Source organism: Myotis nattereri (genome assembly GCF_964212035.1).
Source record: "Myotis nattereri genome assembly, chromosome: 2".
NCBI classification, from domain to species: domain Eukaryota; kingdom Metazoa; phylum Chordata; class Mammalia; order Chiroptera; family Vespertilionidae; genus Myotis; species Myotis nattereri.
In genome coordinates, this window is record NC_138076.1 from 131,101,383 (window position 1) to 131,173,471 (window position 72,089).

The following is a 72,089-nucleotide window of genomic DNA, read 5'->3' on the forward strand; positions in this document are numbered from 1 at the left end:
TGGAATTTAACAATCCTTGACCCCATCCCCAGAGATTCAGAAGACTATGGTAAGGTTCAAAAACGTATATATTAAACATCTGCCCCAGGTGGTTCTAATGACGTCCAAGTTTAGGGACACCCATCTGAGAACCACTAATCTAATACCAACAAGACAATTTAAACCCAAGGATCAATTACCTAATAAGTTAACAAGCAAGAAAGCCTTTGGATGCCTTGCTATGTGTGACCTAAATCAGGGGTGGAGAACCTTTTTTCTGCCAAGAGCCATTCGGATATTTATAACATCATTCGCCTAATATAATTCACTTATTATAAATTTATGTTGCTATGAATAAAGCTCCTAGATTTATTGAATTTCGAGTCCCGCTTGCAGTTGCCTTGGCAGGGCCAAATGATCTCTCTGGCCTTATACGGCCTGCCCGTGGGCCGGACGTTCCCCACCTCTGACCTTAATGATAACAGAAAGGAACAGTTGCTAAGAGTAATATTCTCTCTTAAACATGAACTGTAACTAGTTTGAGAGGACAAGGAGGAGCAAGGAAGTGGGAGGAGGAAAACTTTTGTTAGTATTGTGCCAAGTCTTTGATGTGGACAAGTATTTCTCTATATAAATCGGCCAGGAACTTGTGTGGCTCTTGCAAAAGTCCTGAATGTCAGAATGTTTCTTATGATAACTTAGATAATTCAGAACCCAGCTTGAAAACTAAATAGCCTCATATGGTGAGGCTTTTTACCAGTTCATATTTTTCCATTATCTTTTTTAAAGTCCATTTTCTATGTGATGTTACAGCTATTCAAATAAAACAAACATTAACTCTTTATCTAGCTCTTTTATCTTGAGATGGTTTCACTAGCTAAGGCTTCAAAATGGAAAGTTATTAAGAGAAGAAATTATATAGCAATGTCATATGAACTTTCACATCGCCAAGCAAAGGGATACTCCCTTTTTACTAGGCACCCACCAAGTGACAAGCACATTTAGTTAGTCGACACTAACTGACATCCCTCATTTTCCAGATCAATAAATAAAAAGAATGAAAATCAGATTAAATATTTTGTTCAAGGCCACAAAACCAGAAAGTGGCTAAATGGGAATTCAAATCTAGGACAAACTTGTAAGTTTGGGTTCTTTCTACTTCCCCATAGTGCCTCCTTCATAACTAAAAATGTCTTTGGCAAAAAAAGAATATTTGAATGAAAGGGCCAAAATATAGAAGTTACTCTATATGCTAAGTTTTTCTGTACCTTATCAACAACTATACTGTACTTGTTGATTCACTATGTTCTTGCCCCCGAGAAATAAAAAATATATTCTGCATCAGATCTTTAAAAGTCATTATTATATAATCTATGGGGAGATATTACAAATCTAAAATTACCTCCCTGGTATTTTACTCCTTGAGTGACAATCTAAATTGTGCACTTGTTCTTTTTAAATGGCCACTGATTACAGGACTGGAAAGGGTTTGTTATATCAGAGTTGTCTAATTTTTGAAATTTCCCCATGGGTCACTGTATTCTCGAATATGGTACAACCTTTCCCAGAGGACTGAGCTAAAATTACAATAGAAGCTACAACCGGAGTCTTATCATTTGCCAATAGAGCTACCTGGGAAATTTTCCTTTTGAAAATCAATCTGGTTTGGAAAAAGAAGAGAAAAAAACAGGTGAACAAGCAGGTTGTAACCAAGAAAGTATGAAATGAAGACAGTTAGAATGTGTGTTGTCCTATGTGTGGAGCCTATTGCCTCCATCCAATTTAAAGAAGCTGCCTGTTCTAATTAAAATGTAGAATTAGTATGAAAACAATGATATCATCAGGGAGACAAATTTCTAACACATAGAATTATTATTTACAATTATTAGCCCCATTATCATTATCACCATATTCATAAAATATCTAAGTTCTAGAGAGGCTTTCAAAAGCATATTCCTTTGAAACATCAAGAGTCACGCTGTATTAACACGGATTCCACAGGCTTTGAACTTTCCCCAGTAGGCTGTTTTCACTGGAACTAAAGACAATAGCTGCTGAGTACACTGTGAAATATCCATAGGCATGCATCCCCTGGGTCTTCCTGAGTTTTTCTCATTAGTCCTCACTAGGTCCCTGCGAAGCAGAAGCAGGGCTGCTCTCTTCAGTCATCAGATTAAAAAACCAAAAAGCAAAAAAGAAAAGATGGCGAGTCTGCCTGCTGAAGTGACATACTACCCCAACACAGCGGAACCTCAGGTCTTGACATATGAATACAATGAGAATTCATTCCAGATCCAATTGTGTAGAGAACAGAGTATGGGGATAAGGTAGGGGAGAAGGAGGAAGTGCAGATGGCCCTGCCCTTCTCCCCCCTGCCTTTAATATTTCCCAAAAGAGGAATGAAGGAAATCTCTAGAGCCGAAGCATCACAAGGAAACCATGGAGAAGAAGGTTATGTCTCCTGGCTCAGTGCAGTATTAAACTAACAAAACAGGCTATGTCTTGGTAAATGAGCCTACAACCTCCGATTAAGATTCAGATGAAATGAAATCACCAAGTGTAACTCAAGTGGGCTATTAATAGACTCAGTTTCTTTTCTTTTTTTTCAACATTTTACTTTTTTTATAATTCAATATTATTTTGGATTAGTTTCAGGTGTACAGCATGTTGTTAGATAATCTTATACTTTACAAAGCGTTCCCCCTGATATTTCCAGTACCCAACTGGCACCATACACAGTTATTAATTACTGACTATATTTCCTATGCTGTACTTTTTTCCCTTTTTTTCTACCCCAAAGAGCCAAACCTGTCCCAAAGGGCAGAGTCTAGTCCTAAGAGCTGTACCCAGTCCAGAAAGCCCAGCCTCACCTCAAAGAGCCAAACCTAGTCCCGAAAAGCCCAGCCCAGCCCAGTCCCAAAGGGCGGAGCCTAGCTCTGAAGATGGACCCTAACCTGGAAGAGCCTAGCCTAGTCCCAAAGAGCCAATTCTAGCCCTAAGAGTGGAGCCTACTCCAAACAGCGGAGCCTAGCCCTAGGAGCCAAGCCTAAACTCGAAGAGCATAACCTAGTCCGGAATATTATGCCAAGTGAAATAAGCCAGTCAGAGAAAGACAAGTACCATATGATCTCACTCATATGTGGAATTTAATGAACAAACTGAACTACCAACCAAAATAGAGACAAACTCATAGAGAGCAGGCAGGCAGTTTGGGGTGGTGAGGTGCTGGTGGTGGAGGGAGAGTACTCATGGACATGGACAAGAGGGTGGTGATTACGGGGATGGAGGAGGATGGGTGGAGGTGGGAGAGGGCATAAATGGTGATGGGGGGAAAATTAAATTAGAATAAATTTTTAAAAATAACAGAAGGGTAGATAGAAGGGCTGAAGGAGAGAGCATGGTCAAAGATGACTAAGAAAGATAGTGACTATTTTATCAAGATAATGTTGAATTTGTTAGAAAATAGTACTGAATTTTATATACAGGTGGATATAGACATAAGGATATTCAACAGGTAATGGAAATAGGTGTCTGGACCTTTTGAAAGGATAGAAAATATAAATCTGATCCACCACTGCTGTAGTGATAGTAGAAGATGAAGGACTAAAGAAGATGAGTAAAGGGGAACAAACTAGAAATAAATAACAGGGAATTGAACCATGGCTAATTACCATATTTGGAGAACAGCAGGATCCTGAAAGAGATGGGGAGGAAAGGGAGAGGGAGATTAAGAAAGTGAAGTATGACTAAAAGCAGGAAAGGAGGCCAATCCTGGAACATGTCAGGGGAGATGAAGTCAGAATATTTTTTTGATTTTCACTGTTAGGAAACTGAAAGTTATAAAACAATCTTATTTTCCATCAATTTTCACAGCTCAAGAATCGGAGTCCCAAGAGAAATCAAAAGTGTTTTTCATTCAATATAATTGAGAATTAAAATAACTCAGAAATATTGCATTTGATCTGGCTAAATTTCCCCCAGAGAATACAACTCTGTCCTTATTCTCTATTTATTCAAATTACCCTTTTATCCTCAAGGACAAAATTTTTAAAAATCTGCAATCTTTTGACCACCCAGGGAAGAAATTCGATCTGTCCCCTTGAGTCCCTAAAGATTTCAGGGGCTTTAAGTGTAAAATCCGATGTAAACCCACGCAATAAAGCAATCAATCAGAATCAGAATCTAGTTAGGGTAACCAAAGCTACAGTTGAAAACATAATTGGGGTGAGCAAATACAAGAAGGTAGGTGAGAACCTGGGAGGTGTGCACCAGCTAACAAGCCACAGTGAGGTAGCAGTGGGAACACAGCCTTGAGAAAGAAGGGAAGGTTTCACAGGTGGAAGCACAAATGCTGAGTCCAGCACCTGAATGACATTCAAGGCCTTGTGTTCATGGCAGCCTTGTACTCTCACTGGATCTACTCCTAGCCCAATGGTTTACTTACTTCCCTACAGAGTCTTGACCTGGGTTATTCTAAATCTTTATTTGCTATAAATTCCAGGAGCCTTTAAATTTCAGTGTTTAATTTATGAATCATTCGCAGGTTACTAATATTTGTTCCTGTTGCATGCTTTTTTGTAGCAGCTCATACCCGGATCCAAAATTATATATATATATATATAGATTGTGCTAGTACTATTTTCAGAAATCCAATTAAACCTTAGACCCTATATTTAAAGTTTAATTTTTTTACTGTCACCGTTAAACTGTTCCTTGGTATAAAAGCAACCCACATTTTCAACATTAAATATATCTGCTATCCTATTTGCAGTTTGGAAAACCATTTTCGCTGCTCAATGACTTGTATCATATAGGTGTCATTTGTATTATTGTAAGCATCTACACACAGTTCTGTTATGATTACAGTGATTAAAATAAATACATGTTCTAAAGGTTTGAAAAAACTTAATAGATTGTTCCAGAAACATCTTTCCAAGCCACTAGACTCTGGGTTTATGCCATATGGAGTGTGCTACACTATATTGAGAGCTGAATCATGCCGCCTGTTTGGCTGAGTTTTTGTACATATAGACTGGTGATTGCAGATACTCAGTCACTTCATTTTAGTCACTTCACTCTGGAATCACTGCATTCTCCTTGTCATTCAGCTGCAGAAGGGACTGTGTCATCACCCATGAATACATCCATTTGCCATACAATAAACTCTTTCTGGACCATGATTATGTACCTCCTAATTGCATCATCAGGTCCACATCAGTCTTGACCACTGCTTAGAAAAGTGGTCAAAAAGGGTTGATGCAACATTGCAAATTAAGTGTACATACTTATCACCATCTTCACCCAAACCCATTTGGGAGGACAGTAAGGATGTGTTTGTTTTTTGTAAGAAAAAAAAAAACATATGAAAACAAAGAGAAAGGAGTGTAGACCTTAATTAATAAGGCATGTCAGCAAAATTTTGGAAAATGAAGAGAGAATGGATAGGAGTTAGGTGAAATGCAGATCAAAGAAAACAAAAGAAGAAATGGAAGTGCTCGTGGAAGAGAACAGCAGTGAGTAGGCCAAACCCCAGAAAAATTCAGGACAGGAGGCACCAGTTATCACTTAGGAAACAGAAAGCTCAGAGTGAGGATGAGCCATCATACTGAGTACCCGGCAATCCTGGGGAACTCCACAGTAGGAATGATGGGATTCCCTAACGCCCTCACTTTGATCAGCTCTTAGTTTGCTGGCAGCCAGGATTACAACACCAGGATATCTCCTTTTATCTCTAGAACATAACGCATTTCCAGAATATAAGAGTGGAGTATTACTGTCTAGGGAAAAACCCAAGGGTACAGATACTGTACAGGTCTAATGACCCTGCAGGGAAGCTCCCAGTTCAGCAAACACAACTCCCTCTCAGAAATACAGTCATAGAGACTCAAATCGGCTTTTTATAGTGTCTCACTCTAAGGTAGAAATATATATTCAAGGAGCAACATATATTCTTGGAGAACCTCTGACATGGAACAGAGAAACCAAAACAGACAAACAGAACTAAAATTTTAAAAAGAGGATCTGAAGGAAACAGAGATAATGTAGGGAACATGCGGTAAAACTAAAATATACAGAATGAAATGGTCCTTAATATTCTCAGAGAGATATTCCATCCATAAATTAAAAACACATGGATTTTTTTTAAAAAATGAAGCATTAAGATAATTATAAACAGGTCTTAGAAATTAAATTTAGTTTTTAAAAAAATGTTTTAAAGTCAGTGGATGTTTATAAGGTACATTGAGGAAATCTAGAAAGTAAAATACCAAAGATCAGGGACATAGGTAAACAAGGACAAGATTAGTGTAGCAATCCATTGAGTCTGACATCTAAAGAGTAAAAGTTTAAGAAAGAATGAGTAGAGAAAATGGAGGGGATGAAATCATAAAAAAAATTCTGACATCTAAAGGAAATTAGTTTCTTGATTGAAATAGCCCACTGTATCTCCAGCAAAATGAATGCAAAAGGACCCACACCAGGGCATATTTCTTAAAAGATTCCAGAAAGAGATAAAAAAAATCAAAGCAGCCTATATCCAAGGAATCAGAAATCAAAATGGCAGACTTCTCAGCTGCAACTCTAAAAGGAGTAGGCTTTGGAGCAATACCTTCAAAGTTTTGAGAGGAAAGATGTCCAACCTGGAGTCCTATAGTCAGACAAACTATTAATCAAGTGTAAGGATTCAATAAAGACACATAAGAAAATGGGGACTTCATTCCAGGCAAAGAGAGGAGTGAAAGCAATACCCTGAAGCATGATATCCTCATGGTTTGTTACAGATTTAATACCTGGAGAGGGAAGGTGGAGTCATGTCAGGCGAGGTCTTAGCCATGCCAAAAAGTTGCCTATTTTCCTACCTAGCCCCGGGAAATAGCTGAGGACTTCAAGAAGGAAAGTTGCATAATTCTATTTTTATTTGGAAAGTCTAATTAGGCAACAGTGGGGAGAATGAGTAAGAGTTGAGAAGTGTTGGTGGCTGGAAAAAAGTATATATAACCAAGTGTTGGTGTGGACCTTGACCTTAGGTGATAGAAGTGAGGAAAGAGACAAAAGGACAGACTCCCAGGCATTTACAGTTACAGTCACTGTTCGGTGTCTGATTGAGTGTGGATGTTCAATGAAAGTGTCTGGGATGGTTCCCAGGTTTGCACCTTAGATGACTAGATGAATGATTGTCATTCCATAGCAAGAGGAAAGAATCTTTAAAAAAAAAAAAAAAAGAGTTCCACTTAGGCCATGCTGAGTTGGCATTACTCACATGCCACTTTCTCTTTTTTTTTTTTTTAATATATTTTATTGATTTTTTACAGAGAGGAAGGGAGAGAGATAGAGAGTTAGAAACATCGATCAGCTGCCTCCTGCACATCTCCTACTGGGGATGTGCCTGCAACCCAGGTACATGCCCTTGACCGGAATCGAACCCGGGACCTTTTGGTCCGCAGGCCGACGCTCTATCCACTGAGCCAAACCGGTTTCAGCGCCACTTTCTCCTTCACCCGTATGCTTCTATACTTCTTTATTCTATCCGGAATACTACCTAACCCCTCCCTGTATTATCCTAATAAAAGCTTAAATCAAAGTAGGAAGAAATTATTCAGTTGGGAGAGGAGGGTAAGACTATGAAATCTTTATTGACTAGGTGAGTTTACTTGGAAATGACTAAGATTGCATAAAAAATGGTTCAGCAGAAATGTAGTTTTAGGAAAATAAAGAAAAATGCTCTTATGCAAAATAAAAAAAGAAGAAGAAAGAAAGAAAAGAAGAGAAAGAAGTTATTTACAACCTCAACCAAATTCCTATTTTACATATTTGTATGTTCCCTTTCAATCCCTGTTTACCTACAGAATTTTATATAGTTATAGCCATAATAGAGATGCAATGTTATACCCTGCTTTGTTCACTTAAGATATTTTAAGCGTGCTTCTCTGCTATTCCATATTGTTATAATTACTACTACTATGCCTGCATAATATTAAATCGGGTAATACTTCCTTGTTTTATTTATCCTATCCACTCTTGTTGAACATTTAGGCAGTTTCCAATTCTTTCTCTATTTTGCTGAATAATACCACAATGAGAATTTTTGTGCACATATTTTTTTTCCGAATTTTATCCTTGTGGATATTAGGAAACAGTGATTTTTTCTTTAGCCCCAATGTAGAGCCATGACTCAAAAATATAAGAAATTTTAATGGCTGCTTTTTGTTTTGCACAGATGCGGGAACATTTTCTCATGCCAAATCTATGTCCCTTCTGGATTGCTCTCTGCTTACTGCCAGTGCAGCCACATCACAAATGATGGCACTGCCCAGGGCCTTTCTCCAGACTCCTCTGCCCATCTCTGCTACTATGCCCTGATGGAGACCTGAATCATCTCACCCTTTGGCACTTCAAATTGATGACACAGTTGAACTATCTGCCTGGCTTCAGTTCTGGTGTTTATGATTGGGGGTGGGAGGGTATGCACTGGTCTACATATTACCTGGACTCTCCGTGCATGCAGCTTGTCAGCAATGCTAACCTGTGTCCATGGCCAAGTACCCTACCCAGTTCCAGTCCAGCTATCTGGAACTCACTGTGTTCAAGAGGAGGAATTAGGCAAAATGAGAACAATGAGCCAGACCAGGTCAAAATGTAGTCCTTCTTATTTGAAACCGGCCTCCTTGCATTTCCCTCACTGCAGTGGTTAAGAGCATGGACTTCACAGTCAGGTTGGCTGCTGTGTTCCCTTGGGCAAGTTTGCTTAGCCTCTGCCTGCCTCCATTTTCTCAGTTCTAAAATGGGGTATGTAAACTCTTAGAACAGTGTCTGGCACTTGGGGAGTCTTCATAAGGATTTACTATTATTAATCCTGTCACAAGCCTGGGAAAATTAATATAATGCATCTACAAAGGCATAAAGTAGTGATAGCTAAACATGTAGTGCACTTGTGTGAGCAACATTATTCTGAGGACACTATGACACCATCTAGTGAAATTTCCCAATACCACCTGAGGCAGCTGCTGTGACCCCCATTTAAAGATGAGGTAAGTGAGAAACAAGAGTGTTACGCATCTGCCTGATATCTCACAGCGAGGTTGAAACACAGGGATTCAAACCAAAGAATGTGGTTCCAAGGACACAGCCCTAACCACTAGGCATACGACCTCTCTGAGTAAAGCAGTGGAAATGTACTGGTTCATGATGAAGGAGAAGGAGAGGGTGGTTAACAAATCACCTAATCTATAGTGATGTGATTCCTCTGTTGTTGCTTCCAGGGAAAAAGCTGAGTTCCAGGGCACTAAAAACTATTTACAGCCTTTACCTCCCACTTTCCTTGTACTTTGAACCTCTTCCAGATTGAATTCAACACTTTGGGTATTCAAATGGCATTGTGAATTAATGGTTCTTTTCATCTTCATCTTATCTCTCAGCTGTAGTCTTTGTGGCTGTTCCTAACTCTTAAAGTGTCAGATCAAGGGCTATGAGGCTTCAGTAAATCCTTCAGAGTTTAAGATTAATGAGAAGAAAAAAATATTCAATGTCAGATAAGTGATCATGTTCTGTAGTTCTGTTTTAAATTTCAGGATACAGAAATTTGTTTCTAAATAAAGAAAAAAAAGTACTTTGTCCTGTGCTCATTATGCAAATCAAAAACAGTACAGAAACATCTGTGTAGCTAGAAGATGAGTGGCCAGGGAGGACTTCTTTGAATAAAAGAATCACTAATATTCTCTCTGCCAGATCACCACTGGTAAGGGCGATGCTGTAAGAGTGGTTGATTTCTCATACTGATGATGTGAAAAAGCAGGAAATTCTACCATAGGTAGAGGACAAGGCAATCAAAGTAAGTTCCGGAGTCCATCTCAAAGGTTCAGGAATATACAGGGGTGGGCAAGAATAAACAAGAGTAAACTTTGTGGTTTGCATACTCACATCTGTAAATTTACTGTTGCCCATCCCTGTACTGTAAATGGGGAGGGAAAGAGGAAAGTAGATGAAGCTGGGAAGGTAAGGAGAGGACAAATCATAAAGGTTCATAAAGCAATCCAATGTGCTGTAGGATGTGAGTATTTTCCTGTAGAAAGAGGGAAACCACTAAATGATGTTATGCTGGAGTGACCAGTGTAAAAAAAAAATAGATTTCTGGTTTAAAATGATCTTTCTGGTTTTCCTGTGTAGAATGGAGTAGGAGGGAAGGTGAAGAGGGAGCCTGGATGCCAAGAGAGGAGCGGGGGCTGTCTGTCAACAGTACAGGTGACCAGGGAAATGACACTGCTGGCGACCGAGGACTCCAGCGGCAGCCAGGAAGGTGGGAGGATGAGAGAGAACTTGAAGAAGAGCTGGAAAGAAGAAATAAGGTTTAGTGGCAGGTCGCATATGCTCTTTAAGGAGGAGATCTGTATTCTAGGAGAGTGTTTCTCCATTTTAAAATCCATGATCCCTTTTCAACAAACAAAGACCTCACATGCTCCACCCAGCACACCCTGCCCCTGTTACCAGAAAAGGGACCTGGCTCCCAGGGCATCTGCCTCGGGCCGGCCTGTAGTGTGTGGTTCGTCACTTCATGCAGGAAATATTTCATGAGAGTCCAGGTGATTTTGAAGGTTTGTTCATTAAAACCAGAGACAGTGAAAAAGGAAGGACCTAGCATAGCAGAAGCAACAGGAGAGAGACTAGCTGGGGCCGCTTTGGCTCTCTAGAAACAGCATGGAAAAGAAGTGAGCCAAAGTGAGGCTGCTATCGGCTCACCGAAGAGTCAGAGAAAAGGGGGTTTGGGGGAGAGGTTCAGGGGATTCACCCAGGACGAGCTGCTGCTGCCCATTGCTCCCCTGGGTGTCAGTCTCATGGGGTCCCTTAGGGTTTAGGACAGTGATGGCGAACCTATGACACGCGTATCAGAGGTGACATACGAACTCATATTTTGGTTGATTTTTCTTTGTTAAATGGCATTTAAATATATAAAATAAATATCAAAAATATAAATCTTTGTTTTACTATGGTTGCAAAGATCAAAACATTTCTATATGTGACACAGCACCAGAGTTAAGTTAGGGTTTTTCAAAATGCTGACACGCTGAGCTCAAACGCTCGCCATCACTGGTTTAGGAGATGCATGGCTGTGGGGGAAGGAAAGGGGGAAGAGAAAGGCATTAATGTGCTCCCAGGAGGGAGAGCACACGCTGGGTCCTTCACCTTGAGGGCTTTAAAGGCTAGAAGTTTAGGGGAGGTCTTAGGGAAGGATAGCAATAGAATATTCATTAGCTTTTCCAGGTGTATTTTTCCTGGGTCATGATCTCCACTGATTGGTTGGCACCAGGGCAGGGGGTCATTAGCCATCAGAGCTGGTCCTGGTTTCTCCCACCTGGTTTTGCCGCTTTCCTGGGCCTGGAGCTGAATGAAATACAACTGAGGCCTAGATGTTATCTTTGGGGAGGAAAGGCCAGGGGATCTAAACCCCATGACCAGTGATATGAAAGGTTAGGGGGTCTAACCCAGATGACTAGTGATATGCCAGGGGAGGAAAGGCCACCCTGGGGCAAGTTTCGACACCAGTTTTGCTTGTTGCTAGGCACCAGGGGCTTTCTGACCCCGTAAGGTGCTATATCTGGCTGTAAATTACTCATCCAGTTTGTTCACCTGTTTCACTTTCCCCATTCCACTTGCCAAGGAATTTTCCTAGCTTCCTACTGAACTGCCTCACTCCCCGTTACAGTGGATGTGCTAGGATGGCTCCTGGGTTTCTAGCTTGGGCGGAAAGATCAATTTTGAATATAAGAAAAGAGGTCTAGGAAAGTAAACATTGAGTATAAAGGGGACCACTGGAGAACAAGAACCACTTTTTAGCACTGAATAAACTAAAACAGTGAGTGACTGACCCATACCTACAAAAGAAAATTTTTATTTTAAAAAAATTCATTTGTTGATCTGAACTAAAGTGGCTATTGGTAACCCAGAAGATAGTGAGTAGAAAAGGCAGAGTTACTAGTAGAGATGTGGAAAGAGGTCTGAAGGGAGATGGTACTTGGAGGTGATGATAATAATATAACTAAAACTGGCTTTTAAACATTTGCTTATGAAACATTTTGAAAAACTTGTGAAAGCTATCAATTTCCCCCTGTATCTCAATATGTACATATAATTTCTGGGAGGTTCCATTAACCCCCTGAAGTTTTACTTGGACCCTTTAAAAATTTGAACCCAGCTCAAAAATCTCTATACCAGTGATAGTTGAGTCTTATGTTAGGTTTACAGAGAGGATAGGAAGAGAAAAGGGCTAAGAACAGTGCCTTGGGGAATGCCAACATTTAAGAGGCAGGCAGAGGGAGATGGTCTCCCAAAAAAGAATGAGCATAACAGCCCAGCCAGCATGGCTCAGCAGTTGAGCATTGACCTATGAACCAGGAGGTCACGGTTCCATTCCTGGTCAGGGCACATGCCTTGGTTGTGGGCTTGACCCCCAGTGGGGGGTATGCAGGAGGCTGCCAATCAACGATTCTCTCTCATCACTGATGTTTCTATCTCTCTCTCCTTCTCCCTTCCTTTTTGAACTCAATAAAAATATATTAAAAAAAAAAAAAAAGGATGAGCTCAACAGTCACAGAGGTAGTGAGGAATGGGCCTGAGCAGTGTGATTAAATCGAGGAAGGACTTTCAAAGAAGAGAATTAGGCGGCCCACACTGCAGAGAGACAAAGTAAGATGATGATTAAATTATAACATTTAGATTTGGGCGTTTGTGCACACTTAGGGACCAGTATTTAGTCCTCTGCCTCCTGGAAAGAGAACTCCAATTTTTTTTCTGAGAAATCAATCCCCTGCCTCACCCATTCTCAGCCATGTGAATTCTGTGGGCTTGACCCCAGCCCCGGTTCCACAGGATGGCATTTTCTTGCCGTAGAGCGGGGCACATAAAGATGGTCCGGTTCTCAACCTGTGGGTTGCAAACAATGTAAATACATCCTGAAGATCAGATATTTACATGACGATTCATAACAGTAGCAAAATTACAGTTACAAAGTAGCAATGAAAATAATTTTATGGTTGGGGGTCACCACAACATGAGGAACTGTATTAAAGGGTCGCGGCATTAGGAAGGTTGAGAACCACTGGCTAAGTGAATATTAGGATTTTATTGGAAGTTCTGGGACATGGAGGCTCTAGAGGTGAATGAGAAAGCAAATGGCCTTGGGATGCTGGTGGCCATCTCAGGACAGAGGTAGGTCATTGGTCCCCTTGAGAGGCCACTGGGTCTCTCCTTTCCTAAAGTTAGTCAACCTCCGAACGTTTTGATTTCCTGAGCCCATTTAAATCAAATCTGCTGATACTTTCAACGGGAAGCATCCAAACTGGCACATATCTTTGCAGCAGCTGTCTCAGTAAAAGACAGGAATAAGACAGCAGCAAGCTAATGAATGAGTGGGAAAGGGAACGCTTCAGCGCCCCAGACCACATGCTTTATTTCTAGCAGATTTATTGTGGCCATTTAAAATCCAATATAAGTGTTTTTGTTTTGGTTTGGTTTTAAATTCTTTTCCTCATGGCCTTCAAGGAACATGAAAGAACACTGTATTCTCCTTTGACTCCTTTTCTAGAACATAGGTTAAAGCTCAAAATCTTAGAAGGAGATTCTTCCCCTAATTTACTTACTTATTTGTTTGTCTGTTTGTTTGTTTTTATTAATTTCAGAGAGGAAGGGAGAAGGCAAGAGATAGAAACATCAAAGATGAGAGAGAATCATTGATCGGCTGCCTTTTGCATGCCCCACACTGGGGATTGAGCCTGCAACCCTGGCATATGGCCTGATGGGGAATCGAACTTTGACCTCCTGGCTCCTACGTTGATGCTCAACCACTGAACCATGCCAGCCAGGCCTTCTCCTAATTTATTAATTTAGCGTGGTCAGCCAACATTGAATTTTGTCCACCAGTTTTTCTTCCTCCTTATATTAAGCTATGCAGTATAGCTCTGCCGAGTTCATATTTTCCTGCTCAAAAAAAGCAAATTTAGACATTCTTCTGGATCCTCCCTCTCCTCAGCTCCTCATCTTTCGACTAGACCACTGGAAGCGCACACCACCATGCTTCTTTGTTTTTGTTCTTGCCCACTTTCAGTCTATTCTCTGCATGGAACCAGTGGCCCTTATGACTGATTAAATTTAGTTTTAAATCCTAGCTTACAAATCATCTCTCTCTCTCTCTCTCTCTCTCTCTCTCTCTCTCTCTAACCCCCTAGAAACCTAGCTCTTCCCCAGCTAATCAGCAACTCCCAAGGCAGCAGAAGACAGTGGTCTGGACCTGACTAATGGTCACAGGTCTGGACCTCTGGCAGGCCAAAAATAACATCTTGACCTAAGTTATGCTTCAGTTAATTTAGTTTGGTCAGTCAACATTGAGCCCTAAGGTGGAACAACCCCCTGGCTACTTATCCCTGGGCCCGGAGAGAGGAACGCTGGAAAAGACCTCCAAGCTGTCCTGAAGACCTGAAGAAAAGACCCGTCATCTTTACCTCACCTCTGACGAATCAGCTCCCAGCATGACCCTGAATGCCTAACCCCCGGTGCCATGTGATTTTGCTATGTATAATCTGTAACCTACACGCCAAGGGGGAGGTTGGGTTTTGGGGCCTTAGCTTCCCATTCTATAGGTGGCTTCATTCATAATAAAATAGCTAATATTTCTCCACTGTGATTGTCGGTGTTTAGTGTTTGGCTCTGCTAGTGCTGGTGGACGAACTCTTTCTGTTCTGTAACATACACAGCAATCAGAGTGAGCTTTCTTTAAAATATAAAGAGATTATATTCAAAGTTGTCCAGTGCCTGCTACTGCTTTTAGAATTCAATGTTTAATAGGGTTGCTTAGAGGATAAAATTAGATTATATTTGTAAAGAGCTTAGAACAGTGCCTGGAACATGTTTGCCTCATTGTTACTTGCTGTTCTTTACCTTCTCCCACCTTGTCTGCTTAGTAAAATGTATCTTCTTTAAGATGCAATTCAAATGGAATACTACACTGCTATAAAAAGGAAAACTCTTACCATTTGCAACAACATGGATGAACGTGGAGAGCACTATGCTAAGTGAAACAGCCAGTCAGAGAAAGATAAGTATTATATGATCTCACTCATATGTGGAATATAATGAACAACATAAAATGATGATCAAAAATAGATCCAGAGACATAGAAGCATCGAGCAGACTGTCAAACCTCAGAGGGAAGGCAGAGGAGGGTGGGCGGGTGGGAAGAGATCAATCAATGAAATTGTATGCATATATGCATAACCTACGGACACAGACAATAGGGGGGGTGAAGATCTGGGGTAGGGGATACGGGCAGGCTGGGAGAAGTCAATGGGGGGAAAAGGGGACATATGTAATACTTTCAACAATAAAGATTAATATATATATATATATATATATATATATAGAGAGAGAGAGAGAGAGAGAGAGAGAGAGAGAGAGAGAGATCAATTTAAAAAAAGATGCAATTTAATATCTCCTCTCGTTTTCAAAGCAATGACAAGAATTTTCTCCTCTGTGCTCCCATAAAACCTAGTTCATATTTAATTTTGTGCATTCTCTTTGTCTATGGGCTTATATATGGCAAACATTAGCAAATTATTTCCTCCTCTTTCAAAACCCACATTTCACCTTTCCTAACTGGGACTGTTATAGTGAATTACCGACCATTATGCCTAGCCTTTGTTATGGTGTCTGACAACCGGCCTATGTAAATTGATCTTTACCCCTCAGTTAATACCTGTGCCACCTGTTCTCTAGATCCCCTATTGCACAAGGAGGTCCTGAGGTGATCTGGCACTTCTGTTGGACGAGGGTAACTGGAAGGCTGAATGACTGAAGGAAAATGTCTCCACCTGGATTTGGGTAATTCACTTATCATATCTAAACGTGGCTTCTTCACTTATAAAACCACTCTCACAGTTGCTGTGCAATTCAAGTGGAATAACAGAGGCAATAACTCTGTATAAATGTCAAAGGACTATATCCTTTACATTGGCCATATGATCCTTGACAATGTAGCTCTGCACTATGCAGTGATGGCAGCCACTCACCGCAGGTGCTATTGAGCACTTGACATGTGCCTGCTCCAAAGTGAGACATGCTGTATGTGTAAAATGCACAACAGACTTAAAGATTAACATGGAAAAAGAAATGCAAAACATCTCATTAATAATTTCTTTATTTTTGAGAATATGCTGAAGTATCATGGATTAAATAAAATACAGGTTTGGGCAAAAGTAGGTTTGCAGTTTTTCATATGGAAAGTAATACAATCTATAATAATAAAAGCATAATATACTAATTAGACCAGACGTCCTTTCGGATGAAGCTGGAGCTGCGAGGAAAGCCTGGGTCCTGGGTGCCTGCCAGCAGCCTAAGGAAAGCCCTGTTCCGGGTACCTGCTGGTGGTCAGAGGGAAGTCCGGGTCCGGGGTGCCAGAGGGAAGCTGGTGCTGGCAACCAGGGAAAGAAAGTCCTACTCTTGCACAAATTTTGTGCATCAGGCCTCTAAATATATATATATATATATATATATATATATATATATATATATATATATATTATGCTAATTGGACTGGACATCCTTCTGGACGACCTTCCAGACAAAGCCAGGACTGCGAGGGAAGCCGGGGTCCCAGGTGCCAGAGGGAAGCCAGTGCCGGCAGCCGGGGGAAGGAAGGCCTACTCTTGCACGAATTTCGAACCTCTAGTGTGTGTGTGTGTGTGTGTGTGTGTGTGTGTGTGTGTGTGTGAAAGCCTAAGCGACCGTTATGACCTAATGACCGGTCAACCAGTCACTATGACATGCACTGACCACCAGGGGGCAGATACTCAACGCAGGTGCTGCCCCCTAGTGGTCAGTGTGCTAGCACAGTGGGAGCACTGCTCATCGGACACTCACTCCCTCAGTAATCCTGCAGGTCCAGTCTCTGGAGAACAAGCTAGGCACTGACAGACTGGTACCACCAGCAAGATCCTGACAGCACCACCGGTCTCCTGGAAGTTGGCCTCGGGCACCACGGCTGCTTCCCCTCCCTAGACGCTATGCAAGGAAGAAAGGATATAAAAGCAGCCACAAGGTGGCTACCAACAACCAGCACGAACTTTGGCAGGATGGATCTGGATCCTGGCTGACAAGGGCGCCCCACCACCCGCCCAGAGGGCCGATTTCGTCCCGCCCCTCCCCCTCCTCTTGAGCCCACCTATGTACAAATTCATGCACCAAGCCTCTAGTAATTAATAAATAATACAAGAATAAACTGTGTTTCTCATGCTCACAACTATAAACCTACTTTTGCCACACCCTATATATTATTAAAATTAATTTTACCTATTTCTTTTTATTTTTCTAATGTGGCTATTAGAAAATTTTAAATCACATTTTTAGCTAATTATTTCTATTGATCTAGAAAAGAACTCCCATCTTCTCATGCATCTAAAAACATGTTGCCATGGGGCTTGTTGCCAAGAATTCCTTGCAAAGAGACACTTCAGATGACTTTCCACCCTTCTACAAACGGCGGGTGGAGAATCTGTGTTATTACACACTTGGGGTACCAATGTTAAATGTTCAAGAAGGCTGTTGAAAAATAGAGTCAAGAGGAGAACCAAGATGGCGGCATAGGTTAACGGCGGAGTTTGCTGCCTTGAACAACTACTTTAAAAGTGAACGGAACGGACATCACCCAGAACCACAGGAACGCTGGCTGAGTGGAAGTCCTACAACTAGGAGGAAAGAGAAACGCATACGGACACTCAGAGGAGGCGCAGTGCTAAAGTCAAATTCTGAGGTGCGGAGTGCGTGGAGTGGGCTGGCGGAGGAGGGCGCGGTTGGCGTTTTCAATCGGGAGGGAGTTGCAGACTCTGAGCTCCAGATACAGGCGAGTCTTTAGGGACCCAGACTCAAACGGGAGAAGCGGGACTGTCTGGCTTCGGTCAGAGCGAGTGCAGCTTTCTCTCCGAGCTTTGCAGCGGGTGCTGGGACTCAGAGAGGCAGAGCCCCTGGGGACAGGACTGAGAGCAGCCATAACTGCTCTCTCCGGCCCACTCTGTTGATCCTGTGTGACCCGCCCTGCCCAAGCCCTGCACAGAGGCATTTGCCAGATAGCCTCAGGCAAAGGCTAGATTAGCACCTCCCTAGAGGACAGAAGTTCTCTCACTGCTGACACAGCTGATTCTCATAACCACTTGGCCTGGAGGTCAAACCCTCCCTGGTATTAGCTACAACAATCAAGGTTTAACTATAAGACTGCGAACAAAGACCACTAGGGGGTGCACCAAGGAAGCATAACAAAATGCGGAGACAAAGAAACAGGACAAAATTGTCAATGGAAGATATAGAGTTCAGAACCACACTTTTAAGGTCTCTCAAGAACTGTTTAGAAGCCGCCGATAAATTTAATGGGATCTACAAGAAAACTAATGAGACCCTCGATGTTATATTGGGGAACCAACTAGAAATTAAGCATACACGGACTGAAATAACGAATATTATACAGACTCCCGACAGCAGACCAGAGGAGCGCAAGAATCAAGTCAATGATTTGAAATGCGAGGAAGCAAAAAACACCCAACTGGAAAAGCAAAATGAAAAAAGAATCCAAAAATGCGAGGATAGTGTAAGGTGCCTCTGGGATAGCTTCAAGCGTACCAACATCAGAATTATAGGGGTGCCAGAAGATGAGAGCGAGCAAGATATTGAAAACCTATTTGAAGAAATAATGACAGAAAACTTCCCCCACCTGGTGAAAGAAATGGACTGACAGGTCCAAGAAGCGCGGAGAACCCCAAACAAAAGGAATCCAAAGAGGACCACACCAAGACACATCATAATTAAAATGCCAAGAGCAAAAGATAAAGAGAGAATATTAAAAACAGCAAGAGAAAGAAGCTCAGTTACCTACAAGGGAATACCCATACGACTGTCAGCTGATTTCTCAACAGAAACTTTGCAGGCCAGAAGGGAGTGGCAAGAAATATTCAAAGTGATGAATACCAAGAACCTACAACCAAGATTACTTTATCCAGCAAAGCTATCATTCAGAATTGAAGGTCAGATAAAGTGCTTCACAGATAAGGAAAAGCTAAAGGAGTTCATCACCACCAAACCAGGATTATATGAAATGCTGAAAGGTATCCTTTAAGAAGAGGAAGAGGAAGAAAAAGGTAAAGATACAAATTATGAACAACAAATATGCATCTATCAACAAGTGAATCTAAGAATCAAGTGAATAAATAATCTGATGAACAGAATGAACTGGTGATTATAATAGAATCAGGGACACAGAAAGGGAATGGACTGACTATCCTTGGGGGGGAAAGGGGTGTGGGAGATGCGGGAAGAGACTGGACAAAAATCGTGCACCTATGGATGAGGACAGTGGGTGAGGAGTGAGGGCGGAGGGTGGGGCGGGAACTGGGAGGAGGGAAGTTATGGGGGGGAAAAAAGAGGAACAAATGTAATAATCTGAACAATAAAGATTTAATTTTAAAAAAAATTCAAAAAAAGAAAAATAGAGTCAAAAGTGGTACCATGAAAATCAACTGAGTTAGCCAGCTCACCCCAGGAGTACAGCTCGTCCTTCACCTCATTTGCTCACTAATCAATATCTTTACTCCCCTTCTTGGCTTCTGGCTATTCCTATAATGACTATGTCCTTGTGAGTTTAAAAGTATTTCTAATTCACAGTAGAAATTGTCTTTGTGTTGCTCTAAATATGCACAATTAATATCCCAAATGCTGATATAATAATAACAAAAGTAACCTTTCTTATTTTACTAGAACTTGTTTAAATGAGCTGAAGCAGTGGTGTTTTGTGGTGGCTACTATCAAAATTGCTCCATGAGCTCTCTGCCCTTCATATTCACAGCATAATTTCTCAAAGCATGAACCCCTTTCATATATATATTTATTGATTTTTTTACAGAGAGGAAGGGAGAAGGATAGAGAGTTAGAAACATTGATGAAAGAGAAACATCGATCAGCTGCCTCCTGCATACCCCCTACTGAGGATGTGCCTGTAACCAAGGTACATGCCCTTGACCAAAATCGAACCTGGGACCCTTCAGTCCACAGGCCAATGCTCTATCCACTGAGCCAAACCGGTTGGGGCATGAACTCCTTTCTTAACCAAACCTGAAATGGAACTCTACTCACCCCTCCATTCTTTTATTGGACATAGAAGAAATTAAAAGCTTCTTATCAAAGCAATGGAACAATGATCCAAAGGGAAGAAAGCCGGTGGTTTGAGCAGCAGAGGGTAAATGCAACAGCATTCCGATGAAAGGCAGGGCCTCATCAGCTGTCACTGCAATTCCACTGTAAAGAAATTATAATTTTTTAATTAAAATGTAAGTAGAGAAGCATGACAGAGGGACTGAAAGCATCTCGATGACCAAGGAATGCATGCTCTTAATCATCACTGTCATCTTGTCATATTATCACCTGAGTAACTGAGGGAAAGAGAAGAATAGATGCAGTGGGAGAGGAATGTATGTTCTGGGTGTGCTTTTGGTTTGCTTAGGTGTGTTATATGAATATCCTAAACCTGGGCTATTTCTCATTCATTTGCTCAACAGATATTTGTTAACATCCACTACATTCCAGGGCAGTGTTCTAAGCCCGGGGGATGCAGCAGTGAGGGAAGTCCCTGCATTCCAGTAGAAAAGTCCCTGGAGACAGCTACATATCCTATTGGTGTGATCTAGATTTCTCTTAATACCCTTGCTCCAGTAGCCTGTGTTTCCCACCTGTCTATCAGCTCCATGCCCACATCGGAGCCATATGAACTAGCATATCATACACAGAATCCATTTTTAGAATTTGGGGTAAAGGAATGAGGGAGACTCAATTCTGGACTCCCCTCCTAACTGGCAAAGTCTTCAGAGTTCCATAAATAACTCCTACTGAAAGAAATCTTTGTTCTTTCTTTAAGGCTGATAAGAAAAGAGAGTCCTTGCTACAGTTGGGTAAACAGCAATTGCCTTGTTCCTCATAACCCTCTCTCCTCTACCATGCCCTCTGCATGCTCTCTCTGGAGTCTGCTCCCTGGCAGGGGGGACAAGACGAGTGGACAGAGTGCTAGAAGATGCAGACTTGGACTTTGGTGCAGGCTCGGAGTGACGAGGGCTTTTATATGTGAGACAAAAGTTCATTTCAAGGAACCAAGTCCTGATCCTTCCACAAACTAACTGTGTGACATTGGGCAAGTCACTGAACCTCTCAGTGTTATGCCTTTAAATAATTGTGTAGCACAAGAGTAAAGGAAAACAGAGAAAATAGAAAGTAGAGTAAAAGGCCAAGAAGGAATTTGTGGGTCATATTTGATATTTATAGACAGCAATGGAAGATCAGTAACAGGAGAGAAAACCAGCGTGTTCTCTAAAATGTGACTTGAGTAAGGTCACCCAGTAAACAGAGGAACAGAGACATTTTCCTACTGTATCTTGTTGCCTAATTTTTCAACAAGGCTCAACCTATTACACTTGGCATTTTCTCAACTGGATTTGTCTGTCTATATAAATTAGTCTACAGCTGTAGCCAGCTGTTTTGTCAGAAGTAACAAAATCTCTAAGCATATTTCTTGTCAACCAACATAAAAGCTGAATCTAGTATTTTCTAAAAACAGCCTTCTGCTCTGAAACCACAGACCTAAGCTAACACGGCCTCCCTTAAAAATAAAATGCACAGACACTGAGAGCATCGCCCTGGAAATTTTTTTATGGGGGGTGGGTGGTGTTACTGCTACATGATCTGCATTATGATTAGTGACCCAAAGACTGGATAAAACTATGGTAGGATAATTTTTCTACAGTTTTCCTTTTCCTCCACCCTAAAACTGGAAAATATTCACATGGGGACTCCTTCGAGACCAAAAACCATTTTTTTTTAAAGCCTAATTTTCCAGTCCTTCACATTTCTAATAATGGTGGGCCTGGCAGGTTCCACTAATGTTTTCCAAACACTACACAGACCACATAACTGATATAAATAGAAGTAGGTCTAAATAACTTATGAAAATAGCACTCAGGGCCCCTGCAGAGGCCATCTGTGAGAGGATCCTTTCCTAATAAGCCTGTGACTTCAGGGAGTCACAGACTTACCCATTTTGATCCAAGCCCTTTTGGGGGGATTGGATAATGCTCTTTTTCTTGGGGCAGGGGAGTGACAGGAGTAGAAGCAAAGGAAGGGATGAGGACTAGAGAATGGCCAAAAGGGAGCCTCTGTCAAAGTTCTGAAGACTAAAGCACGGTCAGGAACAAGGACAGTTTTGTGGGTTGAGTCCCTCTGCCCTGAAAACATTCAATTCAGAGGTCCCTTCTCCCTGGATTCTCAGTAAATACTTGACATTAAACACATAGCATTTATTAAAACAGCCTATATTTGCTTAACCATCAGTTCTATTTATTAAGGCACATTCCTGGTGGAATTTGCATAGCAGTTTGCTTGCCACCACTGTTTATCATTTCTAGCCAGTAGCTGATCAGAGAATAAATTGAGGAGCCAAGGGAAGGTGAGGAAAAACAGGGCTGAGGGGGGGCGGGGGGGGGGGTTGGCAGCTTGTGGGTGAAAACAGGGGGAGGAGAAGCCAGGGAAGGGCTGCTTACATTGGAGGTGCTCTCTTACAGTAAATTGGCATGGCCAAATTAGCGGAATCATTCAAAGCTAAACAAAACAAAACACATTTTAAACATCTTCATAACTGAATTGCTAATTTAACCATTTCATACTTTGTTACCCATTGTGTTATGTTGCAAACTCAGAATTTATCATAAACAATTCCATATTAGATAAATGTAACTTTATTAATTCCTCTGAGAATTCTCAGCTCTTCACGTATGCTTAAATGTTTAGCATCAATCTTGTTCAATGGTTCTAAAAATTAGATATTTTACTCTGAATGTACCAAGGTGGAGAATGTCTATGGGCATTTCAATAAGGCTTTGGAACTACGCAGGGAGAGACCCGTGGCTCTCTAATTACTGGACCTAGTTTATAGTGACATAGATTAAACAGTACAAAAATGCCAAACTCATAGTAGGACTTGGCAAATGGATAAATAATTGAAGAGATGTGCACATACACACAAAGAAATTTTAATTTTCACTACCACGGAAGGTAGCAAAGAGAGCCAGAGAGTTCTACATTAAACCCACATCCTTAAATGTCAACCACTTAAAACCTGAGGGAAACTATGGGTTCTCAGAAAAAAATGGTTCTACAGACAATACTTCAATTTTTAAAAATGTTTTTATTTTAAAATTTTTCAAGATTTAAGCACCATATACTTAAAAAAAAATTGAGTATATCATAAATTATATATTATTCTAGCAGAACTCAAAACTCTTTCCATTGAGGCCCCAGGACTATGCCAAAATGTCAAAATGGAAAAATCTGAATAAGACTTTCTTTTAATTCCAATCTGGTCTTCTTTTTATGGTTCTTAATGCCCTCTAACCACTGAGACACTCTCCCATGCCCAAAGCTTGCAAGCTTGTCTTTCCTGCCAGTGCACTGGTCTTGCCTTCTTTCTCATCAAGTCTTCCTTAACCCAGGTCTCATCACCCCAGAGACTTCTGTTCCACTTTATGCTATGATAGTGAATCATGCGATAAACTTATTCATAATATTTAATCCCTTTTATTCCAAACTTACTAATGATGGGCATCAACTCACCCGCTATTAAAAACATGGATTCCTGCACCTCAACCTAGATCTTCTCAGTTAGACTCTCAGGAGCTTGGCCTACCAATCTGTAGTTCAATCAAGCGTGGCCATACAAACCTTATCACCTTGTGGGTTTGGGACCCCTGGGTCAGTCAATGGTTCTCAGCCCTGATGAGATAGCACATTTACCCGGTGATGCTCAGGCATTACACTGGGCCAATTACATCAGACTCTCTGTGGATCATGTGTGAGTATCAGTAGACTGTAAATGCTCCCTGAATGAATCTTCTGTGCAACCAGAGAGTAGAACTATTGACCCATGTTTCTCAGGATTTAGTCCACACACTATGCATCAAAATCACCTGGAGTGCTCTGTAAAAAATGCAAATTCCTGGACCATATCAGATCTACTTAGCATTTTTCTGGATAGAACATGGGCATCTGAGTATATAATAAGCTCCCCAGGTAATTCTTTCTTACACTAAGTGTTTAAAGCCCTCTGCTTTGAAGCAGGTATTCATAATTAAGACACATATCAAATGAAACAATGAGACTTGTCTGCCCTATGCTCTGCACTAGCCATTTTACCTTAGGAAGCGTGGAAAAGGTTCAGACAAGCCCTGCCATGCCCTTGCATTTTGGTATGTGCCTCAGTTGAACACAATTATATTAAATTTTAATAAATAAAAATGTTCCCAGGGCAAATAAATTCAAGAAATGCTCAATCTATGTTCTCCTTGATTTTCATAATATGCATTGCCAGCATGGGATACATTCTAGGGAATCCTGTTTCAGTAAAATCCTCTAACTTTGATGGTTTTGTACATTGCATTATAAAGTTAATATACATTTTCTCTGTGAACCCTCAAAGCACAGTGAAGAACATCGAGGTATTTAAAAAAAATGATAGCCTAAGATCTCCTGTGGGAAATGGCAGAGTGATCAGGAACATAATTCTCTTGACTCTCCTTTTTCAGAAGACCCTATTGGGCTCACTTCCCCATGGCTATGATTTAGATAGCACAAGAAGAACTGCATTAAAGTGCAACAATGAATTCCACTTTTCCTGGGTTTCTTTTGTAGTTGTTGTTTATTTTTTTCTTTTGAGATATTTTCTTTAAACCGATTTCTCTACTACTATGAAGAGGAGAGGGGAGGATGACACCCCAGAACAGGTGTTTGTAATAATGGCAGCCTCCTACCACCAGCTGACCCATATTATCTCCCATCTGTCACAAACCTAATTCATAGAGAACAAGAAGTAACATATTTTAGAAAAAAAATTACGTGTGACATTATGTTCTGCTGCATTTTTTCATTGATACTTTCGTCTGTATTTTTAATATATTCATAACCTAGGTAATCTCATATAGTGATATTAATTTCAGAACAGTTTGAATGGATACTAAATGGGCAAGTGCACAATTCTACAAGCAATTCTCCAACTAACTGATAAAGCCCAGTGAAATGGGCCCCATAATATACTTTACCTTACTAGCCACTTCTATGATAGTCATTCAGTCTTGGTAGAATTATTAAATCCATTTGAAGGTGATAGAAGGTAATTCAAATGATTACTTTTAAAGGAACCAGTTAGTAGCAGGGTCTGGTTGGCTATTGGAGTGATTTCAACCAATTGTTTTTAAAACATGTATAATAAGTATAATATTTTCCATTCAAGAAAAACCTTTCGCATGTATATTATTTCACAGCAACTCTGTGAGAATTAAGTGAGAGACTCAAATAAATTAAGTGTCTTTTAATAAGTAGCATACGATATTTAATCCAAGCCCACTAAATTTTTGTCCCTACGTTCTTTCATCCCTATAAAGAAAAAAGATATTTAATTATTTTAATGTGGATTATTTTAGCAATTTAATAGAGGAGAAAACATTTTTTATTTTGTCTCTCTTAACATTTTGTTTCCTGGTAAAAAAAAATTAATGTGTCTCAATATTAATGCACTTAAAAGACACTGCGACTACTTTGTTTTATCTGTGACTCGGGGTTTTAAATGACTTGGTGTCAAAGAAATAGCCTATGTTGTTACATTTTGTTTTCATCAGATGCAATAGTCTAAGTATGTTCATACAAAGGTGTGCTCCTGAAAGTTTCCAGAAATTTTTGGAAAATTGGATCATATTACAAAGTGCTCTGAAAAGGTTTGATATAAAAAAGAGATTGGAGATGGCCCATTTTATAAAGCAGCATGTTACTGTTAGGAGTTCTGCAAGACTGGCACAGAAAGACTGACAGTGGCGTGGGGATAACCATAGATGCTGTAAGAAACATGAAGTACAGGGCAGAGCATAAAGCCAGCAGGAAGAGAAAAGAAGTCAGATAAGCCAATGCTCATGCACTGGGACGTCCATAAGATGGAACTCACACAGGAGAAAAGATTAGGAAAAGAAAGAGTCCAAAATCAGTAGGATGAAAGATTTAGCCTCCTATTTATCACCAAATAGTTATTATTAGGAGCGTACTGTGTGCTGAGAAGTAAGCAGACTACTAGGTATGCTGATACATCTGTGAACAATAGAAACACAAATCTTGCCTTCATGGAAATTACTGTCTCCCCCGGTGTTTCTCATACTTGCATAGTGTTTACTTAAACTAATTGTATTGCAATGTTACATAAAAATATATAAACATAAGCTAGATATGAATATGTTACCCATATACCTCATGCAGTTATAAAAAGATATCAAAATATAAAGTAAATGCAGGCAGAACTGCAACACCAGTAAAATTCAGAGTAGCATCATCAAATGAGTATCCTGAAAGACATTTTGCTGAAACCAACAGTGACTCACACATGCTCCAGCTCCAGAATAAAGTGTGCTATATCATGTACGTGTTATTTATATGAGGCTTAGAAATCTTTGTTGATGTGGCACACTGTGACACTATTTGATCTTCACTTGGCACAAATACACAATTTACATGTTGGGTTCATTCTATTCTTCTGTCATTTACCCATGACAATTAAAGCACCAAATACTTGGTGTCAATATCATATATATACACACACACATATATATATATATATATTAGATTATAACCATAATAAAAATTTAACTAATCTTCATGATAACTATAAATGTCCAAATCCTACACAAAAGAATATCTCTGTTTGTGGCTTTTGAAAAGAGAGGTAGGATAGGAACTTGATTTGAAGAACATGGCTGTGGTGAGGATGAAAGTAAGCTATTAGCTATGATGAGCTTTAGGGACAGTGTTATGAGGGCATAGCAGAGGGAGAACTATCTAGACCCTTAGCGGACAGATACCTTTTGATGAAGTCATATTTAAGCTGAGATTTGTGGAGAGATTGATCTGAACCAGGAAAGGAATAGGGGGAAGACCTTGCCTCAGTCTTTGTAGACACCCACCTCTGGCCCACACGCACGGCAGCTCTCCCTCATTTTGGTTCATAAAGGATGGTTTGGAAGGAAAAAAAATAGAACTCTACATCCAGGTTCTTCCCCACCCTGGGTTCAGAGTGAGAACAAGGTTGCTGCCATATTTCTAATGTCTATAACCACAACGACCCCTTTTCTAATCATTTCTTATAGGCTGAAGGTTAACAGCCAACCCAACCATGAAAATAAACTCTGATTCATAAACTCAAGACATAAATAAAAGAAACATAGAGAGTCACAGCTAAATGGAATCTCAGGTATAGGAAAATTCCAGTCACAACAAAGATGGGACTCTTCAGAAGTTGAATACATGGTCTAGCCATCTCAGAGGCTCACAGTCGAGTAGCAAGTGGACCCTCAAAGTCAGTTGTTGGTACTAAACAACCTCTTGATTGTACCAATCCTATCGTTTTGCTATTTATTCCTTGGTATGAAATGGCTTACTAAAGGTCACTCGGTTAGCCTCTAAATTAGGTTTTTAATACAGGCCTCATAAACCTTACTCCGGTGATCTTTCTGTTGCTTATTCCCTCCTTTCCTACATGTTTGACTGAAGATAACACTTTTAAATCTCTCACCATTTGTACCAATTTGCATCCAGGAATCATTACAAACCCTGCTTCCCAAACCTGAACTCTCTCTGTTGACATCTCTTCATTATCAGTTGCATTCTTTCTCTCTGCCTACTTCTTGGACTTTACATTTAACAGCTCCCTGTATTACCTGTTCTTTATTCACCTAGTATTTTAGCACAAGTATTGGCTCAAAACCCTGAACCAAAAGCCAGCACCCTTCATTGAAACTGGTCTTTTACTTCTAAATGGGCACACACAAAAACCTCACCCACTTTCTAGCCAATTCCTTCTCTCAAAATTTATTTTGCCGTAGAATAAATGAGGACCCTAAAATTCTCAGTCTGCATGGTTCTGGTCAATTTCTTGGCCATGTACCTAATGCCTGCATCTCACAATGAATGCTGCTAATTTCCAGGAGTGTTGCTATTATATCTATTGTCTCCTGACCTTGACTCAAATCTGAATCTTGCTACTTCCTTGGCAACCAGTCCTCTCCAGAAGGGACATGGCAATCAAAGAAGCCCAAAGCAGCTGGCACCTGACCCAAGCTATTGGCAAATGCATTTTCTACTGGCCCATCAAACTGGTGAGCAACAAAATCATCTCAGGAAGAGAGTGAGGTGGCATTCACAAATGTGAAAGTGAGTAATATGAGCTTGTCAGGCCTTGAGCTTCTAAAAAATAGATTTTGTGACAGAATTAGATAAAGTTTTATTTCAAACTTGCACAACTCAGCATTATGCTATGCAAGTCTTCCTGCTTTTAATTTCATGCTAAATTTCATGGTCCAAAAAAATCAACAGATGCTGAAGAAACTATATTTATGTAAAAGACCTTTTAATTCAATACAAAAATAATAAAAGAATGAGGGTTCTCTTGTGCAACTCAAAAACTCTGAGCAGAATTTTGAAGTGTAAAAGCTTCTCCTAGGGCAGTGATGGCGAACCTATGACACGCGTGTCAGAGGTGACAAGCGAACTCATTTTTTTGGTTGATTTTTCTTTGTTAAATGGCATTTAAATATATAAGATAAATATCAAAAATATACATCTTGCCCTGACCAATTTGGCTTAGTGGATAGAGCGTCGGCCTGCAGACTGAAGGGTCCCAGGTTCGATTCCGGTCAAGAGCATGTACCTTGGTTGCGGGCACATCCCCAGTAGGGAGTGTGCAGGAGGCAGCTGAATTGATGTTTCTCATCAATGTTTCTAGCTCTCTATCCCTTTCCCTTTCTCTCTGTAAAAAATCAATAAAATATAGTTAAAAAATATATACATCTCTGTTTTACTATGGTTGCAAGTATCAAAAAATTTCTATATGTGACACGGCACCAGAGTTAAGTTAGGGTTTTTCAAAATGCTGACACGCCGAGCTCAAAAGGTTCGCCATCACTGCCCTAGGGGGTACTGCATGCTACAGTGGCCAGGTGACGCTGCGGCAGCCCTCCCCTGACACGGGCACCTCTTCCCTAACACCAATTATTGTCTTCACAACATCTGGCTTCACCCCCATTCCAGTGGTTTAATGGTTTGACCGCCATGCTCATGCCACCATGACCCCAACTTTGTTTTCATTTCTTTAAAATCATTCTTTATTGTTGAAAATATTACATATGTCCCCCTTTCCCCCCATTGGCCCCCTCCAGCCCGCCCCTCCCCCAGGCCTTCAGCACCCTAGTCTCTGTGTCATGGGCTATGCATATATGCATGCAAGGTCTTTGGTTGATTAACTCCCACCCACACACTCTCCCCCGCCTTCCCTCTAAGATTCCGAACTCTGTTACATGCTTTGAGTCTCTGGATCCACTCTGTTCATCAGTTTATTTTGTTACTTAGATTCTTTGATTCTTATCCACTCAAAACAATTACATTTAAGAAAACATATTTCAAAAATATAGGTATCCCCCATCTTTCAAATAGGTGTCATTGGATTCAAAGCAAACTTGGAGAGAGTATTAATGTCTGTATGAGTTTTGGCACATAACAAAAACCACTCCAGAACTTAGTGGTTTAGAAAAACCACAATCTTATTTTATCTCTAAAGATGCTAGAAGTTAACTGGGCTCAGCGAGGCAGTCGTGCTCCGTATGCTGTCAGCTGGGGCTGCACACCAGAGGCCAGACTGGACTAGAGCCCAAAGGGCTCACTCACATGTTGCTAGGAGCTCAGTCAGGGCTGTTGACTGGCGTACCTGGGTTCTCCACGGCCTCTCCATGTTGCTGGAGCTTCTCACGGACTCCAAGAAGTACCTTTACAGAACATCACTTCTACCACACTCTATTGCCAAACCATGTCAGGAACGACTCAGTTCAAGGGGAAGGAAGAAGACTCTTCCTCTTCATGAGCCATTACACTACCTGAATCCATCACATCTGTGGAGAAATAAATAAACCAAGGTTTTATTGTTGGCACATTAATCCCATTGTTGCTTATAAGGGAACTTCCCTTAGTAGACTCAATCCCAGCAATGTCCAGAGAAACTGATTCACTGCTTTTGGATCTTCTTCAAGGCAAGAACAGAGTGACAATTTCTCACTCAGACTGGATTCTGACTTTAAAGGGGCCTAGGGCCCCCTGGGGCTATTTAAAAGATCAAGAGTTATGTGGGCTTGAAAATTCCTGTGTTTTATAACCCTGTTGGGATTATCTTAAACTGTGTAAATGTAAAAATAACCCAAATAATTTTCCAACAGATTCTACCAAATGAAAGCATAATGGGCCACTTAGACATAATTGTTAGGAGGGAGAGGACTACAGTGATTTGTCTGTCAAAGTGTTCAATTTAAAGATGATTTCTGAAATCACCACTCATTTGTGTTGTTTGTTAGCTTTATTAGAATCTAAGACTAAAGAGGACAAGATTGTGGGCTCAGTTCCTCAGGAGAGAGGTCAACCTTTGCTTTCACTATACCTATAAGCCAAATTGTCCACATTGTAAGCCTGCACCTTGATTCACTTACCAATGGATCTGGCAGAAAGGGCACAGAATCAGTGTTACCTTGTCCTTGACACTGAAAACATCTCACTGAGGGCCTTCTCTTGAACAGCACATAACTTCTTCCTATTTCTCTTCATCCCATTAAAAGTCAAGAAAGTAGCCTGGCCAGTGTGACCCAATGGTTAAGCATCAACTTATGAACCAGGAGGTCATGGTTCGATTTCCAGTCAGGGCACATGTCCGGGTTGAGAGCTCGATCCCCAGTGTGGGGCAAGCAGGAGGCAGCCGATCAATGATTCTCTCTCATCATGTTTCTATCTCCCACTCTCCCTTCCTCTCTGAAATCAATAAAAAAGGAACTAATTGTTTTTGATCTTGCTACATGTCACCTACTGTACTAGAGTTTTTTCTTGATTTTTTTGTTAAATAAATATTGTACCATTTAATCATTACTGTAAAAGGTTGTATACACTTAAGGCATTTAGTAAATAGTTCTCATTTGATTTGCTGAGATATGTAATGAGGCTGGTGATCTACTGGCATTAGCAATATTTCACTGGATCAAAATCTCACATATTTTTAGGACACTCTCCCTTGGTTCTCAAGTATAGAGGCTAGATATTCTCTCCAGACACAGAAATATATTGTTATTTTTGGCTCAGATCAACTCAGTATATGATAAGCCCCAAAGAAATAAAACTCATTTTGATAATTATACTTTAATCTATGTAAGATATTTTGTCACCAGATATCTATACAGAATACCATTTGACCATGATTTGGAGATGCTGCTTATTGCGAGCATTTTACAAGCTGATTTTGGATGAATCTACTACTTTAGCAAATTTGCAGTTCTCAAAAATAGGAATTCCATCCAGAATAGAATGGCATTTTTTGCTCAGGGCATGAATGATCATTCTCATTTAGTTGAATTATTTCAATAGGCTGAATTTAATCAGAGTGGTTTTAATTACCCCTTCCTCTGACACCAATTTCCAGTTCTGCCTTCACCTCTAACTTCCAAATCATCTTTAACAGAAGTTTAATATCTATCCATTTTTCTTTTCTCAATTACTGTTAATTTAGTCTACCCTTGAGTAGTTAAGAAGTTTTTGGAAAAGATTTTGAAATTAGAATTATCATCTCTAAAATTCAAAAGGCATTTTAATGGCAGGGTAACTTACTTGTCCTTGGGAAAATGAGACTAATCTAAAGAAATCTATGAGTCAAGAAGACAGAATATAAAATGTTCAGAGGACATTTATTACCAATATCAGAATATAAGTCAAGATAACACTTGAAGAGAAAAAAGTAAAGAAGGAAGCATTTATCAAACTACAGGAAGACATGTTAGTGGTTACGTTGAAGATAAGAAATTTGATTCAAATCCTATCTATAAATATAAAAAGCCAGCAATTTGAATGCCGTAAGGACCAGAACGACTGGTTGCTATGATGCCCACTTCGGCCAGCGAACCGGCCCACTCAGAGGATGGGGCCGGGGCTGGCCAACCTTTCCCCATCTCCTCCCCCAAGCCAACCCTGCCCTTGATCAGCCTCTCCCACCCTGATGGAGGGCGGGGCGGCCGGCCAACCTCCTGCAGCCCCTCCCCCTAGCCAGCCCCATCCCCAATCAGCCCTCACCACCCTGATCGGCCCTCGGCCCCGCCCCCCAACCAGCTCTGCCCCTGATTGGCCCCCCACCCCAATTGGGAGCAGGGCCTGCTGGCCAATCGCCTGAGACTCCTCCCCACAGCCAGCCTGGCCCTGATCAGGCCCCAATCGGGGTGGACTGGCTGGCCACCTTCCCACCGTCTCCTCCTCCCAACAGGCCCAGCCCCGATCAGCCAATTGGGGCAGGACGGCTGGACCCCACCTGTGCACTAATTTCTGCACTGGGCTTCTAGTCTTGTATAAAACATCAACATCATTTGTTTATTTAAACCAATATTTTCTTTAAAAGGGGTCTTGTCCTCGCCAGTATGGCTTGGTAGGTTAGAGTGGCATCCCGTGCATGGAAGGGTTATGGGTTCAATTCCTAGTCAGGGCACATACCCAGAGGGCAAATTTAATCCCCAGTCAGACCCATATGGGAGGCAACTGATCGATGGTCCTCTCTCACATCAGTGTTTCTCTCTCTTCCTTTCCTTCCTCTCTCTCTAAAATCAATGAGAAAACATCCTTGGGTGGGGAAATAAATAAATAAATAAATAAATAAATAGTTCTATTATCTCATTTATTTTTATGTCTAACAGTATCCTGTCCTCCGAATTAAACCATACATAGATTCTAATTAATATAGATTCTAATTAATATAGATTCTAGTAAGTTGATTTACTAGGTACTATTCCTAGATGATTGTCATGCACATGGAGATATTTAATATATTTCAAGAATACAGATTTTTCTAAACAAAAATATTTTACAGTCTGTGTATATATAGACATATATACATGTATATATCTGTATGTATACACACACACAGACACACACACACACACACAGGCATACCTCAGAGAGGTTTGATTCCAGACCCATTGCAATAAAGTAAGTATTGCAGTAAAGTGAATTATAATAGTTTTGCTGGTGGAGAATCTTGCCTTCAGTTGGTAAAAAAAAAAAAAAAAAAAAGCAACATCTTTGAATTAAGCACAATAAAGTGATGTGCAATAAAATATATAAATAAAATAAATATATAACTCATACATATGTATATTTTCCTGTTAAAGCATTTGATTGAAGGTTCTGTATCCTTTAAGGGGGTGTCAGCTTTTAATTCAGGATTCTAACTATCCCAGAAAAAGTTATCCAGTTACCCACTATATCTATCCTATCTCTACACAAGGTACTGAGTGTCATGCCCTCTGACAAATGCAAGCCATCAAATAGCGTGAGTGAATTCCTGTTTCCAAGTTATCTTGCCTTCCAGAATTTGCCCTCTTCTATCACACGCTGACACGGACACATGCACAGCAGCCGCCTGACTGGGTGTTAGAGTCAGAAACTTTCCTAGTCTCTTTCCAGAGAGGTGCACTTTGAATGCAACCTGTACAAACCATCTGTGTAAGTACAGTGTATTTGCAACGGTGTGTCCTAATACATCTTAGAATGCTGAAACAAGATTCAGGGCAGTGCTTTCAGAATAAATGTTTTCAGTCCTTTAAGAGAATCTCGTTTCTGAGAGAACATGTTCATAATGAAAATCCATCCCCTAAGAATTACTAGGAGCCTCATAGATATCTCCAAAATGACTACAACTCACTCCTAGAGTTCTCCTAAAATAGGCAATCAGGTGCCAGGTGTTGCTCATGTAGGCATTTTGTGATGACTCTAACCACGCCAAGAATGCCTACACTTGTCCTAAATCTATTTTTAGAAATCAATTGTCAAAACAACCCACAATGTGTGGATCTGCTGTTGAACTCCCTAAACAGATGTCACTTTATTTTTCTATCTTGAAAAATACGTCGAGTTCCGTTTGCCAGCTGCCAGAGCAGACCATGTAGAAGTAATAAGTAATAGGTTAGTTCTCCCTTAGTTTTTGTGCTTAAAGTGAATCAGCTTTTCAGGGTGTCCCATTTATACTTTTCCTATCACAATGCCTATACTTCTTTGTGGCAAATTTCTTGTCAAGATTTCAAAGCAGCCCTTGAAAAGAGTAGTGAGCTTAGTGTCTGAATGTGAGCATATTATCAATTTCCCCCAATAGTTATCTCTGTAAGGGGAAGTGGAACCCTGCAGACAGATTCGTCTACCCCCTTGCCTTCTGCCTTTGTAGATTTGCCATGTAAGAACAATGTTTTCCTTGTATAACAGGCCGCTTGGAAAGTGCTGTGTGGTGTTAGGTATGGCTGACATGTTTCATCCCGTCAGAGTTCCATTCTACATTAAGCAGGTGAAGCAGTCCTCTTTTATGGATGGAGTCAGAATAGGCACATCATCAAAGAGTGAAGATGTCTGTGGTGCACGCTATTAGGATTAACATCATTTCCAGTCAGCTGCCATATTCCAAGGAGAGGATGGGCTCTGAAGCCAGCTCATGGCTTCAATAGGGTAGCCACATGCTCCATAAAAGGATCCCAGATAAAGATCTGAAGAGGCCTTATAAACAGATCCCCAGATCCCTAGGAAAACCACATGAGGTCATCTGTATAAGACACGGGGTTATGACAACAAAACAGAATATAATTCCAAAAAAAAGTATACTTCTCCCGGTTGTTTCTAGCATCTGCTTAGAAATTATAAATACAGGAAATATTTAAATTTTGACAATTAATAGACTTGGATTTTCATATCCTAGGAAAACAAATTTTTTGGTTTGCTTGTGCCCTGGAAGAGTTAATCCAAAGGACAATATTTTCATGAAATCATATATCATCAGTAGGGCTAAGATCAAATATCCTCTCATTCCTTCTCTTCAATTGTATTTAGGGTTGCAAAAAAAGTTTAAACTGCAGATGAAAGGAAATAGATAAGTATTTTTCAGCATAAAAATAAACTGCCTGTTAAGTATGATCTCTTAAGAAATATAAAATTTCTATAAGTGGTATATGTGTTACATGTGGCTCAAAGACCATCCTTCACTTTCCACCAGCCTGGTTGTTAAACCTGCTGTTCTGAGACCATAAACTCTCCAAAGGAAGTCCTCTGTAACTTTATATGGAATTTGATGATTTAGCGGCCCATGATGGGAACAATGGAGAGGGAGTTTGCTCAACTCCACTGGTCTAAAGAGACTAAAGCTCATTATCTGAATCTTGGACCAGTTCATTTTACAAAGCTTAAGCTTTGTTAACTCCTTCAGTTTCATTCTTTGGCTGAAGTATTCTATACACCTTCTAGTGTATTGCATGCCACTGGACAGAGGGAAAAGAAGGCTGAGTTCACCCAGAACATGGGAGGATATATAGTGGGAAATCAGAAGTTAGAAGATTAGCCTAGTTTTTCATTGAGACAATCCACCAAGCTTTCCCAGAAAATAAAAGGCTCTTCTAGTGAGGGAAACAATAGACCTGAACAGCAGGAGTGTTTGGGATGGGAGCCAGAGAGCAAGAGTCACTAACAGAGAGTGCTAATTTGGAATGAATTGCTGTTTTGTGTTGTGAAGCATCAGGACACAGCTGGTGTACTGGCTAACCTGAGGATTTGTAGTGACTGCATTCAAATGGTAATGAAGTTTTTATTTTATGATGGCAGATGTTTGTGGATTATTGTTATTAAGCTTATTAGTGTAACAGTACAAATATGAGATTTTTATTTACTTGGTCTCTTATTTACGGGAGCATTGTTAAAGTCTTTTTAACCCAAGTCAAGAAAACAACAGCCATGCAATAACCAAAATGTGGTAAGCCCTATGGCAGGCCTTAGCGTGTGTGTGCACGCATGTTCGCATGCACTTAATATAAGGCCCTCCTATATCAGATGAATCTGAATGTCCCCATCTTTACTGTGCCTCAGGTAAGGTTGCCAAGTGATCTGCTCACAGATAAGAAGATCAATCATTATATTACCAGTGGTCACCATCACTGATTCCAGAATTGGATTGCACAGCCAAGTTGGCCATTTGCAAGCTGTGTAACAACAGGCGCTTAACCTCCCCATGCCTGTTTCCTACTCTGTAAAATTGGGATTTTAAAACTGCTACCTCTCTTATAAAGTCCTTGTGTGGAGACTGAATGAAATCATCTGAATACTACTCAATTAATGTTTGCTACTACCTAAAAGGATCAATTGATGAGGAAAAATTCTTAAGCATTTCATTAAAAAGTTTAAAACTAAAAAATCTGTTGGAAACTTTATTTGTGGAGTGACCTGTTTAATCCAATAATTCAAAGGAGGTACACACATGTTAACTACGTGGGTAACGAGTTTTCAAATAATATTCAGTTGTTATTTTACTGTTAGCATATTATGATTTCCTTTTTGTTATTCAGAATCTACTGAAGAATCTTAAAATCTCTCAAGATATTTTTATTGGTAACTATCAAGTGCTAGCATGGAATGGATTGACAAAAGTGTTTAACCGTTATAAAAATCCCAAATGATTTTGCTTTCATTATAGTTCTCTTCCTAGCTGACTATGAGGGCACAGTAAATATATACACTTAGTGGCCAGATTATTATGACCACCTGACGTTTGTAGGCAAATTAACTATAATTTCATGCTGAAGTTGCTAGAGGGCCAGACCATTATAAATAGGGAAGCAGGTTGTTTACCACGACAGTAGAAGTGATTTTTTTTTCTGAAGATATGGGTAAACAATGCGATTTAACAGCCTTTCAACGTGGGAGATATATATATATATAATCTGTGTGGCCAGATTATTATGACCACTCCATCAGTAATTCGTTGGGCCACCTTTTGCCTTCAATACTGCGGCGATTCTTCTTGGCATTGACTCCATGAGATGTTGAAAGGTGATGCGAGGAATCTGACACCATGCCTGATGAATAGCACTGTACAGTTCTGTGAGATTTGATGGTTGTGGAACCAGCTGCCTGATGGCTCTTTTAACTTCATCCCACAAATGCTCAATTGGATTGAGATCTGGTGATTGTGGGGGCCACCTAAGCAAGGTAAAGTCTCCCTCATGTTCTTGAAACCACTCCTGCACAATATGAGCACTGTGGCATGGTGCATTGTCTTGTTGGAAGAGGCCATCTCCATTGGGAAATGCCATCAACATGCATGATAGGATGAATTTGATCAGCAACGATACTTAGGTATGTTGTGCTATTCAGACATTGTTCCACACGAATTAAAGGGCCCAAATCATGCCAGGAAAACATGCCCCAAACCATAGCACTGCCCCCATCAGCTTGAAGGGTTGTATTCATGCATGTGGGGTGCATGCTTTCATGCTGTTTCTGCCAGATTCTCACTCTGCCATCTGCATGATGCAACTGGAAACATGATTCATCGGACCACGTGACTTTTTTCCAATGCTCGACTGTCCAATCCTTGTGTTCTTGTGCAAATTGGAGACATTTTATCTTGGTAACTGCAGACAGCAAAGGTGTACGAACAGGCCTTCGACTTCCATATCCCATATGATGCAGTGTACAGCTAATTTGCCTACAAGCGTCAGGTGGTGATAATCTGGCCACTCAGAATATATATATATATATATATATATATATATATATATATATATATATATTCTCCCACATTCAATGGCTGTTAAATCGCATTGTTTACCCATATCTTCAGAAGAAAAATCACTTCTACTGTCATGGTAAACAACCTGCTTCCCTATTTATAATGGTCTGGCCCTCTAGCAACTTCAGCGTGAAATTATAGCTAATTTGCCTACAAACGTCAGGTGGTCATAATAATCTGGCCACTCAGTGTAGAAAGAGAAATGAGCATCTCCAGGGAATTCAACTTCTAACTTGCTGGAACAACTTCCTTAGGTTAAAAAAATCAAAATCCCCCAAAATATCACATATGTAAAAATAAAGTCATTACCATTACGCATTTCAAAATGGAAATGATTACTATTTGACCAATTAAAGAGAGAAGCCTCTTTCATATTGACTGTTCAGCATTTCCTGCCAGTGTCATTATGTAATGTTGATGATTTAGAACCAATTTGGGACACTAATGAAGAGTTCTGTGTTTCTCAGTCAAATATATCTTGAGTCTAATTTACAATAAAGTTGACAACTAATAGAAGTTTTCAAACGGGTATATCTTCTGTACCTTTCCAACAAAGTTCAATTAAAATAGGTTCATGGTCAGAGATTGTGGAAAGCAATAACTTAAGATTTTTTTAAAGGTTCCTTTTTAAATACTATAAAATATAGTTTATAAAATCATATGTTCACCTTAATGTGTTGATAACCTATCCCCTTAACCCAAGGCAGTCCCTTTGACTTTGGAAACAATAATAAAACATTGTGTAAATTATAAAGCACTAATCTGGACTGTGGGAATGTCAGGGATTTGGGAAGCAGACCAAGTCCTCAAACACATTGACTTCTGAGGGGCAGCTTCCCTTAGGCAGTTTCATGATATTTTAAGCCAGCATTACCAATACCCTAGGTTGCCATTAAACTTTTATAAAAAACAAGGTCTTCAGAAATTACATTTTATAACCTCATAATTATACCTTAATTGCTTATGATTTAAACACTTTTAAATTAAAAAAACAATTCACTTAAGTTCTGTTTTCTCATGGAGATTGTCCTAAAATTGAATGTATAACTGTAAGTATAATGTAAGCCTGGAGCTGCAGGGACCACTGCATAGAGAAGGACTTCTTGATAACAAAGCCAACCCAGAGGAAAGCTGAGCCAAGAGATGGAGAGAGACAGACACTAGTAACATCATTTGAGGCCTATGGGTTCAACCATGCCTGAGCTTCTTAGTTCTGTGAGCCAATAAATTCCTTTTATGGCTTATGCCTGTTGAAGCTGGATTTCTGTCATTTAAAAATCTGAGAAAATCCTGACTAATACAGGGACTGTGGTCAAAAGTTTTGGGGAAATGCTTCAAACTATCTCTGTTTCTTTCAGATTCGCAGCATGAACTAACTTATTGAAAGATCTGAGAAAACCTGCTATAAAGAAACATGTATATCGTTGTTAACCCATTGTCTCCCAAACTTGGTTGATGGTAGAACCTCCTTTTAATCGACAACTATGAACATCTATTTCACTGAGCACATTCTGGGATGTGATACTCTTCTAGGTCATGGAGGAAAGAGAGTTGTCAAAAATGTAAGGTTATTGCGATGTCTCATCACTGGAAAGAAAGACATTAAGTGGAGTAGCCTTTTATTAAATGAGCAAGTCTTGGTGAATAGAGAAATCAAGGGGTCTGCTCTGCATCCTACCCTCATCTCCCTGTGGCACCAGGCTAGGGACAGTTGAGACCTTCATCATCTCTTTAAATAGAAAATTATGAGGTGCTCACTATAACCTGCTGGTCCTTCTTCTGCCAAGTTCTAAATATCGGTGGTTATTCCTGACTTCTTTCTCCTCGACAAGGATCTCCACCACCTACCTGTAAGATGAAGTCATGGCAGGCCATTTGAAGTTCCTTTAGTTAAGGGGATAGGAAACCTTATCTTCAGGCTCCCATCACTTTCCCAATCCTGTACTTGCAAGCTTCAGCTTCTTAGATGGGCCTCAGAACTCTCAAACTCTGCCAGATAACAACCAACTTTTCCACAATCATTCAAGTTTGAAGGCCTCGAACCAGAAGAGCTGATGATAGAAGTTCTAGTCCCAGTGCAGGAAACCAATGTCTCAGTTTGAAAACAGAGAGAGAACATTTCCCCATTGCAGTCTTCTGACTCAGACTCTAAATGCGAGGCCCATCTCAGATCAGAATATGAGCTGGAAGCCATGGCCCATTTCTTAGGGATTTTAATTATCAGCCTCCTCAGGGAATCACTGCTCTGAGTGACAAAATGCAGAATCATTGAATACAGAGCAGGGGTGTCAGCAGTTTCCAAAGATTTCAGTCTCTCCCTCTTACTCCTCCTGCTTTTCATTCTCCTTCTGGCCCTCCCCTTCCCTAATTTTGGGAGGAGCCAGGAAGATAGAGCCATTTGTTGAATTACCAGTAGGCAGAAATTGCACTAGGTACTTTACATATCTTACTTCATTTTAATCCTCTAGTTAACCCTGTGAGGCAAAAAAAAGAGGGGGGGTGGGGTAGGTTCTACTTTATAGGTGAGAAAACAGAAACTTGGAGAAATTGAGTAATTTTCCCAAGAGGTTAATGAGTAATAGCTAGAATTTAGACTGAAATCTATTTGATTCCAAAATCAATGCTTTTCCCACCATCACACTCTGTGGTTAATTTAGGAATATCATATCACCCCTGATTGGAATGGATTAAAGATTCACACACAAAAAATGCCTGAAGCATCTTGTACTTGGTAAGCAATCAATATTAGACTTAACTAGGTGACTAGACGTGGACAGAAGCAGGAGATAAGGCAGTTTTCTACTCTGTTAGGGAAATCCATAACACCCTTTGAACAGAAATGTTCAAAAACATAATCATACTCATAAGGTATCAGAAAAATTTACGAAATTTGCAATGTCCCTGTCTCACATCCCCATTCAACATAACAGACACTCCATAAATGACTCTTGAATAAACAAATGCTATATAATTTTCATAGTACTTAGATTTTTTCAAGGAAGGAATTCTTTAATATTTCTTGTTATGTTTTCACCCTGACAGTAATAATGAGAATACTAGGCATTTGCATAATCTAAACGAGAAGAGCTCTTTTTATTACCCATTCAACTTTTTTTATCTTTAGATGAAAGGTGAATTCGTGTTAAATATTTTAATCAGCTATTCAAAAAAGCATCATATGGCTCCCTTTCTGAGTGACATGAAAAATAAGTCTTTCGCTGGTACTCTACAATCCTGAAGATTATTCATATTTAAGTCATACACTTCATCCTTTGGGTTTTCAATAAATGCTTGTTGTTGATTGACTTTAAGTAAAAAAAATTCTCTAAATAGTGAAAAACATTAGAACTGATTGTCACAAATCCTCTGTTCTGCTTTTATTCCCTTTTTCTCTTTTTCTAAAAAACCACCTTAGATTTGCTAATATCAGCAATATAAGAAACACAGAAGTTCAAGTTTCAAAAGATAAAAGTATGTAAGGTGCACATAAGCAAAGTACTACCAAACTGCATGTAGTATGTGTATGAGTCCATGATACTGAGCCAAAATTAGTATAACAGAACTGGTAAAAAATTCACTGTATCCCCTAGAACCTGGAGAGCCCAGAGGATATCACTACTAATCAATAAATGTATTCTTGTGGAAACAGTCATCTAAATGGTTTGACTAATCCTGCAATTTGTGGGCTGTAGCGAAATGTCAGACAACGATACGCTCTTCCCTAGGCTCAGTGAATCCTTTCTGAAGTCGGAGTGAGAACACAGGTCTTAGTCTGAAGTGGCGGTTATTAATGGACTGTTTTTGTTTAACCCCTGGCAGTGACTTACCACGCAAGCCTCTTAGTAGATGTTGCAGGAGATCTCTGTTTCTAAGCGAGGATTCAGGACTGTTGATCTTGACTTTACTTCTTATAATCCAAGAACTGGTTTACTTTCTTCCCTCTCTCTCCCCCTCCCCCCTTTCTCTTTCATTCCTCCCTCCCTCCCTTCTTCAAGCCTTCCCTCCCCCCGTTCATTCCTCTTCACCTACCTCTCTCATTCCCTTCTTTCTTCTCCACAAGAATTTCTTAAGTCTCTACAATAGGCCAGATCCCATACTAAACCGTAAGGATGAACCTTATAGTGTCCCTGAATTTAAGGTGCTTACAGAAAATTGAAGGTGGCAAAACATAAAAAGAGATGCTTTTCAGAGCATAAGTCACTAATAATGTTGCACTGTTAAAGGAGGTTATAAAATATTACCAGAATAGAAAAAAAAAAGTCAGCAGGTTCCAATGGTAACAAAGAGTAAAGAAATGTATTCTGAATGTGAGGTTATACATGGTCAAATAAATTGAAACTGATGAAAACATATAGTCGCTCAATTTTTAAGGCATGACTACTTTATAATGGAAGAAAATCATAAAGCAGGTAGTCATGATATCCAAATGTATGATATAAATCATACTTGAACATCAGAAACACTTTATTACTAGCAAAAATTGTATTAATACTTTGAATATGTAGTGATTTTGAGTAATATTCATTTAATTAAAAAAAATTTCTTGATCCTAAAATACACATTAAATTTTTATAAATTCTTAACTATGCTTTTATTATATCTACAAGATAATCTTTTCCACAGTTAATTCACTTAACAAATATTTATTGAATACCTCTTATCTGCCAGGTACTGTGTCAGCTACTTAAAAAAAAAGATAAAACATATACTGGTAAAAGTCTCAAATTATGTAATATAAATCACTGGCACAGCAGAGTTGTCTTCAGAAAAATAAATGTACTTTATAACAAACTTGGATAAAACACAAATATTCCAGTTAATAGGGCGTGACTGCGTCTGCTGTTTTAGAACCACAATTCTGAAACCACAAAGCACAGGCTTAGCGTGAAATGGAACTCAGTTCAAATTCAGCTCTGCTCCTTCTTGTAGCTCTCACTCTATCTGTGGAATCAGAGGAATAACCCCAACTTCACAGGCATATTGTGAAAATGACAAGGTATGTGTACATGTAGTAAACACCCAAAGCGTGGTAAGCTCTTGATACTGCTACTACCTCTGTTTATATCTCATTTTGTAACTAAATCAGAAGATTTTGAAGTCAAATAAAATCTCAGTTTTTACACAATGCTATGTCCTGGTACATTTGTGTATTTAAGAATGACTGAGGGATAATTGGAATTTTTTATTTAGATATAATTGTTTGTAGAGTCTTTCTAAATTATAAGAACCACCATTCTTGCTTTAATAGCCTTAATATAATCTAAGACAGTGATGGCGAACCTATGGCACGCGTGTCAGAGGTGACACGTGAACTCATTTTTTTTGGTTGATTTTTCTGTTAAATAGCATTTAAACATATAAAATGAATATCAAAAATATAAGTCCTTGTTTTACTATGGTTGCAAATATCAAAAAATTTCTATATGTGACACGGCACCAGAGTTAAGTTAGGGTTTTTTCAAAATTCTGACACGCCAAGCTCAAAAGGTTCGCCATCACTGATCTAAAATGATGCAGTATTTTCAAACAAGAAATTCTAAATCCTGAATTAGGCTAAAAACATCCATGCCCTCCTATTCCCAGTTACCATGTACAAGTGTGAAAGTGGGACAGTGAAGAAGGCTGACAGGGAAAAAAATGATTCATCTGAAAGATGGTGTTGGAGGAGAACTCTACAGATACTCTGGACTGCCATAAAGATGAGCAAATAGATCTTAGAGCAAATTAAACCTGACACATCGCTGGAGGCAAAATGACAAAACTGAAGCTACCCTCCTCCTGGTACATCATGAGAAGGCTAGGTTCTTCGGAGAAGACAATAATGCTGTGAGAAATTGGAGGGCATCAGGAAAAGGGAATACCAAGTATGAGATGGATTGACTCCATAAACGAAGCCATGGGCATGAGTCTACAGGAGCTGAGCAAGGCTACGAGGACAGAACACTGTGGACATCATAAACTCATAGGGCCATCAGGAGCCAGAACGAACTCAGTGGCACATAACACACACAGATTAGTAAATATTTGAACCAATGATTCTGTGTGTGTGTGAACATTTCAGTGCCTCTTTACCAGAATTATTAACGCGAATTAACTGATCAGTAACGAAGATGATGATGCAGCAAATGAGAGTCATGTTGAAATGGATTGACTCCCAGGGACACATTCCGATACTAGTAATTGCTTTCAGAACTCATAGGAAGTGTACCATGTGTCTATTGATGATGGTAAAATCTCTAATTTGACTTTTTCCCATTTATTAAAAATCAAAATCAATTGCAAATTATGGTTTACTGTATTCCTATTGTGATTTTGTACCATTTCTAAATGAGACATGTTGCAACTTGCTTCTCCCCTTCCAAATTATTTCACCAACAGTTTGAAGAAGACATTTAGAAGATGTTTGCTATCTCTGATCACTTAAAATTAGAGTAAAAGGATCACTTAAAATTGCAGTTAGAGAGTTTCTCATTTACCTGAAAAGAATCGTAGTCAAAAGCATTTAAAATGAAAATGATTTGGTAATCATCTATGAAAGATGATATGTGGTAACATTTTTGTTTTTGTTTGCATTATAGAATTTACTGCTTTTTGTGTCTATATTCACATGTTCCTTTCTTTTTATTCCAATAAAGTATTTGTGTTAATATAACAAAATTGAACCAATTATAAAAATGATCAAAATAAAATTTTTAAAATGAATCCTGACATTCTATTCTTATAAATAAGTACTTATTAAAAAATATTTAAAATCACATATAAAAACCTATTTCCAAGTGATAAGATTTCTTTTCTTATTACATATGATGATATTCTTAGCCTGAACAACCACGTCATTGTTGATTTATTTATGCAAGATTCACATTTTATAGATGCCAATGGACCCTTTTATCCTTAAGTAAATAGTTTGACTAAAAGTTGTATTACTTGTAAATATGTGTTATAAATGAAATCTTTTCCTTTTTTGGCCTGGCCTCCTCCCACCCTCACTCCCTTCATAAAGATTTTTTAAGGAGAAAAGGTAATAGCTAAATATGAGGGATAAGGGAGAACTTAAAATAAAAAAGCAGTTCATTTGTCAGCCAATGGTTTCTTATTTGGTACATTAGTGACCAGATTCTATCTAGATGTTCTCCTCTCTTACCACTATCTAACACTTATAATAATTGTAAGTAAGTACTTTATATGTGGAAGGCCTGATTAATGTCTCTAAGTAGCTCATAGTGCTTGGCAGGGTCTTTATTTTTTAATAAAAAATTTAAATATATTTATGCAAAAAAATCCACAAGTGATATATCCCTTTTTTTAAAAGCTAGGGGGAAGGGGGACACATGAAGAGACCATGTCAAAGAACATGCTCACATATTTAGGCCAAAAATTAGAATGCTGGTGTGTGTGGGGGGGGGGGGGGGGGGAGGGGCTGTGTGTGTTTTGAATGTTTCTCCATTTCTGTCTTTTTCCCCTTCTCTTCTCCTCTACCTCTGAATTGTTCTTTACTAGTTTATTTCATACAAGCCATAGGTGTTACCCCTTGTCCTGAGTCTTTGAGTCTGCTTCACTGAAAGGTGGCAAATTTGGGTGAATACATTTGGTCTGATGGTTCAACATGGCCTGACATGCATGGCAGCTTGATAATAATTTCAGAGAGCATAGTCGGAAAGAGACATCTGATAAAGAAAAAAGAGAGGTTATAGATCTATGGTAGTGCTTTTTATAGAGAGATTCTGATAAGAAATGCCTAACTTCTACCATGACCAAGACAAAGAGCTCAGGAAAGGTCCTGCCCCCTCAACTCCCACACAACCAGCAAACCCTTACCGAACATCATTAAAGCTCCAGATACTGTGCTGAAGCTTGTACCGAATGCAAAAACAAATGAGGTCATGTCCCATCCTCTTGAATTTTGAAATGCTGTCCAGCAGGAGAGATAGGCATGCAAACATGCCTAATTATAAAGTGAAATGAGTTATAGTAAAGTACAAATTTTTTTAAAAGCTTTGGGAGTATGGAGGATAGAGTAATCCTATCCATTCATAGATATAATTTACCCCTGCCCCTTTAGGCTACCTTAAGGTTTAGTCAAATTTGATGTCACCTGGATAAAACTTCAGGCAATGGAGGGCAGCAAGGAGAAAGTCATAAAATATAATTTTCTCTGAATCATCCTTATACCCTCAATGCTGAAGGGCAAATTGGCCCATTGCCCGATAGCCATTTCCAAACCTGGAAACTCTCACTAGTGCTTGTGGATAGACAAGGCCAGCCAGCAGTGGCCTAGGTACAGCCTTCTCAACAAACACTCTAACAACATTTTTTTTTTGCCTTTGAACAATAGTGACAGAGATAAAGCATTAGGTCTGTGGTGTGTGGTTGGTAATTCCCATCTCTAAATAGTCATTTAATTGAAAGATGTTTTTATTTAATAAAGAGAAAAGTGACTAGAAAAGTTTATTAAAATATATTAGCATACAACATCAGTTCTCCATGTGTAAGTGGTAATGTGAAAAGTGGCAGATGACTAATTCTTGACTTGGTCAGTTACACTTGAGTAATCAAAAGTTGGGAGTCGTTCTGAAATAGCCACTACATGTTAGGCAATTTAAACTTCTCTCAGTGCTCTTGTAGAATTTTCACTCAGACTTTTTCATATGTCAAACTGGTTGCCAACCTTCTAAAGTCAGAATAGATTTATACCAATAAAGGGCTGGAAACTGACATAGGGTTTCTTAGAGAGCAAATATACCAATCTAGTATTGCACAACTAGTAAAAGATGAATTTCAGCCAAATTGTGGTACCACGGTTGATGCAGGATAACTTTGATTTCATTTCTTTGACAAAGAAGCTATTTCTTAAGATGCAAGTTTTTTAACATTTTGACTGAGTTTTTTTTTCTGAGTTTCTAATTCCAAAAATGTAAATCCTCTACAGAAAGACCTAAAAAGACTAGGAGAATTTTTTCCAGTAAATAGTTTAATAAGTGGTCAATTCGATGTTATAAAATGTAATAAATTATGATTGCCTTAAGTGTTTAAGCAGTAAGTAGATCTTCCTCTACTCAATATAGAAATTAATTATTGTTTTATAAGTTCCTCTTGAATTCCAACAGTGATCATTATGGCAATAGTGAGAAGACACTCCATATTGCCATTAAAATCATCTTCAAAACTGCAATTATGTGATATCCTTATCAGATAAGTATGGTTGAGAACTACATACTTATATGCAGCATATCTTTTCTTTAGAGTCTTTGGTCCAAATCAGCTGGAGAAAAAAAAAATCACAATATGAGTAAAGCAAAACACATAAATACACATTTGGCTTGTTGAACTTAAGTTGATCCTGACAAAAGAAGTAATTTTCATACCTTTGAGTATTTCACTAATAAATATCTTGAGCACTAATCAAACCCTTGCTAAAATTCATTGCTGCGTCATAAATGCATGTATGCAGGACTTTATATGTTCATTGATCTAGTTGGGTTTTTTAAGTTGTTCTAATGACCAAAATCTCATATTCCCAATCACTGAATAATCCAGGCTGTCTCTCAATTTGTACAAGAAGGAAGACTTGGCATAGTGCTTGTTTATTAGCGTTCTCCAGAGAAACGGAACCAGTAGGCGATATGTATACCAGTACATATGAATTGGCCCATGCAGTTATGGAGGCTGAGAAGGTCCGTGATCTGCCATCTGCAAGCTGGAGAAACAAGAAAAACTGTGGTATAATTCTGTTCAAGTCCAAAGGCCCAAGAACCAGGAGTGCACATGTCTGAGCGCAGGAGAAGATGAATGTCTCAACTCAAGCAAAATGAAATTCTCCCTTCCTCCCACCTTTTTATTTTATTCAAGCCCTCAACTGATTGAATCATACCCACCCACCCAGTGGTGAGGATACTCGTCTTTACTCAATCTACTGGTTCAAATGCTAATCCCTTCTGGAAACACCCTCACTGACCACACCCAATAGTAATGTTTACTGGCTATTTGGGGATCCCTTCACCCAGTCAAGTGCACAAATAAAATTAGCCATGACAGGTGCTGTTATCAGCTTCATTAACAACATGACTTCTGACATTCACTTATAAGCTTTTATGGGCCTGGCACTATGCTAATCATTTTATATTCATGATTTCGTTTAGTCCTCTCAACAACCCAGTGTGACAGGTACTGTGTAATAATCATCTCCATACTCCAGATTAGAAAATTGAGGCTTTGAGAAATTCACAGGGTAAGAAGTAGAACAGGCATTAAACACACAGGTCTGACACCAAAAGTCAACACCCAAACCTTTAACACTCTAATTGACCACTTCCAACTTAAAAACAGGTGCTTGGCTATTTTAAACATCCCATCTAAAACATCTCAAAGTCAAGGGATATTACTGTTTTTGGTTAAATAAACAATGTGATTTATAGACTTTCTTGAATTGATAGCTTTCATGTGTTTACTTATTATTTATACCCTATCTTGTCTTAGAGATAAAACTGGGATTTAATACCAAAAAAAAAAAAAAATCTTCATAAAAAGCAGTTGGTCAGAAAACCAATCTAGCAAAAACAGAACATGTTTGAACTAGAGTTACACTAGCTGCCATGAACACACGTCACTTTACACCTTCTTTCTTCCCACGGCCTATTGGGAAAGCATTAAGTTGACCTCAACTCCAAGTTTCCTGAGGTTTGGCAGGCCATCTTCTATTGAGGGTTGGGATGACCACACAAGCAGTCCAAACAGCTGCTCTGGGACTAGGACCTCAGGGTGTGGCTGTTTAGGCTGATGTGGGTGGTAGCAGGGAGCAGACCACAGGGCCCGGTTCCTGCAGCAGGCCTCTCAGAAGCCACGTGATCAAAGGAGGTCTCGGTATTCTCCCTCCCCTCTCACATAACCTCACTTCATCCAGATAGCTGGTCAGTCAGAGGCAGGCTTCCACTCCAACCAGAACAAGATGAGGTGGCAAAATTCCACCCCAATGTGGGGGAGTGCCAGGCTTCCAGGTAGCCATGTGCCAATTCGCAGGAGCTCCTGGGTATGAAACAGGCCTGTCAGTATACATGTCAGTGTTCATCCCACTGATGTGACTAAGCTGGGAGCTCATTCCGCTGTGGGGGTGAGCCTGTCCTTTTCATTCCTCTAAGGATTTCTTGAAAGTTGAAGGATCACGAGGAGCTGCCAACATGAGCATGTGCAGATGGCAGGTAAGGTTTCACACCGGCAAAGAACGATCACTTTTGTGTGTGTTTTTTTCTGGAGTGGCAAGTCGCAATCCGCTATTAACACAGGAGGCTCACTGGGAAGCCAAACAGAAAAGCACATTGATATTCACATGAGGCAGAAAAGGGCCCACGAAGCTGTTAGAAAACCTAGAGGGAAATAGAAGCTGAAGAAACTTTCCTGCTCACACAGTAATGAGGTTTATCTGCCCAGAGACTGTGGTGGTACTTTAGATACAAGTTAGGGGCATTGAGATTTAACTTAGGATAATTAATTATAAATTTATTTTGTATTGGAAGTTTCAGAAGAGTAACTCAAATATTTCAGGAATCTCTGTTTTTTCTTACACTGTGTTTGCCTCCACCACCAAGTGAACAGCTCTGATACAGTAACCTGCCCAGAATAATTGACTCCTACCTCTATCCTTGCTTCTGAATATTCAACCCACAGCTGGGGGAGTGAAGTGAGAGGCAGGAAGCCTGACAGCGAAGAAAAGCTCTCTCAGGGGCTTTGGGAGTTGGGAGATGTGTTTTCCAGAGTGTTAGACACACTTCTTTAGCCCTAATTGAGAATGCTGTTATCAGCATCCTGTAATTCAAATGCCAAATTTAAATATCAATTTAAATTAAACAGGAATGAAAAGAAAAGCCCAAAACCACTTTAATAGAATAAAAACTTCATTTCCTAGATTATCTACATTAATTTGTGTAAATAGCTATCTAGATCCATATCCGGATATTGCATTTTCAATACGAAGTAATGGAATAAATATAAACATTGGAATCAGAAAGCTCACAGTTAAATCTAAACTCTCCAGGGGTGGGGAACCTTTTTTTCTGCCGAGGGCCATTTGGATATTTATAGCATCGTTCGTGGGCTATCCAAAGTTATCAACTTAAAAATTAACCTGCTATATTTGGTCAAACATTTAATTAACTCACCCCTGATGCCTTGGCAGGGCCAGACCAAGTGTTTCCACAGGCCTTATACAGTCCATGGGCTAGGTATTCCCCACCCCTGGAATAGTCTATTCCTTCATATGACTTTGTACCAATTACATACACACTCTAAGCCTTGGGTTGTCATCTGAAGAATGAGGAAATATAATACCTAGGTAAGAGAGAACGAAAGTCCCCTCACCAGTTTGTAAATTTGATGAGAGTAGAGAATCTGAGGTTTTTGTGTTTGTCTCCCTTATTGCTGTATCTTTAGTACCTAAGATATTGCCTGACACTCAAATATTTGTTGAATAGCCCTGACCGGTTTGGCTCAGTGGATGGAGCGTCGGCCTGCGGACTGAAGGGTCCGGGTTCAATTCCGGTCAAGGGCATGTACCTTGGTTGTGGGCATATCCTCAGTGGGAGGTGTGCAGGAGGCAGCTGATGGATGTTTCTCTCTCATCGATGTTTCTGACTCTCTATCCCTCTCCCTTCCTCTCTGTAAAAAATCAACAATATTTATTTTAAAAATTTTTTTGAATGAATGAATAAATATTATCTATACTAATAAGAGCCTAGGGCCATCACGACCAAACGGACAACCAAGAACAGGGGTTCTGCAGTGGGGGCAGGGCCACGGCAGACATCTCTCTGCATGCCTGCACCGGGGGTCTGGTTCAAGTTCCGGATTGTGAGAGGGTGAGTAAGAATGACATAGGCCAGGGGTGGGCAACCCCTGGCACGTGTGCCAAACATGGCACACCAGTAACTTTTGCTGGCACGTGAAACCCTCTCTTATAATCTTCCATTTACAATTTTTTTCTTAATATCAACTTTTTTATTTTTCAGATAAATTCAGTGTAGGTGCATCTTAGATAAATAAATAATTTTACATAAAAAGTTATCTTAAAGATCATAGACATGGATTGACGAGAGAGGGGAAGAGCAATTTCTATGCCTCTGCCTTAACTCTCCCTGCCTTCCTAGATCCAACCAGTGTTTTGGTTTCACCCACATACGCTTGTGAATCTTTGTTCTCAGTGATGAATTTTGTTAAGTCTCGTAATAGGAATAGCCTGATGGATGAAAGTAGTAGCTCGTGCATATCTCTGAAGGTCACGAAATGTAAACCTGATGTAAAATCTCTGCCATCAGTGATGCAGCAGCAAAAGTCCCACTGATAATATCAAACGGAGTCATAAAGTTTTCTGTCAGACTATCAGTGTACATGTATACATTAAAAAATAAATGTATTTTTCATCATCATATACTGTGTTTTTGTCGCTCGAATGAATTTTATTATTTCTTCAAGGTTCTTCACATACGTACACCTTAAGAGATATCAAGTAGGCGTAACATGTTCTCAAAAAATTAGGGTTTGCTAAATGAATGAATAATACCTGAACAGGCCATATACATTTAAGCTGAAGAGTTACTTGTAAAAACACATGCATGTTTAAATATACATAGGTTAACTTGCTGTAACACTATGTGAGGTACAGAAGAAAAAGGAAGTTGCTATCTAACCACTTCTTACCATCTCTACCACCACTGCACTGACCAAGTCACTGGGTTACTAATATAGCCTCCTAATTGGCCTTCTTTCTTCTACTCTCACCTCCCTACAATCTAGTATAGACACAAAAGTCATAGTAATTTTATTGATACACACATCAAAACATGTCATTCTTGTGCTCAAAACCCTCCAATAGTTTCCCATCACACTTGGAATACAGTCTAAACTCCTTGCCATAGGCTAAGACTTACATAATCCATCTGCTGCCTTACTCTTCAAACTCCTCTATACTTTGTTCCCTGATGCTACCTACATGCCTGACGCCTTCCTCATCAGCCCACTCATGGTGCTCCAGTTAAGAAAGAAGTAGAATTTTAGAATATTATTAAAAATAAATATGAAATTGGAATGATCAAGGAGAATAGACATAGCAAAAATACAATAAAGGCAATATGGGTAAGAAAGCCAACAAATGAAACTAAATAATAAAAAAGTAGTAAAGAGAAAATATGAGTAATAGAAAACTGACAAGTGAAAGCCAACATTTACACAGACCTAATACCCTGCTAAAAATAAATATTTTAACAAAACAAATATTTAAAGTTATAATTTAAGAACAATTTAAAATATAGGTTTGAATCTGTATATTGCAAGGGCACATGTTCTCTAACAGAAAAAAATTGACCCACAATGGTTAGTAACTAGTCTAATATTAATAAAATGATTAAATACTTAAAATAAAGAAAGAATTGCACTGCCAGGCAAAAATATCATTACTTATAAAGGAAGGAAATCATATTGGAATCAGATTTCTTCACAGCAATTATCAATACCAGAAAAAAATGGAGCAATGCATGCAAAATACTGCACAAAGGATGAATTAAGAATTCTATATCCAGCCAAACCGACCCTCAAGAATAAAAATTACAGATGTTTTAAATATTCAAGAATTCATGGAATATTGTTCTCATGGACACTTATCAAGAAAACTACTAGAGAAAAATTCTCAGTAAATCAAGATATGACTGGGGGAGCTACAGCAAAAAGACTAGTAGTGACCCTTAAATGTACACTTAGCTGTACAATTAAGAATAATACAAATTGCTGTTTATAATAAAGAAATTATATATGCCTGACAATAAAATGAGAACTCAACTTTAGAAAAAAGTATAAGGGAAAGAATAGCAAGCTCTTCCATCTGCAATGGCCAAGAATCAAATGCTAAAATTTAAAATTGATTTAGAAGCATATGTAACTTTACAAAAAAAGCACATTTAAAAAGAGACTTAACTAAAATTGTGGAATGAAAAAGAGAGATGAGGAAAGAATTGTTAGCAAACTACCATTATATTTGTTCAGAAAAGAAAATTATAGGTTCTATTTAAAGGAAATTAGAACTAATGGCATTATAAATAAATATAATTATGAAAACATTAATATCCATATATATATATATAATAGCCCAGTGACAGGAATGGCAGAATGACCAGAAAGACCATAGCGACTGGTGGCTATGATGCACACTGCGGCAGCCAACCAGCTTGATCCAGGCCCTGATCGGCCCTCCCCCAGACTAGCCTGGCCCTCAATTGGCCCCCAAAACCCTGATCAGGGGTGGGGACAGCTGGCCAACTGCTCATGGTCCCTCCCCTGGACTGTCCCTGCCCCCAAATGGCCCCCCATCCCAATAGGAGGCAGGGCTGGTTGTCCAACCTGTGGCCCCTCCGTCACACTGGTCCAGCCCAATGGGCCCCCATTGGGGTGGGCCGGCCAGATCCCACCCATGCATGAATTCATGTACCAGGCCTCTAGCAAATATATAAAACTTCATAAATCCCAGCAAAATTTTATACTGAAAACAATAAGCAAAGCAAACAGATCATGCAGTAACAGACTTAAAATCCTATCTAATAAAAGAGAAGCATGGTAATTAGCATATGTCTGCTACCCTTCCCATTGGTTAATCAGCAAGATATGCAAATTAACTGCCAGCCAAGATGGCGGCCAGCAGCCAGGCAGCTTGAAGCTAACATGAGGCTTGCTTGCTTCAGTGACGGAGGACTCCAACGTTCCCCGCCCGCCTTGCCGGCCTCTGAGCTTGCAGTTTGATACAGTCTTACAAATATAGAAGCTAAACAAAACCCCAGAAACCTGCTTTCAGCAGCAGGGGCCTCAAAGCTGGAGCCAAAGCTAAAGCTGGCCCAGAATTAAAAAAAAAAGAAAAAAAGTGGCAGTTGGGAGCTTCAGTCACCTGCCAGCCTGAAAACAGCCCTTAGCCCCTCACCCAGACTGGCCAGGCACCCCAGTGGGGACCCCCACCCTGAAGGGGGTGTGACCAGCTGCAAACAGCCATCATCCCCTCACCCAGAGTGGCCAGACACCCCAGTGGGGACCCCCACCCTGATCCAGGGCACCCTTCAGGGCAAACCAGCCAGCCCCCACCCATGCACCAGGCCTCTATCCTATATAGTAAAAGGGTAATATGCCTCCCGGCACCGGGATCAGCAGAGCCTCGAGGCCTCCAGGCACTGGGATCAGCCTGACAGGGGGCACCGCCCAAACCCCCTGATCGCCCTGTGGCTCTGTGTGTAACAGGGGGTGGGGCCACAACCTCCCTATCCTCCCTGCTCTGTTCGTGACAGGGGAAGGCGCCCCAACCCCCCTCCATGGGCCCTGCTCTGTGCCTGATAGGGGGGAGCTCCCCAACGCCCTCCTCTGTGTGTGACAGGGTGCGGCGCCCCAACTCCCCAATCGGCCCTGCTCTGAGCCAGACCAGGGGCTGCACCTAGGGATTGGGCCTGCCCTCTGCCACCCGGGAGCAGGCCTAAGCCAGCAGGTCGTTATCTCCCGAGGGGTCCCAGACTGCGAGAGGGCACAGGCTCCCGAGTGCACAAATTTTTGTGCACCACGCCTCTAGTAAGTTATAAAGAGAAATGACATAAAAGAATAACAAAACTAAGACCAAACATCTTTGTCATATCAATAATGTAAATTGTCTTGATCACCTTTGTAATGAAAAATTTTCACAGCTTGAATCACAAAGTAAAACCCTACTCTATGCCAAAACCTTACTCCATAGCAAAGAAAAAACTAAGATAAAGGCTCAAAATAAAAGAATGGTTATTGATTCTACCAAACAAAAATAAATAATATTCAAAATAAATAAATAATATAAAGCAGAAATCATCACCTTAATATCAGACAAGACAGAAGGTCAGGACAAATAGTATTAAATATAACAAAGAAGAAAACTTAATGCCAAAGTGTATAATTCCCAATAAAGATATAACAAGTATATCTATACACCAAACAACATGACATCAACAGATATAGAGTAGAAATTATAGGAGATATAAAGATAAATAAACACAAACACACTAGTCTTGGGAGATTTCAGTTCATCTTTCCAGTGGATCATTGATCAGATGGACAAAAAATAAATAAGGATAGGAAGACCTAAATATCATAATTTATGTAATATAAATGTTTGATATATTATAAACTGTGTAACCTGAAAATATAGAATACACATTCCTTTTAAATAATGACCAATAAAAAACTTTAATAAAATCTGAAAATATAGAATCATACAGCTAGCAATCTTTGACCACACTCACTAGAGATTAATCACACTATTAATAATGATACACATGCCCTCATGAGTTTGGCTCAGTGGATAGAGCATCGGCCTGCAGACTCAAGGGTCCCAGGTTCAATTCCGGTCAGGGGCATGTACCTTGGTTGCAGGCACATACCCAGAAGGGGGTGTGCAGGAGGCGGCTGATCAATGTTTCTCTCTCATCGATGTTTCTAACTTTCTATCCCTCTCCCTTTTTCTCTGTAAAAAATCAATAAAATATATATTTTTTTTAAAAAAAATAATGATACACATATTCTAAATAACATATTAGCAAAAAAAATCCAGGAGCTCATTTAAACAAATAAAACATAATTACCAAATGAGATCATAATGATCCAATACTAGAAACTCTATTACTGCGTTCATCATATTGACAAATCTAAAGAAAAAAAATCATAGGATCTTTCCACAGATCCTGAAAAATCATTGGACAGATTTATCAGAATTTCCTCATACAACAAAGAAGAAAACATTGAATTAAATAGAAATAGAGGATACTATCTTATGATAAAATGTACCTATTTCTATCAAAAGCCATCAGAATGTTCCTGATTTTTATGGAAATGTCCTTGTTGTATTGGCTAATATCCACTAATACCACTACTATTTAACATTGTGATATTGTTCTTAGCACAATTACCCAAGGGGAAAAAATTATAGTTATAAAAAGTGGAAGATGTGTAAAATTAACACTAATTGTAGATGACAGTATAATTGAAAGACGCAACATATTTTATTAAATACTATAAACAATAAGAGAATTCAGTAATAATCCAGGGTAAAATCAATGTATAAAATCAGTAGTTTTTATACATTCAAGCAATCAGTTAAAAGATTTAATAGAAGGGTCCAGAGGGTTGGACGTAGGGGCAATGAGAAAATGAAAGGCGTGAATATAAATGACACTTTTAACTGCATAAATTCTTATTTTTTTTGAACCACAAGAATGCCTTATCTATTCAGAATTAAATTTAAAATATTTATTAAAAAGAAATAGCTATTTGTTATGAAATTAATACTGATGTGTTTTTCATTTTTCTTAATTTTATGCATTATTTAATGTATTTAATAAAATTTTGAAGGCATTAGTTGACTCTTCATCTCACTATGCATTATTTCCTTTTTAATAAATGTACAGCATTTACATAATTTTCAATATTTCCTACAGGAAGGTACATAGAGGAACCAGGCTATAAAACTGATGACTTCAACTGCAAATGGTTCCACTCCAAACAGTTTGCCTAGAATGCATAATTTCCTGGTCACTCTTTCTGCTTGGTAGCAGTCTAATGATCCAAGTATTTTTAATAATAAGTTAAAATGCACATAGAACATATCTACTTGCACTAACCTTCGAAGGCAGTGAAATCCATACTTGTGCCAAGGTTCCCATGTTAGGACATGCTACCTAATTTTTAATTGACCAGTATATATATATATATATATATATATATATATATATATATATATCCAGTGAATTAAGTGTAAGAAATGATATTTATGTCACTCACCCCAAATTCTTTCAGGGAATGTCATTGGGAATAGTAAGAGGTGGATAATTCCTACTGCCCCATCCAAGCACACACAGCCATCCAAACTCCAGACAAGCTACTATTCCACTTTCTTTTATCATGAAGTCTGCAAGCCAAATGGTGGCACTTCAATTCCCATGTCATATGACTCTGCAAAAGATTGGAGGAGCCTCTCCTATCCCCTTTTGATGAAAATAAGAAGATAATCTAAAGAAGACATTCATATTTTCATCATTATTATATCTGCACTTTAACTTCAGAATTAATGTTCAAGTAGGTAAAAAAAAATATAATCCTATAGCAACGATGAAGAGGGCTGTGAAAATTTAGCCATAAGCCTTCACGTTTTTATAACAATTGCAATACAAATACGTTGTTTAGAAAACTAATGTCTCACAGTGTTTCAAAACCACCTGCAAACCTAGCCTTGGGAGTAGCATTCAGGGACTAAGTAATGCATGGCCCCGGTGAGCACCATCTGCAAAGGGAGTGTTAACATTTACAGTCACTTTCGATTCAGCTTAAATTTCAGTCTGAACTTGAGCAACATTGTGCTGACACCACACATTCATAACGAGAAGGGAGTTTCCTGTTCTTCTTTTTCTGAAGCTTTGTAACCTTGGTTTCTAGGACTCCTTGTTTTGGAAAATATAATCACGTCCTGATGATTTCTGTACTAAATAAAAAGGATTAAAAATAATAAGGAAATGAGCATGCTTTACATAAAGATGTGCAAGTGATCTGTTTTGTTTTGTTTTTAATTCAACTTAAAATTTGACCACACATTATTGTTTTTTCCTCTATGAATATGCACAGAAAATAATAAAGTAAAATGCTATGGCTTACTGGGTGCTTCTAAAAGGTGTTCAGTGGAAGAAAAACCACACAAACCACATGATTGTGACAATTACTATGGCAACTAACGAAACTGTCAAATTCAAATACCCACTGTCAAGCTGCCCACACAGAGTGCTTAGATCTGGCATCCACTTCCATTTCAATGTGCAGTGTGCAAATTTAGAAGCCCCAGCTATCTTGTAACCACAGTGAAGAAAATTGCTTACGTTAATCATGCTACATTCTTTTCAGACACCTCTTGTAGCACTCCATTCAAAAGTGAAGACCAGATCATTGTTGGCTGCCCAGCTTAGAAAACTGCATATAGAGCCTGAAGCAAACATGGTACTAAATTAGCAATACCATCCATATGTTTTCTCCTTTGTGCACTCAGAGTCATGAAAATAAGTTCATTAAAAATAACTCTTCTATTGCAGAGTATATCTTTTCCTTCTCCTAAATCAGATCATATTAATGTCTGATTTAATTTCCCAAAATCAAGACTCTCGCATGCAAGAGGTCCTTTCCTCAAACTTTACAAGAAAGCTTATGTGCAATCTATCTATACTAATAAAAGGGTAATATGCTAATTAGACCGGACATCTTCCAGACAACCATCCGGACATCCTTCCTGACAAAGCCAGGCCTGGGTGAAGCTGCCTGCCCATGGTCCCAGGCGCCAGGGGCTGCAGCTGAGGCCTGGGAGAGGGAGAAGCCACCCACCCCATGGTCCCAGGCATCCACAGCTGCAGCCCAGGCAAAGCTGGCCACCCACGGTCCCCTGCAGCTGCGGCCAGCCCAGGCAAAGCTGGCCCGGTCCTGGGTGCCTGTGGCTGGTCAGAGAGAGGGAAGCCCAGGTCCTGGGTGCCTGTGGCCAGCTGGAGGAAGGAATCCTGGGTCCTGGGTATGGGGCCGAGGCAGAGGCAGTTAGGAGTGATCAGGCCAGCAGGGGAGCAGTTATGAGCAATCAGGCTGGTAAGGAAGCAGTTAGGGGCAATCAGGCAGGTAGGCAGAGGTGTTTAGGGGTGATCAGGCAGGCAGAGGTGGTTAGAGGTGATCAGGCAGGCAGAGGTGGTTAGGGGCAATCAGGCAGGCAGGCAGGCAGAGGGGTTGGGGTGATCAGACAGGCAGGCAGGCGAGCAGTTAGGAGCTGGCAGTCCTGGATTGTGAGAGGCAGTTGGACATCCCCCGAGGGTTCCCAGATTGGAGGGGGGCAGGTCGTGCTGAGGGACCCCCCCCATGCACGAATTTTGTGCACCAAGCTGCTAATCCTATCTAATAATAAACAAACATGGTAATTAACCATACCTCCGGCACGCTTCCCATTGGCTAATCAGGGCGATATGCAAATAAACTGCCAACCAAGATGGCGGCCGGCAGCCAGGCAGCTGAAGCGAACAGGAGGCTTGCTTGCTCCAGTGATGGAGGAAGCCAAGGTTCCCCGCCTGCCGCTGCCGGCCTCTGAGCTGCACTCTAAGAAACAATGTTGCAATTATAGAAACTAAACAAACCCCAGAAACCTGCTTTCAGTCAGCCGGGCCTCAGAGCTGGAGCTGCAACAGTGTTTCAATTATAGAAGCCAAACAAACCCAGATACCTGCTTTCAGCAGCCGAGGTCTCAGAGCTAGAGCCGAGCCGCAGAGCTAAAGCCGGCTCTCAGCTCCAGTGACAGCCATAGAAGGTAAATAAATCCCAGAAAAAAAGAAAAGAAAAGAAGGAGAGGTTGGGAGTTTCAGTCACCTGCCAGCCTGAAAACAGCCCTCAGCCCCTCACCCAGACTGGCCAGGCACCCCAGTGGGGACTCACAACCTGAATGGGGTGTGACCAGCTGCAAACAGCCATCATCCCCTCATCCAGGCTGGCCAGGCAACCAAGCAGGACCCCCACCCTGATCCGGGACACCCTTCAGGGAAAACCAGCCGGCCCCCACCCGTGCACCAGGCCTCTATCCTGAGGCAGGGGGTCCCGCGGGGGTGAGGCCAACAGAGTCCTAACAAAGCATGCCTGACTCCGGAGACCGGTTCAAGATGCAGATCTGACTTTATTGTTTAAGTGCAGCGACATATATAACATTCCAGACCAATCAGAAGTTTACACCATCCTAGGGCAACCAATGGTAGGAAAGATAGGGTACTATGTAGGGGCTCTAGGGGGCTTACTCAGGCGGGCACTGCCACTTCCCGGAGTGCCGAGGAAGCTTGTATAGGCGGAGTGTGCTCACGCCATTGCATCTGCCACTGCACTGAGATAAATCTCCTGAGCTCTTCCCACACTATCCTATATAGTAAAAGGGTAATATGCAAACTGACCCTAACAGCAGAAGGACTGGGAATGACTGGTCACTGTGACACACACTGACCACCAGGGGGCAGACGCTCAGTGCAGGAGCTGCCCTCTGGTGATCAGTGCGCTCTCACATGGGAGGAGCTCTGCTCAGCCACAAGGCAGGCTAATAGCTGCCAGTACAGCGGTGGTGGTGGGAGCCTCTCCCTCCTCCTCAGCAGTGCTAAGGATGTCCGACTGCAGTTTAGGCCTGCTCCCCGCTGGCAAGTGGACATCCCCCGAGTGCTGCCGGGCTGCCAGAGGGATGTCTAATTGCCATCTTAGGCCCAATCCCCCGGGGAGCAGGCCTAAGCCAGCAAGTGGTCACCCCAGAGGGGTCCCAGACTATGAGAGGACACAGGCCAGGCTGAGTGACCACCCCCTACCCTCAAGTGCACAAATTTTTGTGCACTGGGCCTCTATTATATATATAAAAGCCTAAGTGACCAAATGATTGAATGACCAAACAACTGTTTGACCAGTTGCTATGACACACACTGACCACCAGGGGACAGATGCTCAATGCACAGGATCAGGATCCCTCCTGTCTGGATCAGGCCTGTGGGGATAGGGCCAGCAGGGATTGGGCCAAAACCAGCTATCTGACATCCCCTGAGGGGTCCCAGATTGCAAGAGGATGCAGGCCAGGCCAAGGGACTCCACAGGTACACAAATCCATGCACCAGGCCTCTAGTAAAATTATAAATGGTTTGGTTGGAATGTTGGTTTTTATTTTCAGAGACAACAGAATTCAGGAATCTTTTGACTCATCATCATGCACTAATGAGGAAAGGCACACTGTGGCAATCCAGGCCATTTGGGTAAAGCTGGAGAGATGGGGAAAGTAAATAGAATAATCCTCGCCCTGGCAACACACCTTTCGAATCTGGGGGAAAGAAGTCATTGGACAGAATTCTGCTGTGTTCAGCAAACATCCCTGTGTGATTCTTCTCCTCCTGCTTCTGCCTCAGAAGAAACAGGAACTTTTAGGGCAAGAAAGTCAGAGGAAGTGATCTGCATCTTCTTAGCAGGACAGGCACACAAGAAAGGCCGACTGCGGTCTCTTTTTCTAGGACATATGAAGTGAGGACATATGAACTCATTACTGAGATAAAAATGTTCCTGTCTGATAGTAAAGGCATCATCCTATCTAATAAAGCAGTAATATGCAAATTGACCATCATTCCAACACACAAGGTGGCCACCCCCATGTGGTCAAAGATGGCTGCCCCCATGTGGACACAAGATGGTCTGCAAGGGAGGGCAGTTGTGGGTGATCAGGCCTGCAGGGGAGGGCAGTTTTGGGGGACCAGGCCAGCAGGGGAGGGCAGTTGGGGGGCGACCAGGCCAGCAGGGGAGGGCAGTTAGGGGCAATCAAGCTGACAGGGGAGCAGTTAGGCATAGATCAGGCTCACAAGGGAGTGATTAGGGGGTGATCAGGCAGGCAGGCAGGCAAGCAGTTGGGAGCCAGCAGTCTCAGATTGTCCCAGATTGGAGAGGGTGCAGGCTGGGCTGAGGGACACGACACACACACACACACACACACACACACACACACACACGCACAAATTTTGTGCACCAGGCCTCTAGTCATAATAATAACAACTAACCACACAACACTCACCCAGTGCTCATATGAACCAGGCATTGTTAAAAGTGTTTTATATGGATAGACTAATTCAATCCTTTCTTTCAATGTATCACTATTATTCCCATTTTTCAGATGAGAAAACTATGGCACTAATGTCTAAGCAACTCATAAGAGTGGAGCCAATATTTAAACCCAAGCAGTCTGTTTTCTAGTCTTCAAAAACTGAAGAGATAATAGGTGTCTGGAAAAGTATTCCCTTAGAGGCAGTTGGCTTTCAAAGTCTAGACACACACAGAGATAAAATAAATACATAAAAACATTGTTTGCAATAGTGATACTTGATGGGACCAGTGTTTAATGAGAGAATATTTCTATAGTTGGTGGAAAATGTCACCTGTGTATGGTTCAGACTAGCAGATTAGAAGAGCTACTAAGCTCCCACAACCAGCCTATTGCAGCATATCAAAGTGGCCTGTGCAGTATTTTAAAAGTTGAACAAGTTAATAAAATGAAAGCAGCCAGCAAAGGGAGGCAAAATATAATCATCTTTTAATTATTTGTGATTTATGGCTGGGAAACGGGTCATTAAAACAGCTGCCATAGCCCATAAGTTCAACTTTCTGCCCAGGCAAACTTCACATATTCATCTTCTATTACTGCTGTAATGAATTACCACAAATTTTGTGGCATAAAATAACACAAACTAAGTGTCGTATAGTTAGTAGGTCAACAGTGGTGCAGGACTAAAATTAAAGTGCCTGCAGGCTTCATTTCTTTCTGGAGATTTTAAAGAATTCTTTTCTTGCTCATTTGGGATATTTGCAGTTTGTAGAGATAGGATCAAAGTCTTGTCCTCTTGCCTCCTGCACTCTGAGGCCCATTCCCAGCTTCTGGAGGCCTCCACATTCTTTGGCTCATGGTTCCTTTCCTTTATCTTCAAAACCAGAAATATCAGGTTGAGTCTTTCATATCTCTGCTCTTTCTTCTGTTTTATCTCTCTGACGCAACCAGGAAAGTTTTTTTTCCCCCTTTTAATGGTTCATGGGATTATATTTGGCCCATGCAATTAATCCAGGATAATGCCCTGATATAGCAAAGGAATATAAGGAGAAATATTCCCAGGTCTGCACATTTCCACATGTTCACATCTCCAGGTTGGGAGACAAAGACATGTGCATTTTGGGGGAGAGAGATATTATTCTGCTACCACATTTATGAGTACAAAGCACAATTGAAAGAATTTATTAGATCCTCTTTTTCTCTTTATCAGCTTTGTGGATGTTTAATTGATATACATTAAACTGCACATCTCTAAAGGTACCATTTTATTAGTATGCAACCATAAATCCATCATCACAATCAAGATCATGAATGTATCTATTATCCCTAAGAGTTTCTCTGTTTCCCTTTGTAATCCATCCCTCTCTCCTCCATGCCATCTCCAAGAAATCACTGATCTGCTTTTCATCATGACATATAAGTGTACATTTTCTAGAATCTTATGTAAATGGAATACACAGCATGTACTTCTTTTCATTCTGGCTTCTTTCACTCAGCATAATTATTTTAAGATTCATCCACATTGTAGCATGAATCAATCATACTATATGACCTAGCCATTTCACCCTTAGATACTACTTTTATGGTTTCTGCCTGGAACAGTGTTAGGAAGATAGAATAGATTAAAAACAACCAAAGTTTTTCTGACCTCCAACCTAGTTCAGAGACATGTACAACACTCAGAATAATTTAGACATTTGAAATCTTTGACACTCAGACAATATTTTATTCTATCAATTCATTTTTGCTATGTAAGAAACCACTCCCAAAACTGAGGGGCTTAAAACAATAGTCACTATTGTGTGGGCCAATGACTTAGGCTCCTCTTCGCTGGGCACTTTGGCTGGGATTGGCTAGGCTCACTCTGCAGTTAAAGTCAGTGGGTAGGTTGGCTAGGGGCTGATCAATATCTTGTTCAATGTCTGCTGGATGGTGCTTGCTGTTGGTCAATGCTCGCTGCTGCAGAGTGACAAAGATGACTGGCCACAGGTCTCCAGAAAATTGGTCCAGCTTTATTTTTACCTGGTGGCAATCACAGGGTTCCCAAAAGCAGCAGAAGTGGCAAACCCCAAGGCACAAACTCTTTTTAAGCTTTCCATCACATTTGCTAATGTCCCCTTGGTCATAGCAAGTCACATGACCAAGCCCAGCTTAAAGAATGAAAACAGATTCGGCCTCTTGATGAGAGTAACTACAAAGAAACACTGAAAGGGGTATGCATACTGGTAGGAGAAGATTTTATAACCATTCTTGCAGTCTACTATATCTATCTCTCTTCATCCTTCATTACCTTCATTTCTTTACTACCCACTCAGGCCTGAGGTTGTGTCTCAAATTCCGTTTCCTTACCCATCACTCAGCAGAATCTATTCTCTCCTAAGTTACCAATGACCTTGGTTTTTACTAAATCCAGGGAACCCATTTCACTCATCACCTCATTTGGTGTCTTGGCATAATCTTCTCCACTAGCTTCAATGACACTACTCTTTTTCCTTATAGTCCTCCTGGCTATTTCTTCACAGTCTCCTTTACGGAAAAATTGTGTAACATAGTGCATGGCATAAAATATGCCTTTAAAATTGCTTTGCTGAGTGAATGATGGAATACATAAATGAATGAGCAAATAACATAAAATGTCTTCCCCTACTCACAATTTAACTGTTGGCATTTGCCAGGTTTCAGTTACTACCTATATGCTGATGACTTCCACTTTGATGTCTCCAGTTGAAATGTCTTCCCTGTACTTCAGGCATGTGTGAGCAAACTCTGATTGGACTCGCCTCCCACTGACACTCCCAACTCAACCTGTCCAAATCTCACTAACCTCATTAACCTCCCTGCCAGACCTACTTTTCTTTCAAATTCTTCCACAGTCTGCCCAATCACCCAAGCCAAAAATCTGAGTGTCATCCTTGGCTCCATTCCATCAGTCACCAAGTCCTATTGCTGCTTCCTTTTGAAATGTGCCCTCTGATCTCCAGCCACATTGTTTCTATTACTTTTGTTTAGGTTTTCATTAGTCCTCCCTTCAAAGCTTACAGCCACCACCTTGCAAAATCTCTCTGAAGACAGGAAGCATATATTTTAATGCTTTTGGCCCTTTAATGATTACTGGCCCTTCTCCAAGTCTTCTCAATCAGAATCTCCCAGGAAGAAGCCTGGGACTTTGTATGGTTAAAAAGAGTCCACAGGTGATTCTTATTATTGGAAAATTTGAGAAAACTGTTCCAATTTGACTCCAAAGAGTGGCGTCCCATCCTAAAACCCACTCTCCACAGCATTGCAGAGTGAACGGTTTAAAATACAAATTTTACCAATTATTTGGTTCTTCATGGTATCTAGGATAGTATGCACATTCTTTTTTTTTAAATATATTTTATTGACTTTTTTACAGAGAGAAAAGGAGAGGGAGAGGGACAGAGAATTAGAAACATCGATGAGAGAGAAACACTGATCAGCTGCCTCCTGCACACTTCTCACTGGGGATGTGCCCGCAACCAAGGCACATGCCCTTGACTGGAATCAAACCTGGGACCTCTCAGTCCACTGGCCGACGCTCTATCCACTGAGCCAAACCAGTCAGGGGAGTATGCACATTCTTTAACAAAGCCTTCATATCCCTCAGTCTTATCTTTCACCCCCCTCAGTTATGGACCCTACCCTTTATTCTTAACTCTTTCCTAAATGCAGCATTCATGCCCTTTCAGGCCACTGCAACAGCCCTACCTGCTATCTAGGACACTCACCTCCCAACCATGTTTTTTTTTTTTTTTATTCATAACACATGTTGACTAAGGCAGATACTCTTCTGAATAGTTTGGAAATATTAACTCACATATTCATCTTTACAATCCTGGGATAGGTAAGAGGTAGGTATTAAGGTGAGGACATTTGCCTGGAGTCATGCATAGTATCTGGCAAAACCAAGACTTGAACCCTGACAGCCTGGCTATAGAATCTATGCACTTAGCAACCCTGTTCTAGTGCCTGTCCTTCATTTGGTTAAACCCATTCTTATTCAAAACTCAGCTCATGCATTTATAGGTCCTGGAAACCTTCTTAGATTCCCCTAGTCGGAATTAGCATTCAGGGTTTATTTTTGTCACAGCACTTACAGCACTGTACAGTTAAAATCACTTGTCTTGTCTCACAAACCAGACTGTAAGTTCCTTAATAGAGGGAGACACATTTTTTGAATCCCTAAAACCTAGCACAATGCCCACTATGGAGTAAGTACTACGTTGAATAAATTTTTTTTAAAGAATAAATCAATGAATGAATTAATGAATGCTTATATTAACATATAAAGAAGGAACAAGGAACATCAACAAAAGACAATCTGAACATTCTGCCCCTGAATCATTGAGTCATCTGTACATGATTTCATAGGCATTTCAATTTTTGGCATTAAGATGGCCTACCTTGTATCAAAAATAAACTTTGGAGTCTTCTTACAAATTCTACAAATTTTCATGGGAATTCAAGTTAAATGCATGATTGGACATTTATTTGTTTAATTTACACAGTAGATTTCTTTCATTTCTCTGTGTCAAGCATGGAAGTTAAAACTATTTCTAGACCTTTCATCTCAGCTCAGCTTTCCCCTTAATTTCTTCACTCCAAAATGTTAAACAGAGCAGGTCCCTTTTTGTGGTTGGAAAGTTTGGCTTTACATAGACCTTTCAACACACAACTGTCAGCACCTGATTATGGGTCATTTTTTAGCCTCTGACTTTCACTTCCTTCCTTAAATAGGTCTTTCCCATGAATCATGTCCAGCCACTCTGTGATTATGCAGGGTATAAAATGAACAGGATGAGCTCAGCTTCTTCCCACCTGGTATCCTCTGTGCTGTGATTTGGGGGGTTTCATTTTTCATTCAGTAAAAAGTTGAGTGAGTACTGTGCACTGGATTTTTGTGAGCTGTCAGTTCATTAGCACTTCCAACAAGAGCCAGAGGAAGCAAAGGGCTGGGAAAAGCTCAAATTCACTAGTTTCCAGACTTTTGGTGTATCTGGTTTGAAGAGGAATTTAGTGAAAAAGAATATGGGTGTGCAATTCTTTTTCTGTACCCCATGTAATTATTAAAACAATCATGTGTGTATAATACATATATTATATAAATACATATATATGTATGTAATCAGTCAACCAGCACAGTAGCAGGAGTCCCCTATCTACTCAAAAATTCATCCCTGAGCCCAAAATCCATGTATACCTCATCAAGTTAATTTCTAAAATATATATGCTGATAGTCATAGCTATTTAGTTATTGGGTCAATTTTGGAAAATAATATATTTTGGTAAATAATCTCTTTAATATGTCATATGTAAAGATACCCAAGAATATTAATATAAAAGAATCCACTTTTATCCAAATGAGACCCCTCAAAAATTCAAAGTACCAATACCTATAATACTAGAATGGATTAAGGAAAAAAATGTTTACAATAGGAATTACTGCCTTTGTCTTCCATATGAATGACATCCTACATGTGCATGAGCCTGGCCTCGTTTCTACATTTGAAAGCTGTTTCCTGAGTGAACCGCAGCTGCGATGAAAAGCGCAGCAACAGACATACAAAACGTATAGGCACCAGCACTCTGACCTGACTGAAGAATTCAACAGGCAAGAGATTAAAGGCATAAGGTGCAGGACCTCGGGTTTGGTAGGTTTGCACCTCATTTAGAGATATTCCCAGCCTGCTAAAGGAGATTGTGGCTTTGCACAGCTTCCTCCCCCTCCTCTGACTTCTGAGAAAAGAGATGTCAAAAGAAAGCAATGCTTTGGGCATTAGTAATGGAGAATTTTTAGAGAAGAGAGAGAGAGAGAGAGAGAGAGAGAGAGAGAGAGAGAGAGAGAGAGAGAGAGAGAGACGCAATGCCTGTGGAGTGGTCGGAAGAGGGGAAGAACTTAACAGAGTCTATTATGATAAAGAGCGGGAGAGAATGGGCAGAGGAAATGGCTTAGAAAAATAAGTTAGAGGAGTGAGAATAGATGTGGAGTGTGAAGGCAGTTTATGGGAAAGAGAAAAGGGGAATTTTGAGAAAAATTTCTGAGAGTTATTTGTACCCTCTCTAGTATTTGAGAAATACAGGTTAAGTATTTGAGACATTCTAAAATTATTGCTGATAGCTGAGTTCCTTTGCACACGGTACTGCCCTGAGACAGAACCACATGCCTCATGGCTTTATAAACATTATACGTCTTGCAGTGAAATGTTATGAAACCCCTTTACCATCATCTGGCCAGCAGGACTTGTTGCCTCTGGATGACTTGCTAGAACCCTTTGGAGCCTGTAGACTGACTCATTCTGTACTCAAAGCACATGCCCCTTCTCCTTCCCCCACCTTCATTTACTGCTATCTGTGCCCTTACTGGTATACTAATAACCTATGAGATGTTAGCACCCTTGATTCTAGGAACCGTGTCTTTTTTATCTTTGCATTTTGTGTCATATCCAGCAGGGCACCCAGGACATAATTAGATATTCAGTTAATTAATTAATCGGTCAATTAATTCTAGGATACATAGAAAATTTTGCTAAATTAAATGAGTATAAATGCATAAAGAAAAAGTCTAATAGTTTTTGGGTTTTTTGAGGTGCTTTAACTATTATCATTTTCTTATTGATTTTATCAAATATTCTGATTTGACAATATATTTGGAATCTAAGAACCATCATGTACTCTGTCACTGGTGATTTAATTATCACAACTTTGCTTACTGACCTGTCCTTATTTCAGCAATATATTTATAATTCAATGGCTATTACTACACTTGAATGCCTCAGAAAATATCACTAACTTATGACTCTTCTGGCAAAAAGTAGTTATATAAGTAGCATTAATGCCATGTGAATTTTCCACCACTACTGTATAAAAATTAACTACAAAATAGGCCAACTTTAATTCTCTCAATTTTATGAAGGTACACATGAATCATAGCTATAGCTCCCACATTGTTTTGATTGTCTGAAAATCTTTGCTTTATCATTAGCTACTGTCCATCTACAGAAAATCCTGACATAATGAAATGTACCGTGCCATATCTGCTTCTAAAATTGTAGTGTGACATGAGTAGTAAATAATACTGAGATTTAATGGCTAATTTGGAGCACCTACTGAGAATCTGGATTGAAAGTACTGTGCACTGGTAATTGTAGAGAATTAAAAAGGAGTAAAAACATGTGTTCTCAGAAGAACAGAACTTACATACAACATACACAAAATAAGTTGTTTTGAGACGAAATGACAAACATAAAAAAATGTATGTACATGCACATTTCTGTCATGCACTTCCAAACTTGCATCTGATTGTGTGCTTGCTCTCTCTGAGTGTACACGCATTGCCAGATAGATTTGTTTATGACTAAGGAAAGTAGAAGAGTCAAGTCAAAAAAAGGCAGCACTTGCTAGCTGTGTGGTCTCTGGCCTCACTGAGCCTCCATTACTTCATCTGTGAAAAGGAGTAAATGAGGGGGTGAACGAAGTGCACATAGAAGTGCCTAGCAGAGCACTCCGTAACCACTCATTCTTTTCCCATGTAGCATTTACTTTGATTTCTGACTGCTAGCTCACAATAAAGCCTGCGCTTTCTTGGCAGTTCTGCTTCTTAAACACCATAATTAAAAAACCAACCAAACGAAAAACAAAAGCGTCTTTCTGATTCTATATACCAAGCAACTCTATGTATTGCTTTTTATAAACACATGAAACCAGACATGCCAGTAACAAGGAAATAGCATTAAATACCTTGCTATTGAAAGCTATTCCGATGTACATATAAATACTTAGTTATTTAAAAAATACAATGGGTAATGCATATAAGGGAGAGGAAATTTCTGTGGAGATGGTACAACTAGAATATATAACTTGAAAAGGTGTTATAATTGAGGTCTGGCTAAACAAAAAATTTAGAATATTTATATTTTAATTATGATATGATATACACTTAAAAAAGAAAGCTTGGGGTGCCGGAAAAAAAAAAAAGAAAGCTTGGAAAGTATAGAAATATAAAAAGAAAAATACATACAACCAACCATAAGTTCGTACCATATACAAACCCTATTAACATTTGGTGTTTTCCTTCCAATGTTTTCCTTCATATACATTTGCTATGTTTTCACCTATTCTAAATTATACTCTCTGGCTTTGCATCTTGGTCTTTTCTCTTGGGCTGTATAGTAAACATTTTCCATCCTATTAAACATTTTCTGAAATCATGATTTTTAATTATTTTTAAAGGCTTCCTATTTTCCATAAGATAACTCTGAATTTCACCACTTACCTATTATTAGTCTATTATATTGATCCAATTTTTTTCACTTTTAGCAGAATTTTAAATCATATGAATGATGTACTTTAGTTAAAATTAACACTTTGAACAATATGACAGAAACCTTACAAACTGAACAATAAAGAGAAAGAGATGAAGGGGAACAGCTCAGAATAGGAAGCCGCATGGAGTTGTGTTATCTTTAATATGCTGTCAGATAATAAAACAATGCAATTGTACTTCTAAGGAAGTCAAAAACATCTTAAGGAAGTCAAAGGGTGTTTACTTACACAAAGGGATAGATAGGAATTAAACAGTGAAAAGAGTTATGTTCCTTCCAAGATACAGACGAATGTGAGTCTTGAATTGGCTTTTGCTGTCACACTTGCTTTCTGGAAAGTGTCATCTATAATAACAAGATGCCATACTTAATAAACATAAAATGGCAGAATGACATCTGGGTAATAAAACAGCTAAAGAGGCCCTAGCCATTTTGGCTCAGTGGATAGAGCACTGGCCCGTGGACTGAAGGGTCCAGTTTTCGATTCTTGTCAAGGGCACATACCTCAGTTGCAGACTGGATCCCTGGCCCTGGTTGGGACTCATGCAAGAGGCAACCAATTGATGTGTCTCTCTCACATCAATGTTTCTCTCTCTGTTTCTCCTCCTCCCTTCCACTCTCTCTAAAAAAATCAATGGAAAAATATCCTGGGTGAGGATTAACAAAACAAACAGAAAAAAAGATAAGGAGCCCATCTCATGCACATGTTGAGCTCAAGTGAACTCTGGATAACCATCAAAGAGTGCAAGGAGCCCTAACCAGTTTGGCTCAGTGGATAAAGCGTCAGCCTATGGACCAAATGGTCCCGGGTTTGATTCTGGTCAAGGGCACGTACCTCGGTTGCAGGCTCCCCCGAGCCTGGGCCCTGGTCAGGGTGCATGCAGGAGGCAACCTATCAATGTGTTTCTCTCACACCAATATTTCTTTTTGTCTTTCCCTCTCATTTCCACACTCTATAAATCAATGGAAAAATATTCTCTGGTGAGGATAAATAAATAAAATTAAAAAAAAATGAGTGCAAGGAGTACTGGCAGAAGGGTGACAGACAGAAGGGAAGATTTCTTCCATTCAAAAGCCTACAATTTCATGTAATCGAGTTCTTTCCTCCAGTGCCTGTCTTTTCCTCAGCACAAGCTCTATCCACTGTAGGTGTGGACACATTGGCAGTTCACAGACTCAGCTAAGTTAAAGCGGTGTACAGACACTAAGAAGAACAAATTCAGTAGTCATGCCTCTGCTCCCCTTTTCTAAAACACTGGACAGTCCCTGCTAATGCTCCATAGATCCTCTGTTGTTACACGGAAACTTGAGCAACAGCAGACTGTGAAATGAAGGATTATAAAGCCAAGACTAGGAGAATTACAGAAGAAAATAAACTAAGGAAGAAGACAGGCCCATATTATAGAAGCACACTGAACAGATAGCCTGGAGACAGGTGAACAAAGGCCAAAAGAAGGAAGAAAATGGGAGGCAAAGGCAAAGAATCAGAAACCAGGGAGTCAGGTCAGATAAGGCACCTGGGCAGGAAGAACTCAACACTCAGGAGGACCTGGAGTCATTGCAGAGCTTCAGAGACAGTGTCTTCAAACTGAGGCTAGAACCGCCCCCAGTGGAAGGCATTGTTTACTCATCGCCATAAATCAAGATCCACAGATTGATTGGCATCCTAGGCAAAGAACCAAAAGAGCAAGATGGTGGCTTTGGGTTTGACACACCAGCATCCTATTTGACTCCCTGAGGCACAGCAGCTTATCTGGCCTTCGGGTTGGGGTCCTCCTCTTTTATCTGCCCTATCTCCTATTCGCCCGTCTGACAGCAAAACTCTTCTTGCTCTACCTTTTGGAGTTGAGGGAAACGGGGATATGGGAAACAATATGCAGAAGCCGGTACCCCTGGAACATTCAAAAGCACAGAAAGCTCCTTCTAGGAAGTGTCTCTCGCTGGGCAGAGCTACACAGTCCTGCATCAGCAGGTGGACCCCATGCAGTGCCTCAGCTATGCCTTAGTGTCCACTCTCTCCACTACCCTTCCCAGGAACTCTGAACCTATCTGCTCATTCTTTCCAAAGCCTTTTAATGATAGTAAAGTGCACATTTGACCTCTTTCTATTCTCCAAGAATAACTGAAGCTTTCCTCGTCATACCATACCTTTGCATTTAAAAACTACGGGCCCTTGCCGAAACCGGTTTGGCTCAGTGGATAGAGTGTTGGTCTGTGGACTGAAAGGTCCCAGGTTCGATTCCGGTCAAGGGCATGTACCTGGGTTGCGGGCACATCCCCAGTAGGAGATGTGCAGGAGGCAGCTGATTGATGTTTCTCTCTCATCGATGTTTCTAATTCTCTATCTCTCTCCCTTCCTCTCTGTAAA